Here is a 72,089-nt window from a genome sequence, read left to right as displayed (position 1 = left end):
GGCGTTTGTGCAACCTGCTCAGCACCTCCGTCATAGGCATATATTTGACCGTTTAAGAACAGTTTACGGCATTTTATATTTACGCGAGCACCATCAGCACTGCGCATTTTGCCCGATTCCCACAGAAACATTCCTTTCCCATCTCTCTCTATACGTTCAATCTCTCTTTTACGCGTTCTTCCGTCTGGTCGTTTTGAATTCGCGATGACACGTAATAACTTCAACGACTTATGTTACGTCCACTGTGTAAAAAAAAAGCACGAAATACATTGCGTTTCACGCTGGTTACGCCTGTACCTTGTTTGACAAGTGGCTTCATGTTTTTTTTTTTCCAAGTGTCAGAAGTCGGCAAGACGCTAAAACTGGGTTATATATTTACATCACGTATCCATATCAAAATCTACCCAATGATGGTTAACATGTTGGCGATGGTTGAAAAACTTTTCCCAAACAGAAGAATGGCGCATACGAGCTTCGTTCTGGCATAGGCTGTGCAATATTTCGTGCTCAACCAAGTCCACCTCCCATAGAGGAAGAAGCGAAGACATTTGCTATCAATTCACGAAGGCCACATGCTAAGTAAGCACACTACTACAGCGCAGCTCCGATGCAATGTGCAAAACATTTTTATTGCACACAGTACACTTAGTTACCGTAAGATATATGCTCGTGTAAAGGTAGGACTTCATAACCCAAGCAATACAACCGCTACAATGCAAAAAAAAAACGTGTTTTCTTTCCTCAGTGAACTGGGACGAGCGGATAGTGCTGGAATTACAGGATTTAGAGTAATGCTTCGTATAAATGCGAGGCGCCTAACTTCGAGAAAGGAGCCGCGACGTCTCAGCAAGGTCGCAGACCTTGTCGTGGAGCGCAGTAAAGTGCGCCAGGCCGTGAGCAACCTTCTGGTAGTTCGTCGCAGCGCCGCCGTCTCAGAGAGCGAGTAGAGATTTCACTCGTGGCCTTCCGGCACGGCCGCAATGAATAACAAGGCCGAGGCCACTATCTGAGACGTCGGCTACCCACTTTGCTGCCGTTTAAGAACCGAGCGAGCACTGGCAATGTCCTTTCGCGTGGTCAGCTATACCCATCTCCCATCTAAATCCATGCCGAGATTCGAAGAGAGTTCAGGGAGATAAGGCGAGAAGAGTAAGGAGATCTGAGGGGTTCGAGTTTTTGTTCGTCAGGCAACAAATCCATAAAAAGCACAGGAAAGGTTGATTCTTACCATTATTTGAAATGTAGAAATAATGCGGTAGAGGGAAATGATTGTGAGACGAATAGATAACTTGCCGCAGGTGTGAGCAGAATCCACGCATCTTACGCGTAATGGGAATGACCAAAAAGTGATACTCCTCTACCATCATGCGCCGTGGATGGCGCTTGCGAGAACTCCTTGGACTACTCTTGTACGCATACACAAGCACCCAAGAAAGGGGGCGGCGGGATGGCCACCGCGGTGTATCTATGGGCAGAGCGTCAGACGCGTAATGTGGCAGATGCCGGTTCGGCTCCCTCCCCCTCGGCTAGGATGCTAAATTGAAAAGCTTTTTCTTTCTTTTTCTCTTTCTCTTTTAACGTTTGTAAGACCGCCTTGTCGTAGTCCATGTGCCTCCGCTAATGGCACGCTCTCTATCGAAATTGGCAGTCGTCTGATCGTGCAAATCTTGCTATAACGTACGAGCAGCAATATCATTGCGGGCTCAGTTCCTGGCCATTTATCCAGCCCGTCGAGAACCATTCATTCATTCATTCATTCATTCATTCATTCATTCAATTATTTTAATGTCCTGAATTTGCACAGTGGGCTAATGGGGACATTGTAGTTAGTGTAAGGCATCGAATCAATTTTGACTTCCGGGCCTCTTTAACGTGCCCTTACACCTTACTACACAATATAGTTCGTGCATTTCTTCCCCATCGAAACGTGGGCGCAGTGGCCAGGAATCGCACCCGGGTCCTCGCGCTCAGCAGCAGAGCGTCATGTCTACTCAGCCGGCAGGTGTCCAGAACAATAACGAACAATTACGTATAATAATAATTTATCAAATTTAAAGGTTGCAGCGCTGCAAAAAGCTGTAGTGACGCCACTCGCCGCTATGTCCTTACGAGAATCCCCAGAATACATTTGCAGATATTAGAGCGTTTTAGAATAGGGGCCCCTATCCTCTTGGCGCCCCAAAGAAATAGCGTCGAAGCCACTGCGAATGCGCAAAACGCAAACTGCGTTTGGGTTTTGCGTTGGGAACGCTATTTCACCGATTTAGCGGGAGCCCAAATAGCGGCTCTGAAAAATCGCTTTCTCTCAACTAGCGTGTGTTATGAAGATTGATTCATTAGACGCCGCTGATTCCGAATTCGATTGTGGATATTATGGCTCGTAGGTCTATACACAGCTAAGCTTGGCTGGTGAAGGCACGCAAAGTTGGTTTGCTCAAAACTAAGCGCAACGAATTGTTTGCTGCTTACAGAATAACCTCTAAATTGTAATTAAACGCGAACACACGCAAGTCAAAATTACTATTTTTATCATAAAATGGTATATTTTATTTAATTCTTTTCATAGCTTTTCTTTGACGCCGTAGTGGCGCTGTCAGCGCAAGACGCTATCCGCAAACGGGAAACTTTCACTCCTGCGCGTCCCGACGCTAACACCCGCAAATCTCTTTGGGGCCCCTACTTTAAAACTCTCTATTAATCGTTCGTAGTGTTCTGTCGATTCTACAGCACGAGAAAATTTACCATTGAATTAAAGAAAATGAGGTGTGTGTGTGTGTGTGTGTGTGTGTGTGTGTGTGTGTGTGTGTGTGTGTGTGTGTGTGTGTGTGTGTGTGTGTGTGTGTGTGTGTGTGTGTGTGTGTGTGTGTGTGTGTGTGTGTGTGTGTGTGTGTGTGTGTGTGTGTGTGTGTGTGTGTGTGTGTTTGCGCGCGCTAATACATATTTACGCCATCAATTATATGTGTCACGGAACAAATCAAAGAAACTCAACGCTTCAAAGTGAACGTAGTTTAAGCGCACTATATGTCTGTTCTGTTGCTACGACAACGCTGAGCAAGAAGGGGATGAGAGCTCACAATACACTCGAGCGCTCTAGACGTTCTCTATACTCGGCGCAAGCACGAAACGACTTCATGATGCCAGAGGTACAGACACGGTATAGGCTGCCGCCCCGCCAATGAAATTATTAGTCGGGCGGCGACTATAGCGTGCACGTTCTTTCCATAGCAATGAACAGAATAATCGCTGGCGGCGTGCGAGAGGCTCGTTAGAACGTTTGGAGCACGCCTGCGCGACGCCGAAATCGTCCGCATGCACGAAAGGCTGGCGATGAAGACCGTAGTTTTTAATGTAAGCGCTAAGCAATATTGTTTTGCGTCACAGCGCAACCTCATCGGCACCAACTCCGCCACGTGTGAAGCTACGTTCAGAGGAAGGATGAATAACTCCTTACACCGTTTTCCGATGCTATGAACATGTACGATGCATTACAGCAAAAGACCATATCTGGAACGGGCCGACTTCACTTGCTTAGTGTTAATGACGCGATAACTCACACACGCGCGCATTTAATGCGACATTTCAGCATGCGTGCTGCTGTGTATAATATATCCAAAAGTCACGGCTGCTAAAAGCAAGTTCTTTAGTCAGTCAGTCAGTCAGTCAGTCAGTCAGTCAAGTCAGTCAGTCAGTCAGTCAGTCAGTCAGTAACCACTTATGGGAAATCAATTTTTTTTTAATCTTGCTCGTGTGATGCAAACTAAGACCCGACCAAAGCTACAACGCATTGTCCATCAACCGCGGCACGCGCCTCCAAGAAAAGTCACGGCGGCTAGATTAGTACTAATGTCGCTAAGCGGCTCGGAAGCTTTAACGATGAACATGTAAACGGGAGCAGAGTCGATGCAGTGGGGAGGCTGCACTGGTAGAAGCGTAACATCAAGCGGTAAATGGCAGTCGTGACGACTCTTCATGTCTTAAAGGGACACTAAAGGTTACCAGAAAGTCAAGTTAAAGTGGTAGAGCAATGTTCTAGAACGTCTAAGGCGTCAATCTAATCGCGAACAGAGCTTTAGTAACCGAGAAATTGAGGTAAATGCATGACACGATTTGAGACCCCCCAGCGACATTCCGGTACTAGCCCGATGACGAAAGCACTCCTCATAATTTGTGTTACTAATACTCAACTACTCGTATTAAAAATATCATTTCATTCGATTATAAGACGGAAAAAAATGCTACTTGTCTACGTCTATTCGATTCTAAGAAAAAATAACATTTTGACGTTGCCCTTCAGTAATATGGGTGTTCGAAAGGTTTCGTTTTCGCTCGACTCTGCGCGCTCGACTCTGCGCCGCGCACGCTTTGGAGTTTCAGTAGTTTCGTTATCGCGTCGTGCTGTGAGGGTTCTGCTGGATCGCGAAACTTTCATTTGGAACAAGCAGCGAGAATGCCACGTCCATGTGATGTCGTGGGAAGCCCTCGTTGCTTTCCCGCTCCGGAGAGCCGGTGTCGAGGCCGCCGTCGTAGTACGCAACGACGCCGGCAGTGCGAGCCCTCAGCAGCAGGTCGCGCTCGTCGGTGCTCAAATCGCTGAAGTTGAGCCCACCATCGCGAGCCAATCTGTCGTTGTCAGGGTCCATTGTGACGAGCGTCGAAGTTTGCGTCATAATAATAAAGTACCAGCTTATGGTCGCGCGTTTCTCCTTCCGCTAGCCACCATACTCCCGCTTTCGCTCTGCTGTCGGCTCTGTCTTGGCTCTGTTTCTGGCCGCGCGTTTGCGTTTTGCGCAGAAAAGCCGTAGCGCCGTCTGCGGACGCCGTTCTACTCACCGATGGCGCAACGTCACTACGAGACCAAGATGTCAGTACTCCTCGATCGGAGGGCGGGCAATTTGAACTGCGCTAGAGGTACGCGGACGCTTCAGAACGCATTTTCTTTTAAAATAAGTCTCTCCTTGGCACGAAACAACCGTTTCGAGGTTTCTGGGATGGTATTTCAACAGTCCACGTTCACTTGATACTAACCTTTAGTGTCCCTTTAAAGACTACAGCAACAAACGAGATAATCGTTAATTATTGTTTCCACTGCGCGCTGCTTTTCTTTCATGAACTTTCGCTATATCCCAGCCTACGTACTCGGGCTAGGTTAACTGTAAAATATAATTTGACCATTTTGCGGGTAACAGCCTGCGTGTGCAAAGTTACCAAAGGCACCCATCACGTGTTTCTGAAAGCTGGTTGCTCTGCAATAAATATCTCCATGTAAAGAAGCCTGCTTCCGTGCGTGATTTCAGTTCACTTAACATGGAATGTTGCGGTTTGTATACAGGTTGCATACAAATATTGTCATGCACGTTTTACATATATTTAAGTTATAACCGCCATATCACAACCGACGTGCATTCTGGGAATGGTTACGTATAGATGACGTAAACGACGTTGGTTTTGTGCCACTGCAGTTAATTTGGGAACCTGGCCATAAAGGACTATATATAAATAAAATTGCAGATTCTCTAGCCAAGGCATCGATAAGCTGCCCGACTGTACTATATTGTCATTTGACTGCTTATGTCAGCGCTGCTAGATTTCGTAGGAGTGTCATTATGCAGGTAGTGTCAGGCTTCTCAATAACTTGCTCTGTGGATTACCGACATCTTATATACCCTTGGCACAGAGCTTTTTGCCAAACACGAAAAAATGAAGCGTCCATCACGAGACTGTGCTGCTGTATACATACGTTAACCTTCTATCTACACAAGTCTGGTCTGTCCCGTCCCCATTAGGCTCATTCCTTGGCGAAGCAGGAGCAATAGACGATTTCGTGTGGTTTTGTAGGCGTTTTTTCTGCAATCAGAAAAAGATTACTGGAAACCCCACTTCGCCATATTGGCCTAGATTTATCTGTGACAGGGATCCTATCTTTTGAAGCCTGTAATATTGGGTTCAGTCGCAGAAATGTTTGCTTGGCTATCCAAAATTGCATCATTGAATCTAATCGACTACCATGAGAGACTGATCGTCCCTCCTCGCCACCATAGTTCTTGTTTTATTTATTTATTTATTTATTTATTTATTTATTTATTTATTTATTTATTTATTCATCTTTATCTATTTATTTATTTCCCCATTATTAGCTTTTTTTCTTATTTTAATTCGCGGTTTTCTTGTGATTGCTTTTTTTCCTCTCACAAAACTTTTACTTTCTAAGTTCCAACATCATAAACTGTTAATTCTTTTGTTTTTATGCGCTTAATTTACCAACCGATTCATGGCCAATTCCCCGCAGTAGGTATGAGCCGCGACCACTCGGGCCCACAACAACAAAGGGGCCGTTCGCTGCCCTGGTCGACTTCTCTCGTCATTCTTCTAGCGACAAACTAGCCGGATAGCCGACCGGGTGAGACATTGGTCAACTTCCCTGCCTTCCCTTTTCTCTTTCTCTCGCTCTCTCTAGTGGAAGTGCGGGATACCGACATGTTGCCTCTCGTAGAATTTGTTTAAAATAAGGGCACCAACATTTTCTAAATATCATGTCGTAGAAAAATATAAAAGATAATACCGCTCAATGATAAAAAAATAAATTCGGAAAGCTGTAGGAATCACGTCGTAACACCGGATCGTTATGAGTCCCTCTGCACCTTTTTTTTTTTTCTACAGTTTTTAGGGAACCTGCCCCTCCGTTTATGGATTAGTAGCGCCATCTAAGCTCATTTTTGTGAAGCTCTAGCAGCAGTCCTCACTAAGCTGTGCAGAAATCTCGGAGGCCTCGTATAACTTCGCTGGTCCCTGGCAGTCGATTTCTGCGCTGCTGCAGTCACACGAATGAATGCCTTGTAATAAAACGGCTGGCATTTTGGTTCATTACAACTGTGCCATACTTAATTTTTTTTCGTTTTTTTTTTTTGCGCTAATACCAAATAATTTCTTCCTATACTGAACTCAACTTCACCTAGTTATAGAACAGGGAATGAGAAACACAGGGGCCAAAGACATGGTGCGTCGCAATTCCATGCGCTGGCAGTATATGACGCACTTATGTCTTGACCCTTATGTCTTGACTCTTAAAAGGACGCCTCGTAATGAGGAGATAGTGACTGCAGATAATCTCGTCTTGAGCCTTGTTTTACCTTTCTTTCCTTTTTTACTTTTTTTTCCTTTCTTTGTTTTTTTTTGGGGGGGGGGAGGGGAGCGATCTTTAACGTCTTGGCAAATTGTATGGGAGATCATGACATCCCTACTAAGCAAAATACAATATTTTAGCCCCGAACAATGAGATTTCATTTCACAATTATAGCCCGTAATTTACATTACCACAGCGAAAGCAGTTGAACTGTGAGTGCTCCGAAGCTAATAACGTAGTGAGCAGTCCGTTCTCGACGACAGCAATGTAAGTCGGCCTCCCTTTTTTAAGTGCAGCGGCACAATTCGTTTGTATCGTTCGCATCACGACAACACTCCGTTATTTATGCAGCACAACGCAAAAGGCTGAAGGCGAAGAAATACTATCCGACGAAGGAAAGTAAGCATGCATGTAGCGTTCGCGGTGGGCAGTGTGGCCGGTGCACCAGTCCCAGCTGCAGGGCTCCTGTTACACGATGCGGTGCTCATGAGATAGAGGAGAACACGCCCCCTCTCACACTGCAGGACCTTGGAGTGGTTAAAGTTCGACACCAGCCCAAGTATAGGCCGGATGTATATAGACAAGTCCCCTCGCGCCCTATGGCGCATCGATAGACGAAGGCTATCTCATGCAGGAATGCCGATTTATTATGTCGAAACATTTAGCGTGTAAACAGAGGGACGTAGGGAAGAGAAGACAAGATGAGCCTGGGGACGGTGTCATCGCGACGAACTGCAGGGCGACGATATTGACGTGACATCGGCGATCTTCTTCTGCGTCAGTTTCGCTTTCAGATAGCCTTAGAATGTGAAATATTTGCTGGCGTACTCTTGCAGGAGCTTGTTCAATGAAAATTTCCCCGCTCAGCTAGATTATTTCCCGGACGGGCTCCAATCTACTCATTTACTTCAGTCGCCAAAGATTAATAATTGAAAATTTATTAGCGCAATTTCGTTAGTTACAGGTGAAACTGTGCAAATCAGTCCTTATCTAGAGGCTATCAATCTCGAGTGGTACCAATAGGCTCGAATAGCACCAACAACGTCACCATGATTTATATCGGTCTAAATTTAAATGTTTAGTGCAGTTAAAGAAATTAAAAGAAACTGATATACTACAATGACAACGATAAGGCAGCAGTACCACCGCTCGTGTGTTTAGCGGTATCCATGACCTTGACTATACATACCCTTTTTTTTATACTCATTGCATATATTCGCGAAGTGCGGTGCTTCAGAGCCTGCTATTATCATGCCAGCTCACGGCCGCTATAGACCAGAGTATTTAGCGCTTGCAGATGGTAGCCATTGTTAGGGTTGGCGTCTGACACCACGTGGCGACAGGTCATTCACCCGACCTTCCCTGAACCGGAGCCCACGTGCACCGGAGGAGTCATTCACCCGACCTTCTCCCCGGATTCGTCGATGAGAGGATTGACCTCTCCTTCCCGTGCTTGGTATTGTAGGAGGAGGGGCCCTCTCTCCGTGCCTGTCACGTGTCATCGATGGACGCAAGATCCCGCCCACACTTGTAGAGAGCTATTTAAGGGGCTCCAAAATGTACTTTGATATACTTCTTACTTGATACTTCATACTTCATGCTTTTCTTATTTTCTTTCAACTACCTTTGAATAAACAGTGCAAGTTTCGCACTAGCAAATCGCCTCGCCCCTGCTTGGTCGCCATGATCTACCAGATGCCTGCAGCCCGCCGACCACGCCACGCTACCCAATAAGTAATGTCGGTCGAGCTTCGATAGGCAGGCGTCGCTACTTCTCGGCAGCAGTACGGTACGCTACCCTGGAGTACGCAACACCATCTCGTTCCGTAGACAACAGGAAGAGCCGAATCAAAAGCTGCGATAGCGTGTTCTTATCGCATGCTTGCCTCTAGTAAATTCGCACGCCGTCAGCTGTCACATGATTGAACCCGTAGTCCCTGCGCGGGCCACGCTGACAGATGGTGACTGGGGTTAAGATTATCTGCGTTTGCTCTAAACACGGGTGCGAGAGCAAAAAAAAAAGATATGGTCTATAAAGCACTTTTTTTTTCTTATGCGTAAATATATCTGCCGACGATAATAGTCGTGGCCATCCGACGCCTTCTCACCGTGAACAATTTCTGCCGCAGATTTTCAGTGCCAGATGTGGCGAAATCCGGAAAAGGAGCGATGCGAAATCAAGAGATGACGCCTGCTGAAGCAGTGCTAGCCGGTTAACGAAAATCCTTCGATCTATTTTTGGCGTTTCGCACTTAGCAGGCAACAGTGCGCAAGCTACGCACTACATATGGTGCGGTCAAACAACGTCTATACTCGGCGTGTTTCGCAGTGGTGGCGCTTTCAACCCACCACATTAGGCTACAACTACAACTTGCGGACGTAAGCTAATGAGTGAAAACAAATCTTACGTGTGCATATTTGTGCTTTCACTGTGGGACGCACAAAAATGTGATCACGAGCTCAAGCAGTAAGCTGCGACCACTGATCGCCGTAAACGTGTCGCTACGCTCGTTCGGTGTTAAGTTCACATTTGCGACACCTTCTGTATAATAATTACATCAAATCTTTCGGCATCAAAGTATGAGACGATTGTTGCGTCGATTTAAATGACACATACCTATATCTTCTTTTTTTAATGTGTGATGCACGATATTCTAATCGGGAATACCAGCAGTAAAAGAGCCTGCTAGCATTGTCTGCTCTCTATGAGTTACCGTTTTATATTTTTGTGAATCTTTTACTTAACCATCTTACAAGTTAAAGCACTGTATATCCATTTTGTTGTATTCTGTAGTACACTTGTGTTGACTATCTGCAGCTACCCCTGCTATGACTTGCATAAAGACTGCAGTATTTGTAAAGAAATAAATAATTTTAAGAAAAACCGAGTATACTTTCTTTCTTGCTATACTTCGTTTTTCTTTTCGTTTTGCCTTTGCTTCTATGCTCACTATGCTTGCTATGCTTGTTTACTAACGCGCTATGCTTCCTATAAATTAATTGCGTGCGTTGTATGATATGCTTGCTAGCACGCTCGTTTCAAATTCCTCCATATTTTCAAATTCATCTATATGTTTCTGTTTTCAGTCAATTGGAAAGGGCATAAGGGTCCTGTGAGTCAATCAGAGCTAGTGAGTTGGAGACTTTGGCAATATGGCTGACAAAATAAAGCTAGAAAGAAGCAAGTAAATTGACTAGGAAGGAGCATGACGTCATAGGAGCTAGCCTGCGTAAGCCATACTCCTCTGACGCAACCCTCCCTCCCTTGTTTGTAGCGTTTAGCGATTCCCTCCTCATTATCAGTTCTTATATGCCAACCCCTACTCTGCATTTTAGTCTGCACTGCATGAGTCATGTTTGGTCTTAAAGTACATAGGCAGTTCTAAGCTTCCTAACAAACAGAGTTTCCTAAGTATTTTACCCGTGAAAGGCTTCGTTGTATAAGAAAAAATGTGTTCTCGACGTAGACCTTAATAGCCTTCGCGCTACAGCTCTTTGATGTGTCAACAGTGACTTCAACAGAGCCCATTTCATGGTTCTACGCTCAAAAAACTAAACTTATCAAAAAAGTTCTCAAGGCTACGCTATCGGTGGAGTAGTTGCATATTATATATGAGACGTTTCTTTCTAGAGTGCATGTATATTCTAATATAGAGCAGCGTAGATGTACTCTTAAACTTCCAGAGAGCGTATTTGTAGCTCTATTGTGCAGCAGCAGAGCAGCTGCAGTAGAGCTGATTTTACTTTATTGCAGCTAGTTATCGTAACAACTGTAGAGCTGCTACGGCGTGTTAGAGTAATTGTAGTTGGTGTTTATTTTACTATATTGCAGCTGGATGAAGCAGCTTTGCCCCTGCTTGCTAAAGAAGATAACAGCCGAAAATTTGTTTCAGGAATTTCATGATCGGTACGTACCACTATTAAGGATTGTAGATACCCCTACGTAGTTAGCTGTTTACGATGCGCTCAGCAGCATCGTTTGACTGCTGATGTGGGCTTGACGCTATTCGCCATATGGAAGTGTTTAAACGCGCAACATGAAAACTGAGGATCGTTGCCGGTCAAACCAAGGAACCTTTAGATTGCGAGATGTTTACCGCGTAGACGGAGAAAGCAGATGAAAGTAAATGGCGAAGGTCACCGAACACGGTACAAATGGGAAGTTGCCAGACAGCTTGGCTATGCGCCTACGTCCAGGTTTAGAATAACACACGAGTCACGAAACAATCTCCGTCCTGCTACTTCTGCTACTGTTGCGTGCGTCGTGGTTATGATGCATTCGGTTGATACGTTTCACGAAGCAGGAGAAAAATGAGAGCGTAGGCAAAAAAAAAAAAGGCTAATTGCGCACGCGTACTCGTTGTCCGATTGCCGCGACATGCGGGAACGCTCCGGGGCCGTTCCTCTCGTCGCTTGCGAGATGCGCTACAACATTCGAGAATGTCCGAATAAAGTAGGCGCTTCTTGCGCCGAACGATACTTGATAACAGCGACGTAATCTGCCAAAAGCACTGTCAGTGACCGAACGGAAAATAATGTACATACGCGGGACATTCTCTTTATCATGCTACCACCAAACCCCTTTCTTCCAGTGCTATCTTAATTCCGGAAGACGAAGTGCCATGGTACGAGCACACGACCAGCCTTCCGAAGCAGTTCGAAGGCGCGAAACCGGTGCCGGAAGCCGATGTGTAAGTCGTGCTCACCTGCTCAGAAAATGTTCTCGCCTATATAGTCGCACTTACATGCAGTGTGTCGCGTTGCAGCTTCCTTTTAGCGTGTCGCCACTCCTGTAAGCGCGGGGATCATGTACAAGGAAGACGCATCGCCGCACAGTTGCACGTAGGGAGGAACAAGTTGACCTCATCGAATCCATATATAAATGTCTAGCGCATCGCATCAAGGTTGTGGCACGAACCCGAGGGACCTGAGCTCGCTATAGTTGTCTCCACTTCCCCACGGCCGTTCACCGATGTCTGCATGCGCTCACATCGACCGGCGAAACGGTAGACTGCAACATATGTAACAAAACCCGATTAGCTAAAGCAGGCTAGGTGGTCACATTTCGCCGCCCTGTTTCGAAGAAGATGCCAGTAGAATTTATCATTTCTTTCTCTTTTTGTTTTTTTCTTATAATTCGTCTCTATAGTCTGCTCTAACGTTTACATCATCACGAATTACAAGTTCACCCTAAAGGCTTCTGTCTTTCGTTTAAACCCCTTAAGCAAGCAATCGATCAATCACTGTTTCTGACCCTTCTCACCTCACATTTATAGTGTCTTCTTCTTTTTCTCATTTCTTTTTTTACTCGTAGGGACAAGCCATCAATATCGGGGCCTTGTTACGTGGTGTACGCCTTCTTCAGCGGCTTCCTCGTGGTGCTCGTACTCGTCGCCATCATCGCCTACATCATCTCCTACATAGCAAGTGAGTGACAATCGTGCTTTCTCGTCAGTATCTTAGGCCTATCTTTAACTCGCAGTAGAATATGCGGCAACTGCGCTTACCACAAGTACCTCTCGTTGGAGGAAGCGTTGAAACGGGACGGTGAAAAAGTGTCAACAGGGCCTTGTGAAACTTCCTCCTATGAGAAACTGCCTCCACCGCCTCTTGAAAAAAAAAATAAACGAAGCAGTTAAAGACAAAATGATTAACTTTACTAGCGGCAATGAGTAATGTGGAAGCAAAGACCGGTTCGTGTTAATGAGGGTAAAGTGTTAGTTGAGCAGCACTTTAAGTTGCACAGCGAAGAAAGATCGAGTGATGGTTGCGCGCAACTGCTTTTGCCTTCGTCGGTCGACAACTCACTACATGATAACTTATTTCGCTTGGACGAAGTTTATTACCCGTGGGAAAGTTTACCTAGAAATAAATATCCTTCGCAGCCACGTAACTGAGACAACGCATGGAGTGGAGGCAGAAGCTTAAGTTGTATACTTGATGTACCTATGTGCGTACACCAAGTGCTGTTTTTTTTTCTTTAGTTTAACATAATTTATGAAATTCGCCTGTGCCATATAGCATAGATTTCCTTGTGCGAAGTTCAAAAGTAATCAAAATAAATCATTCACAAATGAACAAGATTTTGAACAAACAAATGAGCCGATTACTTCAGGGCAGAGTTTTGCGATAAGCGCCACCAAATTGGCAACAAAAACAAAAAAAGATGCGTTCTTGTCCCACTTACATCTTTTTTTTTTCACAGAACGCCTTTTCATGCACTGAAGGGCAAAATAGCTGTAGTGACAATGTATTGCTCAATCGATATGGCGTTGCGCTGGGGAACACTAGGTCGGGGGTTCGATTGCCGACCGAAGGGGCCACATTTCCATGGGTGCGAAATGCACAAAAGTAAGTTGAGGAAATGGAAGTTAAAGGATTGTTTCATAAGAAAGTATAGATGACGTTGCATATTACTGAAAAGTAATGGCGCAACGGTGTAGCGAAAAAAAAATGGCAGGTTACAGCACGTAGAAGTCGGGGGATGCCAACGGGCGATATGCCACGGAACACTACGCATCGCTGCCTCAAGTTTCCAGTTTCAAGTTTACTTCAGTTTCATTTTACATTCACACGAACATCCTCAGGCAACCAACAACATTGTTAAGGTTTCCACGTGACAACGTGGCAGCCAGGGTCCGGTTCCAATTCGATGAAGCGATCGATGACAGCAGCGTGTTCACTCGGAAATACTTTATTACGCTTGAAATTAAAAGAGTAGGTAACAACACCGAGAAACCCCTCAAAGAGAATGCGCTAGGTAAGGAGGGACTTTCTGACTTAGTTTCTTAAATAAACAAAGTTTCTTACGTAAACTGCTAGAGAGAACTCTGGCGCTATAGTTCGGAGGTTAGGGCCGACATACATGGGAAGTACATGGATTTGCCTGAAGTTCCTGCTTGTGACATCAAATGACTTTGTGAGGTTCCAAATTAATTATTTTCACCAAGATACTGCGTTGTAAGTGCCACAATTAGCAATGTTTATGCGTGTGTGCAGAAACTTGCCTTCATGCAATATTTTGGAAATATGTCGCTGCTATGTACCATGGGGAGCTGCACACAATGGCATATTCGACACCCGTTACAGAGGTATCCTTAAGTTTAGGATGCCGAAATTGGTAATCGTCTTTGTTAGAACGCCATAGAGCAAAGGTTAGCGAGAAATGAACAAAGAGAACATCCCTAAATGGAAAATGGTCATATGGAACAACCTTCGTAATATTTTTTGGCAAGAAAGTGTATTACATATATCATGGTACGAATGTCCATTATTCCTTATCTATAACCTTTGTTAAAAAAAACCTAGAAGATTTGAAATCCCATGTAGTATATATTTAGGAAAACATCTATCCCCCCCCCCCCCCATATACCGTCACCACATCCACATTTCTTATATAAAATAACGACGGATTTACAACTGCCACTTCCCTCGACTTTCGAAAAATATAAAACCAGAGAACCGAGAGCTTTACAGATCGCAGCAGTGGTAATAGAAATTTATTGCTGGTTGATGCCGGTATACGCAATCTCGTCAATGCATCGTACGCAGATCTGCCGAAAGTTGCACGAGTCTGGCACGCCTTTGAAACTAAAATTTGAGAACAATGCCAAATGCGACGCCGCTACGGACGGCAGTCTTGGGTGGATCGGCTTCGAGAGTGCGAGGTCCGCGAAGCTCAAGGTACGCACTTAAATCTTGACATCTACTTATCGCGCTAAAAGGCAAACTCGCAGACGAATACACGTACAGCTATGGGTTTGCTTCGTCAGTGTGGCTAAACAAATAAGAAATATGACAGACGTCATCGGAGGATGATAAAGTAAAAGCGACAGCTTCCCAGTAGGCCTGCTACGTATGCTGCTGAGAAACACTTATTCGTTCGCTAGCTCTATTTGTTGACGCTATGAGGCATGTGGGCGCTCCGAGTTTACACTGGCTCGCTAATCAAGCGAGCCAGTGTAACACACACACAAACACACACACACACACACACACACACACACACGTACGTACGTACGTACGTACGCACGTACGTACGTACATACATACATACATACATAATCATCATCATCATCATCAGCCTGGCTACGCCCACTGCAGGGTGAAGGCCTCTCCCAAAATTATCTAACTACCCCGGTCATGTGCTAATTGTCGCCATGTTGTCCCTGAAAACTTCTTAATCTCATCTGTCCACCTAACTTTCTGCCGCCCCCTGCTACGCTTTCCTTCTCTTGTAATCAAGTCCGTAACCCTTAATGACCATCGAACATGCTGGTACTTCTGCGCTGATAAAAGGTTATCCAGTATGCTTCCACCGCGTTCACTGTAATTTTCTTATGAGGCGCCTTTGTACACCCCCACCCCCACCCCCCCTTTCTTTCCTCACGCTACCAAAGGACGAAAATTTAGCGTAATGAAATTCAAGTTCATTGCATATTTAAAAAAAAATAATACATATTTGTGCATACACAGAACGCCCCGAGGTTAATAAATCAACGCGGCCTATTCAAGTACCCGTAAAACGCAGAAACGTCTTTCTGAGATAATCCCCAGACTGACTTTAATCAAATTTGTTGCATTCGAGAGAGAAAGTCAAATTCTAGTGACTGTTTGAAGTGGAACTTCGATTTAGGGCCTGAGTTATCTTTAAAAGATCTTCAAAAATTCGAAGTTTTGAAAAATAATAGAACCACGATGTTTACAAATGAATAGCTCTGCATCAAAAACAGACATAGCGTTTTTGTAAACGGCATTCATTAGATTACCCAAGCAGACAAATTTTATTTGTCAATTTATATCTTGCGTGAATTTGTTACGTTGTGTACAAGGGTTCTCCAAAAGCTGTATTCCTGTATTGCTAATTTTTTTTTAGATTCGTGTGTAACATATCAATCTTGTCCCCTTTGGATGCACTATTAAATCCAATTAACATACCAATTAACATAAGTAACATATCATTTTTCATTGCTGTGTTACAGAGTTGTAAACTTGATAGTCTCGTTTTCTGAAAATTTTTGATTCTAGCAACTTTTTCATTAAAAAATTGACGGCCTAAATAAAAAATTCGAGACCAACAGTCACCAGAATTCGAGTTTTTCTTTTACATGCGACAAACCTCGCCGAATTTAGTGCAGTGGTTGCCGAGAAAAACGAATTCTCCATTTACAGCGGTTTGAACAGACTTTTATTAGTGCATAGTTTGTTGCACTGTAGCGCACTGCTGCCTAACTTGAAAACTTGAATCATTTGCGTATTTGCTTTTCCGTCGTTCCTGTGCCATGTCGAAAGAAAAAGAAATCATGAAGGCTTTAGAAGATTTCAAACGTGAGATGAGGGCCGAGTTGCGTTCCGTCAAGGATAGCCTGAAGTTCTGTAGCGACACTTGTGACGAGACGAAAGTTATCAGCTCTGAAATCAAGGCGCTAAGAAAGGAGATTAGCGATCTTGTAAGCTGTAATGAAAATCTTCGATCTGAAAACAAACGCTTGGCCCAAAAAGTGGAAGAACTTGAACAATACAGCCGCCTAAACAACCTAGAAATCAAAGGTGTGAAGTCAGATATTGAACCCAGAGAAGTAATTGAGAAACTTGGCGAGGCCATCAATGAAGAAGTTTCTATCGCCGACTTAGTCACGTGTCACAAACTTCCCATCAGTAGTAAAGGCGAAACCAACATTTTGGTCTGCTTTGTCCGCCGAGATAAGCGCCATGCATTTCTTTCTAAGGCTAGAATGCACACGCTATCTAACAGGGACCTTGGTCTCAGTGATAGCGGGCGCATCTATGTCAACGAACACTTGACTTACGGCAACAAACAACTGCTGGGAGCAACCATTGCCCGTAAGAAAGAAGTTGGAAATTTGTTTGGACGAACGGAGGCAAAATCTTTGCACGCAGGGATGAAACTTCTGACACAATAAAAATGTGTGCACGATCTGACCTCAGTAAAATGACCCATTAGGCATCTACATCTTTGTCAGTTGGTGACTAGCCAGTCGATATCGTGGATTGCCTGCCCCACTGTATTCATTGTGATGCTTCTTGCTTTAACAATAAGTTTACTCCTCTCACAGAAATGTTCTCTGCTATGCATATTAATGTCCGCAGTATGAAGAACAAACGCGACGGTCTAGATATGTTTCTTGGATCAATAAACCGACCGTTTGATGTGCTTTTGTTTACCGAAACATGGCTTACAACGCACGATGATCATCTTCCATTCAAATATTACCAGTATCATGGCCTCCTTCGTTCGAATATGAGAGGTGGTGGTCTTGCCGTGTATGTAAAAAGTTGTTATCCACAGTGTGTGTTAGACGAAATTTCTGTAACAAATTCCAATGTTGAGTGTTTAGCCGTACCACTGTCTAGTGTTATTGTAGCTGTTGTATACAGACCTCCCGCAGGGAACAAACTACCTTTTTTCAGATTTTTCGAAAACTTACTCTTGAACCTCGCCAATTCCCGGTTGCCTTTTGTAATAATGGGTGATATTAATATTAACCTCATGCACGATGATCACAGTACGCGAGAATTTAATAGCCTTATTGCATCTTATGGTTGTTTAAATAGTATAAACAAGCCTACCAGAATTAGCGTTGCTACAGCTTCCCTGCTGGATGTTTGTGTTACAAATATGGTATCTCCAGAAAGGGAGTCTGGCCTGTTATCTGGCGAAATCAGTGACCATATCCCTATTTTTTGTTTTCTTCCTGTGAAACGCATTAAGACAGTATCTAAAAATGCCACGAGGGTAACTAGGGTAATTTCCGATGAAAATCTCACCAAATTTATTACTCTTATTCAGAATATATGTTGGGAGAACGTATACAGCATATCTGAAGTCAACGCGGCGTATACTGCTTTTCTTGCCAAGTTCATGGAATGTTATAATGCTGCATTTCCTGCAATTGAGGTAAAACACAATGTCCGAAAATCTAGAAAGCCGTGGGTTGATAAAGTGTTATATAACAGGATACGTATTAAAAATAAAATGTATCATGACTTTGTACGTACTCGCGATGCAGCCCTTTTTCGAGAATTCAAAAAATTTAGGAATAAACTAAATAAAGACCTCAAGTTTGCAAAAACAGCTTACTATACAAAACGGTTCTCCAGAATATATAATGATCGCAAGAAAGTTTGGGGGGAGATAAACGAACTAATAAACAAGCACAAGTGCAGGGACCACTCGGAAATCGCTGCATCTAATTCCCAAGCTAGCGGAACTCAATTAGCTAACACCATAAACCATTTCTTCATTGAAGCTGGCAAGCCTACATTAGATCAAGCTCTGTCTAATGCTCCCGCATGCAACCTCATTATCCCTTTACCTAACTCTATTTCGTTGCTGCCTGTGATCCCACAAGAAGTAGCTACCTACATTGAGAAAATAAAAAACAATGTCTCAGCAGGCCATGACGACATCAAAGCGATACCATTGAAGTATGTGTCTGCATTAATATGCGAAGTTCTAGCGTATATTATAAATTTGATGTTCACAAGTGGTACGTTCCCAGATGAATTGAAGATTGCTCGTGTTTGTCCTATATATAAAGGAGGAAATCGAAATGAAATCACAAACTATCGTCCCATCTCCGTGTTATCAGTGTTATCGAAGGTATTTGAAGCAGCCATTAATAGTAGATTAGAAAAGTTCTTTAGCGTGCATAACATTATTAACCCTTCTCAGTATGATTTTTTGAAAAATAAATCTTCTGAGCAAGCATTACTCGCCGTTAAAGAAAAGATCATTGACAACATTGAATCCAGAGCATACACTCTCGGTCTGTTCTTAGACCTCCGGAAAGCTTTTGACTGCGTACAGCATGAAATTCTTTTGAGTAAGCTGAACAGTTACGGTATACGCGGAATAGCTCTAAACCTGCTGAAAAGTTACTTAAATAACAGGATACAATACGTTAAATGGAATAATTTTGTTTCGGACCGTTTGCGCATTACCCAAGGGGTTCCGCAGGGGTCTATATTAGGTCCACTTTTGTTTTTATTGTATATAAATGACATCTGTAACATACCTGATTCTCCAGATTTGGTTATGTATGCTGACGATACAAATATTTTTTTCACATCACGTACTCTGCCGGAATTAGAAACTATCGTGAACGCTTATTTGGTAAAATTATACGCTTGGATGCAGGCGAATAAGTTTAGTTTAAACTTGTCAAAAACGAGGTACATAATTTTAGACCCATTAATGCCTCTGTTCATTACACACTTAACCTAATATACGCCAACACAAAACTGCAACAGGTAACAACTCAGAAATTTCTTGGTGTCTGGTTTAATGAGCACTTATCATGGAACACACATATTTCAAAACTTATTACGGACCTTAGTAAAACTGTAGGTTGTCTTTACCGGATCAGCGATCTCTTGCCCGTTTCCCTAAAGGTGTCCATATACTATGCACTATTTTTTTCCAAATTGTCCTATTGTGCACTGGTCTGGGGCACTACAACAATAAGTAATTTACAGAAGTTATTGCTTTTGCAAAAGAAGGCATTGCGGGCTATTGAGGGTTACCATGGTAGGCCCGTAAGCCTACCAACATTACCACTCTATCATAAGCATAATTTACTTAAAGCAACCCATGTTTACATATATCGCCTGTTACAGTACATCCATCGTAATCGTCTGTATTCCATTGCTCCAAACCGCCCTCCTTCTAAATATCCCCTTCGGCAACACAGAAACTTGGTCCCTAAAACGAGGACAAATTACGGCAAACAAAAGCTCGATTACCAAATTACAGTTGTTCTCAATAACCCATCTTTAAGCGTCATGTTTGATCTCCCTAAGAACAAATTTTAAAAAGACATAAAAAAATTACTGATTAGCACTGACTCAATATAATTTCAGTTTTTTACTTAGCGAAGCATCTCTTGTTTTCGTATCAAGTTGTTTATGTGTGTGTTTTCTTTATCGACCTCATGCCATGTTTATACACTGCCTTTGATTTATGGTGCACTGTCTTTGTATTAAACGTAATATTTTTCACGGTAATATTGTCGCTTCATGAAATGTAGTTTGTACTATCATACTATGATGCAATGTATTTGATGCAATGTTGTTTTGATGAAATTTATTTTTCACTATCATACTATGCTAATATTTATTTCTGTGTTGCTCACTGCTGTATCGGCTGTTTTGGGGAACTGTGACCTCGTCAGGCTTTACCACCTTTTGTCGCAGTTCCCTCTTTCATGTTTGAAGGAAAATAAACTTCAACTTCAACTTCAACTTCACATGCATTTTGATACGAGCACCCGAGCTAAATCTTCCTCTTAAGGAGCCAACTATTATAAGCTAACGCCTCGCGTGCAACTTTCTCTTGTGGGCAGACAGAGCTGGTAAAAAAGAAGCGCCTCGCGGGCATCGCCGTGCTCAACATAGAGCAGGACGACCGGTTTGCCTGCACGAGCGACAACCACCCATTCCTGCTTGGCGCTGTGTACAGCGAATTGCGTCTGCGTTCCAGCTGACCACCGGCGCTGATGTCCACGGTAGTGGCCCTTAGGCGGGAAAGCTTATCGCTACGGGGCCACCGTCCTCGGGAAAACTTTCTACACTGACCAACGTGTGTCATCTGTTGACCTTGGCTTTTGTACGGGGATTAGGAATTCTCGCTCGCCTTTTTTTTTTCTTTCAATGTGTTGTGTGATGATGCTTAGCAGTCGGTATATGCAATTTGTTAGCAAGCAATACATTCATTTGGGATGCACGAATTCATGTGTTATTGAAGAGCATGCGCTCTTCCTCCTTGACCTGTCTTCCTTCGTGGCGCACGAAAACCGGATTAAAGTATAGGCCACTTCCCCAATCCCACCTTCCCCCCCCCCCCCTTTTTTTTCGACTTCTTTGTTTAGCCTCTGTTCGTTTCATATACGGATCAATAAATATATTTTCCATAAAACAATATCTTATTCTACATTGGATAAGCGCAGTTGGACCATAAACTACTGACAACGAAGGATATTGCACGAATATTATGTCCAACGTAACCGTCCACTACATCGATGCAAGAGAAAGTCCACCGGAAATTCTTTTCGTTCATTGATCATTAATCTGTGTGCTTGTTCTTTTTATTCATTATTGTCTGATTTTTTGGCTGAATTTTAGAGAGCCAGTCCTAAGGGGGCCTACGTTCCCATTTTTCTACATTTTAATAAATCATTATATGTCGGAAAACTATAGCGTAAGCATCAATATCAGATGGTTGATATCACTCTTCTATATTTTTTCTTTTCCTTCTGTAGTGTGCAGAAGAAACACAAGTGATCGCACCACAAGCGAAGCAGCATATGTATGCAAGCAAAGTACGATGTTGGGCTATAGAGTCGATGCACAGCTGGCGATGTTTGTGGTGCAAAATGTTAGGAAAGGGTACGGGAATAACGGACCTTCACGTGCGTTTCATTCCACTAGATTTTAAGTTGTCTTGTACGTCCACTCCGGCACCTCATTTCCTTTCCTAAACCTTACACGCCGCAAACGTCGGCCGCATATGTGGCTGGACGTATCTCGATATTCGTGGCTTCCCAAGATAGAACAAGCACGCGAGCAGCATCAGCCATGCACAAAGCGTGCTTTTGTGCCGTTCGCCTACTGACTGCTCCTGCTAATAAATTTGAATTTTTTGACGGCAAATTGTACTGACTGGAATACCCGCCGCCATGGTCATGAGCGCCGCTGGCTAACACTTTCAGGTAGGGCACTGCTTCTATGCGCGCTTTAAATCCAGGGCTATGTTTCAGGCCTACACCAAAAAAATTTCAGTTTCGTTAAATTGCTTATAAACGAAGTAGAATATACTGTATTAATGTAATCTGAACAATGCAGCAGGCCTGGTAATTGGGTAACAATTTTATTGCCGATCTTTAAATACCATATAATCGGAGGACGCGCGGTACCTATAGAATGTTCACCAGGTGCGATGTAAATCCTTGACCATAGAATCCGAGATTTCAGACCTCGCCGATCAGGCGGAGGCCACTGGCTCTTTACTATATGTTCAGGCGCCGCGATAGTTCTCAATTATCAACATTCTGGGTACTGCGTCATGTCCGACGAGAAATAATGGTGTTAGTTTTTTTTTTTTTTAGATGCGTTAGCATTACTATGCTTACCCAACTAGGAAAACCGTCCGTCCGTCCCGTAAGACGATCGCTTTCAATATTGGGGCCCGCGCGCCTCTCTTGAACGCCAACTTATTAGTCTTACTTTGATGTAGCGCAAGCTGAACAAGGACAGCAGAAAGGCACATCTCACACATCTGTCACATTTATGTTGCCCTTGTTCAGCTTGCGTTACAACAAAATGAGATATGCCGTACCAACAAGCCCGTATAACTTTCCTCATCGATTAGTTGCACAATGTTTCAAGGGCTTTTTAATGGCGAACTAGTGTCCCACAGGAACACTATGGCGAACTAAGGTCCCTGAATTGATGGACCTTATGGCTAACGGGCTCGTCGCCGCATCTCGCGGAGGCCGCGGAATTTGCAGAGCGCATAGATGTCAGTTCCGAAACTTTATGGGTATACAAAGTTCTCATGAACTTTTGATGTGAAAGGTGCATTGACATTTCCAAAGTTGTGCTTTAGATTTGCAATTTCGGAACTTTGTAGGTTTAATGCTGTTATAAGCATTTGACGCCAAATGTGCATTGACTTTTTTAAAGTCGTAAATCGGAACAAACAACGAGAGAAGCCAAATTAACACACTATCAGACAAGTTCACAAAGCACGCGGTCCGATGAAACGAAGCGTTGTGGTGGTTCATTTGTGCCGTCATGTCACAGAAAAAAAATGTCAACATTTCTTTCACCTACGCCAAAGCGTCCATGTCAAGACATAAAGCCAGCAAAGGTAACTATGTTCTTATTTATTTTTTCTACTTTCACTTTTATTTCACCTGGGAAATTGTGGAAGCTGATTTCATCAGAAAGCTTGGTATTATGTGCGTTAGTGCCTCCTCTATCGCGCTGACCCCTAGTGAAGTCACGTATCTAAACAGATAGAAATCGTAATGTTCTTTTTTTTATGTGACCATGCTCTTAGTATAGTGACTTGCTGTTAGAACACCCCTTGTTACTGCCTTTGATTTTTCTGCGCATGCCCCCTCTTGTATATATACACATGATGTGGCAACGCAATAAAATATTGTTGGAAGTCAGCGCTGTGTATGTAGTCTCTCGCAGTCCTTGTCCTTCGCGCTATACGTTATTTTTTATCTAACATAAACCATTCGTACCACAATTTGTGTGAAGTGTCTCATATTAAGAGAACTACGGACGCTTGCAAGTTACTCATTCGCCGAGTGATTGGGGCTAAGCTACGCCTTTACTGGCTCTGCATCATGATGGCAGGTCATGTCGTCTACTTCCGGTTGTCCAGGAGCGAGCGCGCGAAGACCCTCCGCCAGCTGCTTGGCATTCGACTCCAATCGAGAGCTATCGAAGCAGCGTGCGTTGCGAGTATTCTGTCGCAGCGCCGAATGTGTCTGATATTCCGGTAACCACAGGCGAGCTGGGCGTTTCGACGGATGGGTGGAGGCATAAACTCAAAGCTGATGAAACTTTAGCGTAAACGTACGTGAGCGGCCTGATCGGTCTGCACGGTCCAGCCACCTGGTGGCGCAGAGTTTGAGCAGCCAAGCAAAGAACTAGCATTGCTCTAACCAAGTGTAAAACATTTTAAACATTTACAAAAACAATGAGTTAATAATTACGCTCCTGCGAAAAATTTACACCAACAGCAAAGAAGAATACACTTCGTTACTGCTACTGTGTTTGGTTGAGCTCGGTGCCATCAGGTAGCTGCACCGTGCAGACTATTCAATGGACTGAGGCAAGGGTGCCCTTTATCCCCACTGCTGTTAGCTCGGGTGCTCCTATCTAAATACACGTAAAAGGATAATTTGCCGAGGTTTGTTGCATTCAAAAGAAAAGGTTAAAATCTAGTGACTGTCGGCTTCGAATTTTCAATTTACGTCGTAAATGTTTCCTTAAAAATTGGCAAAAATCTCAAATTTTCAAGCACGAAACCATAAAAGTTTACAGCTCTGTAACTAAGCAACGAAAAATGATAATGCAATTCTGTGAATTTCATCTCATACAACACCTAAAGCGGGCAATATTAATATGTTAAACATGAATCTAAAAAAAAATTGCAATATGGAAACACAACTTTTGTAGAACCTTTGTAAACAGCGTAACAAATACACGCAAGATATAAATTGACGTATGGAATTTGTCCGCTTTGAATGATCTAACGGACGCCGTTTAAAGAAGCGCGATATCTGTTCTTGATGAAGAGCTATGAATTTGTAAACTTCGTGCTTCTATATTTTTCGAACCTTCGCATTTTTGAAAATTCGTTTAACAAAATTCAGGCCCTAAATAGAAGTTCTGCTTACTACAGTCACTAGAATTTAACTTTCTCTCTCAAATGCAACAAATTTCATCAAAATCGGTCCAGGGGTTATCTCAGAAAAACGTTTTTGCGTTTTACATGTATTTGAGTAGGCCGTGTCGGAGTTGGCCCCGAGCGCCCCGAGCTAAAGCTTGCTCAGGAAGCGTTAGCTCGGGGCCAACTCCGACGCGGCCTACTCAACGTGACCCTTCGACGGCCACGTTAAATAGCCTGAATTGCCTGGTTTTTAAGAAAAAATTGCAAATTTGCCTGCACTTATTGGGACTCGACCTGCTGCAGTAACGGCTCAAGCATAAACTTTTGTCGCCGCCTACCGGCAGCTGCAGAAATCAGCGTTTTAGGGAAAGCTGCCGCATGTTGCCGTCTCCTGGAACCTTTAAGTTTCATACAGTAATTATTGTATGAAAGTATGCCTGGAACACACCACTGCCCTCCTTGGAACGCTGCGTTCTGCAGCTGCCGGCAGGCAGCTAAGGCGGCGACACAAGTTTATGCTGGCGCTGCTGTGGCAGCAGCTCGCATTCCCATAAGTGCAGAAAAAGTTTTACTTTTTTCTTAAAAACCAGGCAATTAACATTGCCAAATGTTACGCTATACGACGTATACTCCAAGATTATATATTTCTGCAAAATTTGAACAGTGCAGAGGTGAAAAACTTTATTCAAACGCAAAACCTCTATTCGAACATACGCAGCGAAACACGCAGACTCTGTACATTTCAAGTCAGAGTGGTGCTTAGTTAATTTTCACTCATATCTTGAGATTTTTATCAAAAGGTATTCAGTGTGATGTCTACCCTTTGGTTGGTCACTACACAGTTTACCAAAAAGGTGGTTCTGACGCATGGCGCCTTATCTGGTTATTTCATAATGTGTGTTTCCTACGCGCACCACAAGGAGTCGCCGGCTTCTGGATCATTCGAAAATGGCAGCGACGAGGCGGCTGGTAAAAGTGAGTCATTTTCCTCCATCTAACTGCATTTAACACTTTGGGAACGTTACGACAGCGCGATTTCTAGTGACATTGTGTGTAATGATCTTATGTTCTTATTGGTTGCGTTTCCCTTCACCTTCGCAGAGAATTTCTCTCTGCGTTTCCTCTTCGCGGCGCTTCATAAAGTAGGCCTAGACTTCGCTATCAAATCGGTGGGCCGCACCGCCTCTTGAATCGGACGTTTCTCAGATTAACACTTAGCGCCCTTCCTGTCACGGGATTTTAGTTGTAATATGGGCTATATTACCGCGCGTTTATGTGCCCTTCATATTTTAAAGCTTTGTGCTGAAGCGCTTGCTTTATCATTGAGTGAAATCTCGTGGAAAAGGTTCAGGTAGATGCAGCGGACGAAGGATTCGCCGGTTGTTTTTTTTTTTTTATTTAGATTACATTCTCTACTCATTAAAAAGGGGGAAAAAATGTGCACCACAGGCGCACCGTTTGTGTCTTAATGAGCTTGAATCTCTGAGCATTGCCGATAGACGACGCATTTTAGGTTTTGGTGTTCCCACGTTAGCGAAATACAGCGCCTAACCTGACATCGCTATAGATAAATGTAATCATCACAACCACATCATTTTCTCGTTTCTCATAACTGACTTCAAAAATTTTCTTCTCTTGATCACGATCTGTTCTACCGTGTGCAAATTCACTAGTTGGTAAACAAGTTCGTACCTCGTCAAGGCGTGCGTCGTTTATCCGTTTCGCTTATGAAAAAGGCCGTGTTCCTTCGAGATGCGCAGGATTTCTCATTGAAGTCTTTGCGTCCCGCCGTTTCACCATGCGTTGCGATCCGGCCGGTAAGCGCCGGCGCCTGACGCTTTCGGGGCGTTGAGCCTGCGCTAAATATAAACGCCGCCCGCCGTGTCTCAAAGCGGAGTTATTGCGCCGGGCATGGCTGGCTTGCTCGTTTCTCAAGTCGATTATGAGCACCTCTGTTTGTTGGGGGGTTTGTTCCTCTTCGACTGTTAGCGCGCATGCCACCGTACAAAGTAACGTTCTTTCTTTTAGCTGTCGTATACATGCTTATTCGTACTACCTTTGGCTGCAAGAAATGCGAAATGGCTTACTATCCATACGAATGCAGCTGATTCAACACTTCTTTCTTTAGCCAATTGATTGGAACGCTCTGCCTAACGCTTCTGTAGAGTGTACTACCGTTGATGCTTTTGAACAGTGGCTGTTGACACTAACACTCACCTGCTTGGGTAGCACTTTGTGTCTGAATTATTTGTAAGTAAAAAATAAACTCGCATCACTGGAAGTGAAGCAGTAGTATGCATGTGATGTTTTTATTTTAATAGTAGTTAAGCCACGTTAGCGTGTCACAAAGCACTGTGGAGAAGCTTCCTTCCAGTTTAAGTAAAAATATGTAATAACTATGAAGTGGCCAATCAGAAGCAAACCTCATGGAAGTGTTTGACAAACCTCTCAACCCTTGTGGAGACATTGAGACCAAGGCAGGGATAACGTAATGATGTTATTCCAATACCATGCTTTTCCATGCTTTGTCAGTTAGTTGCTCAAGCAGCCAGCCGGCTGTGAAGGGCGGATAAGGAAGAAATTGTACAGTAAATCTGCCAAAGTGTTGTTCGTCCAGTGCACTCTCAAAAGGGAACACGCGAGTGCATGACTTGCACTTTGTGCATCCTCCACTAGGCACAGATGTGTCAGTGCACTACACATTTGCTTCAAGGCGAACCAGTGCCACTTAGCACAAATCATCTGTTGCAGAAGCACTTCTTAAACTTTTACATGCAAAAAACAAGTCTCACTTGTTCAGGTGTTTGAAGAACAATGAAAGTCCGTGTCTTAAAGATAGTTGAATGCAAAGCTTTCCCCCTATGTAAACTGAGTCAAAGTCCAAAGCCAATGACCCTGCAATGAACCGAAGAAATGCTGAGTGACCCGATACTCAGCATATGTGATTTGCTTACTTGTTTAGGATCGTATATATTGCCAATGACCATGCAACGAACCCAAGAAATGCTGAGTGACCCGATGCTATTCATGTGATTTGATTGCTTGTTTGGGATTGCATTTTCCAGATCCTAAGACGAGCCCGTGTTCATGTGCACTTGTCTCCGATAAGCAGGGAAGCTCAGTTAATCGCGACAGGGATAGTGTCATGCCTAGCAGATGCAACTTGGGCTTGTAGTGAACTTTGTGCGCATGCGCTGCTCTTGTGAAGTTTGTGAAGCTTCGCGCCATTGTCAGGCACTGGCCAGCCGTCCAGTCGACACTGGCACCGTACTGCAAATGTAAACTGTAGTGTTCTGTGCAGATGTGTAAGTTGGCTTTCCTGCAGTGCATTTTCAGCACTCATGGATGAATCAGTGAGACGTAAAAAGCTTCACTTTATATGCCAGTGACGAGTCTCACTCGTTCAGGGAATTCCTTTCGCCCACTGAGTGCGACGAATGAGTGGCAGTTGCTCCATCATTTGGTGTGACTGGCACCACATTCCCAAAAACTAAGTTATTTTGAGGGCGCACTTGACAGGAACAAAGCAGTTGTCCGGCTCCCCTGGGTTTAAAGAATTGGCGTTGAGAGGGGCAGCTGCAGTGATAACAAATGCCACTTCAATGCCAGAAACTGTTTTGACGTACATTCACCTGAAGTATGCACATAATATGAAAATCTCTAGCAAGTCATGTTCAGAACTTAGTACTATCTATCACAAGGAAAATTTAGAGCCTGTGATGTGACCTCTCCCATGCGGGCGGTGCTCAGCAAAAAGAGTTTGCTGCCAGCACCTTTCCGATTTTCTTTCCAGGCTGTGCCAGCAATAATATGTTGCATGGTGAATAGCAAGAACATGCTTGACTTCTGTTCCAATATCACACTTTATATTAATTTATAGACCCTTGCCACGTTTAACACCCGAACCCTCTCGAGCGAGGCTAGCTTAGCAGGACTCTGAGGAACTGTCAGACATTGTTTAGGATATCAGCGGCCTTAGTGAGATTAGAACAAGTGAGGCTTATACATTGCTTAATAATGGACATGACCTCTGCTATAGAGGTCTCCTAGACAAGAAGCAATACGGGGTAGGATTCTTGATACATAAGAATATATCGGGCAACATTGACGAATTCTACAGCATTAATGAGAGGGTAGCTGTAGTCGTAATCAAACTTAATAAGAAGTATAGAATAAAGGTAGTACAAGCCTATGCTCCAACATCCAGTCACGATGATGAGGAAATAGATCAGGGGCGCTATAACATAAAACTATTCCAAACTTTTCTATTCCAAGTCTGCAATCAGCCCGCTGCGATTGGTAAAAACTGTTTTGGGGCCACCCCCACTGCACCTGTCAGTCACGCGATGTCACGCAAACCGCGATAGCTCCCCATCGGATATCACGTGTACACTCTGATTATGCGTGATTTGACCGAACAAATGAAAAATGGTCATTTCTGATTCGACACCTTTTCGCCATTAGCCCTCGGCTATTGGTCAAAAGTTTTCGGGCTGCACCCACTTCACCAGCCTGTCACAAGACGTCACAAAACCGCAAAAACTCATTGCTTTAAAGTGACATGTACGTGTTAAAGGTGCATTAATATGCCGAACAAAAGTGAATTTTCTTCTGAATAACCACAGGCTGCCCCCTTTCTGAAAGGAATAAAAGATGGCTGCTGCCGATCGCTGAGGCACTGGCTACTTTTACCTGCCATAGAGCATGGGTTTATTTGCGTATAATAAAACTTTTTACATGGCTGTGTAACATTTTCTAGCAATTTCAGCACGTTTATGACCTCATTCTGCCAACTCTTCTTTGCTGAGGATCCTTTCCAGCAACATTCTTAAGCTTCCATTGTGGACATTGGCACCACCCTCTTGATCCAGTTATCGGTATTCAGTGCAATGGCTCGGCCCCATCGAACCCCTCTCCACTTGAGGGTGCTGCTTGCCTCTTGTCAGCCACTTAGATAAGACAAGCCGCTCAGTGCAGGCAATGTTATTCGTTTTCCAAGCAAACAAAAGGGATTTCCTATGAACGAGGCGAGCGTTTGATTGTTCTGTTCAGACAACTGTGCAGGTCACCGTCCGATGCTTGCGTTGGTGGTTACGCAAATTTGACATCAGGAGATTGCAATAAAAACATATCAGAATAGTTTTACGTTTAGGGCCCCAGTTTTACGAAGGTGTTGAACTAGCGATGAGAAAAGTGCAAACTCAGTATACTGTAGTAATGGGCAACTTCAGTGCAAAGGTGGGGAAAAAGCATGCTAGTGAACAAGCAATTGTCAACGACAGCATCGATTCTAGGAATGCTAGAGGATAGATGCTGGTAGAATTCCCAGAAAGGAATAAGCTTCGAATAATGAACACCTTTTTCAGGAAGCGTAGCAACAGAAAGTGGACCTGGAAAAGCCCGAATGGTGAAACAAGAAATGAAATTGACTTCATACTTTCCACTGATCCCAGCATAGTGCAGGATGTTGAAGTGATAGGTAGGGTATAGTGCAGGGATCATAGATTAGTGGGGGCTAGAATTTACCTCAATTTGAAGAGAGAAAGAGCAAAATTGATCAAGAAGAAACAGGTCAACCTAGAGGCAGTAAGGGTAAAAGCAGACAAATTCAGGCTGGTACTTGCAAACAAATATGCAGCCTTAGAACAGAGAAATGATGATGACATAGAGCTAATGAATGAATTCGTAACTAGGCTGGCGTCAGAGGCAGCAATAGAAGTGGGAGGCAAGGCACCAAGGCGACCAGTAGGCAAGCTCTCCCAAGTAACAAATGATCTAATAAAGAAATGGCAAAGAATGAAAGTGTCCAACTCAACAGATAAGATTGGATTCGCGGAACTGTCAAAACCGATCGACAAGGCAAAAATAAGTGATATTCGAAACTATAAAGTGAGAAAGACTGATGAAGCCGTAAAAAATGAGTGCAGCCTGAAATCAGTGAGAAAGAAACTTGGCATAGGACAAGCCAAGATGTATGCACAGAAAGATAAGCAGGGGAATATCATCAGCAATCTCGTAGATATGCTAAAGGAAGCGGAAAATCCTATACTGACCTGTACAATACCCAGAAGAGTCAGGATACCTCCATTAGAAACAGTAATCAACAGGATACAGAAACTCCTCCTATAACTAGCGATGAGGTCAGAAGGGCCTTGCAAGACATGAAACAAGGAAGAGCGGCAGGAGAAGATGGAATAACAGTCAATTTAATTAAAGATGGAGGAGACATAATGCTTGGAAAACTGGCAGCTCTTCATATGGAGTGTCTATCGACTGCAAGGGTCCCAGAAAACTGGAAGAATGCAAACATTATACTAATCCACAAAAAGGGAGACGTTAAATAATGGAAAAATTATAGGCCCATTAGCTTAGTCTCAGTATTATATAAAATATTTGCCAAAATAATCACCAATAGTATAAGGGCAACACTGGACTTTAGTCAACCAAGGGAACAGGCTAGCTTCAGGAAAGGATACTGTACAATGGATCACATCCATGTCATTAATCAGGTTATTGAGAAATCCGCAGAGTACAATAAGCCTCTCTATATGGCTTTCATAGATACCGAAAAGGTAGAGATACCAGATAGAAAAGGTAGATTTAGTAGAGATACCAGCAGTCATAGAGGCATTATGTAATCAAGGAGTACAGAACGCTTATGTGAATGCCTTGGAAAAATCTACAGAGGTTCTGCAGCTACCTTAATTCTACACAAGAAAAGCAAGAAGACACCTATAAAGAAAGGGGTTAGACAGGGAAACAATCTCTCCAATGCCATTGACTGTGTGCTTTGAAGAAGGGTTCCAAGGTGTTAAACTGAGAAGGCTTAGGAGTAAGGATTGACGGCGAATATCTCGGTATCCTTTGGTTTACCAATGACATTGTTCTATTCATTAACAATACAGACGAGCTACAACAAATGTCTAAGGACCTTAACAGAGAGAGTGTAAGAGTGGGATTGAAGATTAATATGCAGAAGACAAAGATAATGATGAATAGCCGGACAAAGGAAAAGAGTTCAGGATCGCCAGTCAGCCTCTCGAGTCTGTGAAGGAGTTTGTTTACCTAAGTCAATTAATCACAGGGAACCCTGATCATGAGAACGAAATTCATAGAATAAAAATTGGTTGGATCGCATACGGCAGACATTGTCAGCTCCTGACTGGAAGCTTACCATTATCATTGAAAAGGAAGGTGTACAATTAGTGCATCTAACGGCGCTGACATATGGGGCAATGACTTGGAGACTGACAAAAGAAGCTTGAGAACAAGAACTGCGCGAAGAGCAATGGAACAAAGATTGCTAGGCATAATGTTAAGAGACAAAAAGAGAGCAGTTTGGATGAGAGAGCAAACGGGTGTAGGCGATATTCCAATTGACATTAAGAGAAAAAATGGAGGTAGGCAGGTCATATAATGCGCCATTCAGATAACCATAGGACCATTAGGGTTGCAGAATGGGTACCAAGAGAAAGGAAATGCAGTCAAGGACAGCAGAAGACTAGGTGGACCAATGAAATTAGGAAATTCGCGGGCGCTAGTTGGAATCAGTTGGCACAGAACAGAGGTAATTGGAGATCGCAGGAAGAGGCATTCGTCCTGCAGTGGACTTAGAACAGGCTGCTGCTGCTGCTGCTGCTGCTGCTGCTGCTGCTGCTGCTGCTGCTGCTGCTGCTGCTGCTGCTGCTGCTGCTGCTGCTGCTGCTGCTGCTGCTGATGATGATGATGATGATGATGATGATGATGACAGACTTCCTTTGGCCTTGCCTATCTGCAACTCCAAAAAGAAGATATGAAAACTTGTTGCAGTGGAAGCACAGAAAATAATGAATGAACTGCTGATATTGCAGTAATGAAGGCTGTTCACAATGACTCTGTCATAAAATATTTTGGAAATTGAGTGGTTTTCTGAGGGGAAAAAAAATTGGTGTGGAAAGGGTTCGTGTGCTACAGGATGGTTTGCTGACAAGCCAGGCTCGCACATTCCCCTTGACAGTGAACCACTGTGTCTCAGAGTTTGTGAACCTTGAAACCGCTTTTGCAAACAGCCTTTATCTTGCATGTCAGTTTCTTGATTTCAAGAAGTCTGGTGTCTGTGCACATGACATGTTAACTTTTTCAAAGCTCTTTCAAGGGACGCTGAAGAGTAGAAATACAAAATCAGTTTAGGCTTAGTAAATTATTCTTTGAAAAGTATATATTTGTTAATTCGGCAGTGACAGGTTGATATTAGAAGAGCAAGTGATGGTCAAAGTCGCATTCATTGAAGTGCTGACATGTCATTGTTAAGCCACGGATTTCAAACTACTTTCTTGGGCCATCATGGCTCAGATAATGTTTTTGAAGATGCTCAGTCTTTAGTTCTTTTAGAATGCTATGTAGTCATTCTTTAGCAATAAAAATTCATCTAGGACTGAGCTGGTGCGGGAACTTCAAGGTGGTGTTGCCATCCATCTTTCATGTTGTGTAGATTTTCTTTTTCTGTAACAGTAAGAGTTTAGAAGAATAGCTTACTCAAACAGCTGAAATTATGTTCACCCTTAATGTCCCTTTAAGCTGTCAATCTTGCTTTATTTTCAACTTTAATTCTCCTCGTGATGAATTTTACAATGTCCTTGCATTTTTCAACTGTGTGCCGTGCGGGATGAACAAAAATTGTACAAGCCTTTATTCACAATGTCGGCTGTATTGAGTTCAGATAAAGCGGCATTGAAAGTAGCTGCCTCGTCCGATTCTACAAATGCGAACTCTGACACGCTCTGTTTATGATTGGAGCCACCTATTGCCTCACCTGCCCCCCTTTACTGGGTGACATATACAAGTTTTGATGGTGCATACTGCAGCAAGGCTGTGTCGAATAATGACTTTGTCAAAATCTCGGCCAACATTTCGGGGCAGTTATTTTTTTTTCTCCGTAATAAATTGCACAGCATCCTTCTGTAAATATGGCCTCATAACTGTGCTTACACTTTAATTTCTCGATTTACTGTAAAACTACAATTTCATGGCCCAAATGTTAATTAGAAGAAAAAAAAAGAAGCATATTGTGCAAGCATGCTGCTGTAAACGTTGTGGCATTATTGTGTGACCTTGCATATCACACCCCTCGCTTGTAATTTTTACATGGTCGAACATATTCAAACTGGGAAAAGGAAGGGGCCATGAAGTACCTATCAGGATGGTCGGTGTGTATATCTTGCACTGCAAAAAGTATGTTTTATTTATTTACTGTCACTTGGAGTTTGCACATAAAACAAGTAGCTAGTGTTGCAGCACCTTTGATCACTTTTAAAAGCATCACTTTCAGTACATTCTGATTGGATTGGTGGCACTAAAGCTGTGAAGAGGAGCAACTCTAATGTATGTTAGTCTCACTCATTACATTTATTTTACATGTTCACTGGGGGGGCTACAAAACTGTCGTAAAGTCACTGAATGCCACAAAGCAGCAGTGGTGGGCTGTGAATTATATCATGTGAGAATATGTATTGTCATTGATGGCGGTCGGTTGGGAACAAATAACCTTGGGCTGATAAGCTGTGCTTTCTCAGTGCTCTCTGTTTGTTCTTTGTTCATACTGGTTCCTTGCTTACTGCAGGATATTTGTTCTTGCACATTGTAAATAATTCCATTGGCACTTACATTCATGCATTGTTTGTTTTCAGGAACTTGCAGACATCCGGAACTCGGGAACAAAATGCTTTCGGGACATCCAAGTGGATGAAAAAAACATGCTCACATGGCAGGGATTGATTGTACCTGTGAGTATTGTGCAGGTGTTATGATGGGCCCTTTATTCATTTGTTTTCTTTATCAGTGTTGTAAACAGTGCAACAGGGACCTGTGCACTGCAGATCAAAGGGTGGAATTGGCATTCATTCAGTTGTTGCTGCTGTTCACATTTTACAGCAATATCGCAAAATTATTTCTGTAGGCTCAGGTTGTAATGGAAGCCAGGGGCAGACTGAAAAGGCTGTTCATGGTCATAGCTTTACATTTTCCACAATTTTTGCATTTCACCTTAACGATTATACGGAGGAAAGGTTAGCTACCCGCCATGGTTGTTTGGCATTTAGAGCATTGGGCTTCTATGTACGAGGTCGTGTGATCAAATCTCAGCTTTGGCGGTTCCATCTCAGTGGGTTGAAATGCAAAAAATTCCCATCTAATGTGCATTAGGTGCTCGTTAAATAAGCTCAAGTAGTCAAAATTTATCTGGAGTCCCTCACTGTGGCTGGCCTGATAGGATCGGGATTCTGGCACATGAAACACCATAATTTAATTAAAAGTTAGCTAAATAAACTTAATAACTTGTACACAGTGAATAAAAATACTCATTACTAGCATGAACAATGCTCGTTAACATACAGTGAGTGCTGTTCCCATAAAGCCCTCCTCTTGTCGTGTGTGTCTGTGCATTTTTTAAATTCTTACTGGCATTTACCTGGGGCACCCAGTACGCACTGAGCACAATGTGAAACATGTAAACTGAGAAAAATGTGTTGGTTCATTTTACTTTTTCTTGTGGGTTGCATTGCTTAAGCAAACACTAGCCACGTTTGTCCTCAACCAGTCATGTACTTTTGGTCTCTCGCAGCATACCAGCATAAAGTACACATAAATGCAATCGATAAGTCGAAATCAAAACAAACAGGCTTGTGTGTATGTGTGTGTGGGAGGGGCACATGTGTGCATACGTATACAGTTTCTGATAAATCATGTTGATTGCTTTTGTATGAAAGTTTGTGTGTAAATATCACACCTAGCCCACAATGGCTAAGTAGGCACGCGATGCGAATAGGGCTTCAAAAAATGCAGAATGCTTTCAAGTCGGGCAGCGTGTGAAAGCTTAGGGCACCATGTTCGGCATAGTTCACTTTGCTAAAGAGCGTGTCAGCCTAGAGAAAAATTGTGGGATTTAACATTCCAAAAGTGGACAGGGGACTATGAGGGACTCCGTAGCGGAGGACCTTGGATTTGACTATGTGGCATTCTTCAACGTACACTCAAAGCATGGCACCATGCACTTTTCTTACCCCACCACATGGGAACGCGGTCACAGTAGTTAGGAATCGAATCCATGATCACATACTCAACAGCCCGATTGCATAACCACTGAGCCGCTGTGGTGGGTACATAACTAGCCTCTGAATCGCATCGATCAAATAGACTATCGTGATTGCTACAGCAGTCTTCCGCCTGCAAGATTGTCTCTATTTGTCTGATGTTCAAATGAAAAATGATTGGAAGGCATGAGCACCTTTGAGAACTCTTGAACATCGTTGGATGAGAACCAATTTAACTAATGCTATAGAGGGCAGACTATATACCTTGTAAAAAGAGAGGCAAGAGGCCATCCTTCGAGCGTCTCCTGTTGTTTACTTCAACGTCCTTTCCTTTGCCTTCCCTTTGCTTGGTATTTCCTCTTCACAACATGCATATCCTTCGCATCATTGCACACCTTATTTCTTTTAATTTTCTTTAGCTGGAATTTTGACTGTAATGGGAAAATAGACGCTTAGTGTGTAGACTTGTTAGGCAAGACCTTCCCAAATTGCTAGCTGTTACATTTAGAGAAAGCTGACTGATAGCGCTTAAAAGGGGGGTAGTCCTTCCATTTGTTATTATGCGGTGTAGGAAAATATTGCCGACATCAGGGTAATCTGTTCCTGGGCGACAAATGTAACGGTCCTGCTCTAGGCACAGTCAAAACTGTCTTGCAGGTCAGCCATTGTTCAATCGCAGCCCTGACAGCTGCATTTCAATGGGGATGAAATGCACATCAAATGCGAAAACGCTTGTCTGGGATTTAGGTGCATGTTAAAGAACCCCAAGTGGTCAAATTTAACCCAGGGGCCCCCACTCGTAATCCTCATAATCAGAAGCCTCACAATTAGATGACCCGTCATGGTGGCTTAGCAGCCATGGTGTTGTGCTGCCAAGCACAAGACCGCAGGATTGAATCCTGGCCGCGGTGGCTGCATCTCAGTGGGGGTGAAATGCGAAAATGCCCATGTTCCGTGCATTGGGGCCACGTTTAAGATCCCCTGGTAATCAAAATTAATGCGGAGTCCCCCACTATGGCGTGCCTCATGATAAAATTGTGGTTTTGGTACTTAAAACTCCAGAATTGGCCTTTACTTGAAATCTGTATTGCTGCTGAAGTGAGCTATTAGAGCTTGATGTTCCCAGGTGGCCCCCTTTTAAATACTGACCAAGCGTCGCACTCCTTAGCTTTGATGGTATGACAAGAATAGACATATTCAGCATGATGTGGCCAGTGACCCCAAATCTGTGTTCATGGTAAACACGCGCTATAACATCTTTCTTGTGTGTGCTGTGAAGTGGCAGTGTATTATAAAAGGTGCATCTATCTTTCATTGTGGTAAGGTTGTGATGTGCTACTTGTGAGTTAACAAGCAAGTATAATTACTAGTGTTGGGCTTAATTATGTCAAGTCATGTCACATTTTTGGTATGATAGAGCAGAGTTTCACCACAGCAGTACCAACTTAACTGTTGGGTGTTTGTACTCCCCTGTCCCACCACAATTGCTATATGGCTAGGCATCCTGCTGCTCAATACGAGATTGGTTCGCATTTGGCAGACACTCCCAAAGTCATGAATGGCAAGAAACCCTTGAAAATAATATGTATAATTGCTGGGCTCTATCATCGCTAACCATATGACCAAAGTTTGAAGGTTAAAGGAGTACTGACACACACATTCAAAGTTGCAGAACCATTACCACAGACTTCTTACGCATAAAATGACATGCTTTTGGGCGCAGAAAATGCCATTAACTTCCTAATGCCTTAAGATTTAATGTCATTTGCATGGTGCCCTCACAAGGAAATCAAATAGCATTTGCCTTAATCCCATTTGTCACCAAGCACTTCACAAGCACTTCAAGTTTATATAATGCAAACGACGACATCGTTAGAAGAGACGCTGCATCAAGCAGAGTAATGCTAAATGTTGGCAACAAGCATGCAACAAGGGCGATTTCATTGCCATCGTACTTTGTCGGTTGCAACATTGTAAAAGACAGTGACAAACTAAAGTCAGCAGCACCATAGTGTGCTTATTTCTACATTTCACTAGCCTTGAAGACAGGTTAAAGGACCCCTCGCCAGGTCTGGCCATCTTGAGATGACAAGCGCCAGGCATACAATTAACGCTAACAGATGTGTCTTATCACATCGCTATGCGCTGCGAAAAGAGCTGAAATCTAACCGAACGCCGTTTGCCCATGGGCACCGCGCTTTCAGCTGCAGAGTCAATGCGTATCACACAAGTGCGCCTACGTACGCGGCATTGCTGTGACGTCGCTCACAGTGGCACGATTTCTAGAATTACTCAAGGCAACATTTGCTATTTGTGTAATCTGGTGCTTCAGTAGACCAATTAACGTCTAGAGAAATAATAAGACACACAAGCCAAATGTCTGCGTGTTTTTGTTTTACTTTGCACAGCAGAAAGAGAGATGTACTTCCGTTTCATCTGCCTGTTACCACATCATGCAGTCGCACACAGAGACCACGAAACTGCGTCATTTTCTACCATGTTGCAGTGCATGATCATGCTGCTCTGTGATTTGCTTTTGTCTGCCTCAGCATTCTTGTAGCACTGACCTGTACTGCTATTCAGGTGTTCTCATGCAAAGTGTGCAAAATTGTGTACTGAGCGGATTGAGACAAACGCAACAGCTCACACCCGACGCCGTCAGCGGAAATGCACCGTGCAGCAGGAAAGCAAGGGGGAAAAAGTGGAAGTGGGACCTGTGATGCGATTTCTTTCCTGCGTTCTCCTGAATGCAGTAAAGAAATTTCGCTTGTGGAGGCTAGACAAGGCAAGTGGAGAGAGTGTCTCTCTTGGCAGGGGCACTCGCCTCCTGAAATCAAGTGTTCGTGGCACTGAAATATTTTTATCTTGGCTATTAATGGACCAAATTGGACAATTCTTGCGGCAGAACGCTCCCTAGAAGGGGTGTAACAACTTCCAGCTTACAACTGAAATATTCTATGTGGCCTGGTGAAGGGCCCTTTAAATTTGTAAATGCATGTTTATCTTTTTATTATTGCCCTAAAATTGCTCACTTCAGAAGACGCTGTTACGGTCTCGACATCATCGGGTCAAATGTCATTAAATTTGGACGTATGGTAGCTCCGCCGAAAAAAAATGTAATTCAGGAACTTGAGGCCTTAACAACTGAATGCCATTTTCTTGCCCATGTGGTACAGGTATTAGTAATTAAGAAGAGTAGGAAACCCTTAAACCTGTATCTTAATTTGATGCTAAAGTTGTCCTCAAAACGCCGAGCTTGGCATCATTGACATTGTGACATCATGACACCAAGCAAAATTTTCTGATGTGTAGTAATAAGGCTAGCTATGATGAATGCGCTGTTCATGAAGAAAATGCGTGCTACAGCCACAGAGGTTGCAGAAACGAAGCAGGCCAATGTATCACGACATCATGACGTCCCCCCTCCTGAGTACTGAAATTGAGAACACATTCCTGAAAACGAGGCGACGAGCGAACTGTCTGTGTACAAGAAAGCAGAAGCCAACGTTTTGACAAGTAGACATGTCTTTTTGAAGGAAACAAGTATTATATAGTAAATTATTTCGAGTACTCTGATACATGACTATCTTTTGTAGTCTTTAGTGAGGTTAGTAAAAGTATAAGGAGAAAAAATTTAAGAAATATTGAAGATTTTATGTCAGTATCTCTTTGACAAAGTTGAAAGGAGGGAAAGGAATGTCCAGGCAGCAGTCACAGGTGTGACATGTAAGGGGCAAAAAGATGACAAAATTATGGGTGAGGATATTCTAATTGCTAAGAAATCAGCAAAACACTCAGCAAAACACTAGAGTAATCCAAGCACCAAAGATGCAGTAGAGGGCAAGGAGGTCGAAATGGGTGACAGTGGTGGGAAATTTGCTGACATAATTTGGTTTATGCAAGACAGGTTTCTTGGGAGAGGCTATTGTTCTGCAGCGGACTTGAAATGTCTTCTGATGATGAAATTCTTCACTTGATACCTGGTTGCAATGGCTACACTTCAACGGGCGTAGACTTCAACATCTTTTGTTATTTTGGTTCAGAATAATTGTCTTGGGAACAGGTGGCTAGAATTACTGTGGAGCCCTCCTTTGTGTGATCTCTGGGGTGAGCTTGAAATGGTTTAGGCACACTTGCCTAAATTACTGTTATGACCCATGATGCAGGACAACAGCCCGTACAACAAGGGGGCTTTTCGGATAGAAATCAACTTCCCAGCCGAATACCCGTTCAAGCCGCCCAAAATCACCTTTAGGACCAAGATCTACCACCCCAACATTGATGAAAAGGGTCAGGTGTGCCTGCCCATCATCAGCGCGGACAACTGGAAGCCGGCTACTAAGACGGACCAAGGTGCGGAACTGCTTTCTATGCTTACCCTCTCTAGACATGAGCAAACTAATGGCTGCAACATTACAAGCAAGCCTGCTAACAGCGAGCCTGGACACACTGTATTATTGTCCATTTTATACTATGTAAGCATCTCTTTAGAAAAATTTGAGCTTCATACATGTTGTAATGAAAGCCTCACATACTCTGTCTATTAAAATTATATACACAGTAGAACCTCATTCGTATGTTTTCCAAAACATTTAAGAAACAACCCACTAACTGGGAAAACATATGACGAATCATTGCAGCACGAGACGCACAGAGCTAGTGAGGCCATAGTGGCCCAAAGCGCATTGTCGTTTTTTGTGCCTTCGGCATTTGTGCTCCTCGAATTCGGCCCATGTCAGCAGCTTCTTCAAGTGAGGCATTTTGCCCAGTGGTTGTGACGTGCCCACTCGGCACGAACCGAAGTGTTGCAACAGGGGATGTTGAGCTGGTGGGTGCCGTGCATGTTGTTGTCCCGCATTTGCTGCGGGATGACAACGGGTCAACAAGCAAGCGGCTGCCGCCGTCAGTGCGGGACATCAAAACAAGAGTGGCCACCGACGAAGCAAGCCGAACACGCCAAATGCAATTTTTTTTCTCGTGAGTACATTAGGTGCATTGATACAGTTTCTTCGATGTCAGTAATGAATAATATCGTTAATATCAGCAAGTTTGCAGCAATAACATAGTCATGTCCATTTTGAGGGGACAGAAACAGATAGGAGTGCTCAGCCACCAGTGACAGAAACACATGGCGAAAACTATTGTGGAAACTGCGGCATTTGTCTTAATACGATCCTAATACGGCATGTTTCTGCTAGGTGAATATCTTAGCTGTGTTACAGGCACCAGCATATGAATAGGGTACACTTCTAACCTATGAATGTAAACGTGGCTACTGTCGTTACCGCTCGGTTTGTTGCGTGCCCAAGAGTGCAGATGAGAGGAACCGAAAGGTGCCTTTTTCGTTGTTGTTGTTGTTGTTATTGTTAATGTGGACCACAACCGTTATAAACCCTACAAATAATAAAACCAAGGCAAGTTTGTTTGTAGATTTTTCTTCCCTTGGAAGTGCAGAAAGTGATGAAAGGAATGAAATGGGGCATCTGCTTAAGAATCTGGTGTGTGCAGACTGCTTGGCATTTCTTAAAGAATCGTTCGTGTAGCATTCGACAGATGGTAAGCACGATAATCATCAGCTAGACTTGGCACACGACACATTGCTATGGCAAGTTGAGGCTGTGATCATTATGAGAGTGCAATCATTATGCCAGTAAATACGCTAGTATGACAGCACTGATAACTCAGTTCGTTCATGAAGATCTGGAAAATATATTTTATTGATAAAATTTCAATCCAATAGAACGAAAGGGACACTAAAGGCAAAAATTAAGTCCAGCTGAAGTGATAGATTAGTGCTCGAGAACCTGTAAGGCTTCAATATCTTCACGAACAGAGGCTTAATAATCTAGAAATTGAGGTACCGTATTTACACGATTGCAAGTCGACTCGAATGTAAGTCGACCCCCCATATCGCGTGACAGGAAAAAAAAAAAAGAGCATACCCGAGGGCACATTTGATAATGAAAATTTATTAGTAGCCGACATGGTCACTGGACTACTCCTCTTCACTAGTGCTGCCATCATCATCGTTGCTGCAGTCCCACAGTGTGTCGTCGTCCAGCGAAATTTCACATTTGGCAAACGACCGCACCACGACATCTTGTGGAACAGCAGCCCACGCCTAATGCACCCAACCACACGCAGCCGTCAGGGAGGCACTTTTGACAGGTCCGGTTGGCGTAATTTCGCGGTCTTCTGCCGCCAGCCACTCGTTGTACTCGTGGCGGAGCAGGTCCTTAAAATGCAAAGGTCCGGACTTGTTTCATGACCATGTCGCACTTGACTGGCAGGGACCGATCACGCATTTCAGCGACGTACGCCACAAGCTTAGCCTACAGCTCCAGAAAGCGTCCAGACATCGGCACGTGGGAAATTTCTCACTTGCCGTCACAGGTGAAAATTTTGCTTTGCTGCAGTCGCTACTTTCGGACCACCCGTTCAGAAACATCGAAATTGCGGCCCGCTGTGCAGTGGTTTGTTTCTTCGGGGTAAAGGATGGCAGCCCTCTTGAACGCTGCTGTGAACGAGTGCCGAACGAATAGTGGGCCTCGAGCACTCATGACGACTGGGGAAGCATCGAAGTAGCACGTAGCCGGCAGTCAAGTGGAACGCGTGAAACCAATGCCAATGCCTTTCAACAGAGAAAGAGAAATTCGCGAGCGGTGTATGCTCTTCCATGAACTACCGATACTCCCCGCAAGTGCCGTTGTTCTGAGGGTGCCGCCGCAAATGGGAGCAGCGGCGCTTTCATCAACTATCGACACCCTCCCCATGAGTGTTGCGTGCACTGTAAAACTCTCAAAAATGTTGAAAAACCCTTCCAAAAAGCGAACAAACACGCGGGATAGCGAAAGGATACGGGTAGGGCCATAGAGCAAACATAAAATTGTAACTACGTTGTAGCTCCCGTTGGTCTCGCTTTTTTGGCAGGGCCATGTTTTGGTTTCGATTCTAAGTCGACCCCTCAACTTCAGACTTTCAAATTTGAAAAAAAGTGGTCGACTTACAATCGTGTAAATACAGTAACTGCAGGACACGAGAGACTCCCCGTGGACGTTAAAGTACTTTCCCACTGCCAAAGGCACTCCTCACTTAAATTCTGTCACAAGTACTCATCTACTCCTTATAAAGTCATTATTGTATTGCATTATAACAAAAAGTAAATGCTACTTGTCCAATGCTATTTAATTTTTACAAAAAAATGCTCTCCAATCCACGCTATGAAGGGGATTGGACCGGGAAGCCGTAGACAATTAGAATGATTGCCCATTGTGACATATGTTGAAATTATTCACGGGGCGACATTCACATGCACTTTACCTAATTATTAGCATAAAACGTTTCGACAGCCTGCGACTTGACTTTCGCCGTTACTTTGTGCACCTACAAAGAGTGTACCAGAGAGAAGAGAAATGCGCTGCCTCGCATGCATGCTGCTCTTCAGGAGTCCTCACTATACGTGGCCTTCCCATGGCACTGTCATAATACAAATCATTTACTAGAAGGGTTCTTCTTTTACGTACAGAAGTGTAGTTATGTCACTCCCTGCTCCGTATGCTACAGTCAAGCTGCCGTCGCCGCGGCAGCTTGCTCAAAAGTAATGTTTACCAGGAAACATATGTGAGGAGTGGTACATGCTTTGCATTAGGGAGTATCGTAATCGTCTGTGAATTTTTAGCAGTTTCTTGGTAAGCACGGTTGGTTCAATTTCAATGGCAGTGTCTCTTGGGCATTTGCTCCGTTCCACAAAGAAGTGGCACAACCAATGAAACGTTCCATACTTCTGGCCACTAAGATCTCCATTCACATCTTCAGTGGGATGCAGGGCCTCTAGCATGCCTTCTGCAACGTTCCACTCACTTGGTGAAAGACGGCTCACACCAGTTTCCAACGTTGCCATTTCAACTAAGACGGCATCTTTCAGCTGTACCGACTCAACATTGTGTCTATGTCTTGAATGAGACTTGCATTTGGCAGCTATATGCAATGAAAATTGTCATATGCACAATAAACATCGTAGTTTGCTTTTTTGCACTCTCTGACTGCTGACCTTTCCCTTTACTCAGAGTCAGCAAAGTTCACTGGCCTGGATCTTTAGGCTTCTTTCTTTCCTGGGATGACTTAAACTCGCAAGTATTGTGCATGATGCTTGCTCTTGAGATGGTTCACGAGCGGGCTTGTTGTGCTTCACAGTGTCTTCAAGGTCAAGCCACATTCCTTCCAAATTCCTTTCTTTTTCTTTTTCTTTCCTTTTTTTCTTTTTTAATGTGAAAGTATGAAATGGGCATCTGGCATCTGTAGCAGTGAAATGGTACCCCTAAGTTCAGATTGGCTGTGACGCCACATCACAAGTGTGCCTCAATGGAGTTGCCATAGGCTGTGACACTACGGCTTGAGCACACCTTGACAGAGCAGAGCGGGCGAAAAGGAACGCCTGCTGCCGCAGTAGCACAGCAGGTGTTGTGTAAAGGGAGAAGTCATCAGTGCGATGCCAAATCACCCTCGCTCTCACTCTCTGAAGCCTGTGTTATGTGCGCAAGCTTTCGCCTGTGTTCAAGCTGCACCTCGATTAGGCCAAATCAAAACGCACTCGCTTGCCTGCAAGGAGTTCATAACTAAGCAGCTTTCAGTTGGACATAAATGCTTTTGAATTCACAACTCGTTAAGTGCTTAGGTGTCCTATTCTTGTTGCAGATCACATCACGTATGGTAGATGAACATGGCTGGCGTGCGCATCAACTAGGATCACTCTAGCATAAAATTGGGTGTGCTTGAGAGGATGGTGATGATCCTGTTTTAATTCACAACCAAAGAGGCGTTATAATTTATTATAGCTTGTAGCATTCTTAGTTAAAGGACGCAATAAACGTAAAGCATTGCTCTGAAACTGGCGTCCATCTTGTGTACCTTTATTCTAACTTCATTCTCTTCTCCTATACCCAGGGGCCTGCGCTTCTTCATCTTCTATTTGAAGGCTCATGCTGCTTCACCCTTCCAGGTTTCTTTAGCTAACCCTTCCTGGGGTAATACTTGAAAATGTTTCCAATCGAAGCACATTCAACTGAGCCACGTTCACCAATGTACCACTCAGTCTTCCATATTCCTTTCCGAGTGGCTGTCTTTGTCACAGAGTAAAGACCATAAAATTTGGCACTGGATTCTCATTCCTTTCCTAACTAGAATGAGGTCGGTGACTTGAATGTCTGGGATATCTGAGCAATGTGTCTTCTAAATTTTTTTTTCATTCTTTTACGGTACCTCTCCTCCTGCGATTTTTGTTTCCTCTCCTCGATGATCTTGAGATTTTCTAACAGCCCCAGCTCACGGTCCGCCAGAAGAATAGGGGTTTCTCCAGAAGAAGTGAACTGTGCGGTGTATCCCAAGCCATTGGTGTAGGAGCGATTGTGATGTCTTACAGCTGCTTCTAAAGAGCATTTCCATCCACCAGGGAAACTATAGCACGTTCTGCAAGCCAATTCGCCGCGGGATGGTATGGCGCACAGAATTTGATTGATATATTGTGGTCTCGAGCCCATCTTGCTTGTTTTTCACTCTTGAATGCTGGACTGTTGTCACGTACGAGCGTCCTGGTTGTCCTAAACATATCCCGTTCGAGGAGGGCGATGGCACTATTCGCATCTTCTTTTCCTGCCCGCGCCACGACCATCCTGGTGCATTCATCTATGGCCAGAAGAAAAGCTTGCGTTTTTCGGACTCCTCCTCGTTTCTTATTTAGCTCAGCGAAATCCAGGTGTATAACTTCAAAAGGCACGTGCGAGTGGCAAGGTATTATCATGGCGTCTGTAGGCTGCTTATATTTCACTTTGTGTACTTGACAAATGTGGCATGAACAAACGTATTGATTGATGGCTTTCTTTTATGTGAGGCCACGTAAATCCCTTGGCTAGCTTGTTGTATATGCGCCAAAATCCGTCGTGTCCTCCAGATTCTGGGCTGTCGTGGTACAAATAAAGCACCTTGGAAACCAGCGTTGGCGGGACTTGGTAGCGACCTTCTATAAAAATCAATTGTTCAGTGCCTTCCCACAATTTTACTTCATTGATCTCTTTCGATTGTTCTTTGTTGGCCTGTATCATCAGTCTAGACAATGCATCTGCATCAGTCAAAAGGGGTCCAGGTCTGTGGGAGATGGCGAAATTGAACTGCTGCAAGCAGTTCACCCATCTGGCGATGCATCCCTTAGGTTGGGTCATATTCAAGAGATGAGTGAGGACCTGGTGATCGGTGAACAAAGTAAACTTTGCACCTTCTAGGTACCTACGGAAGTACTGAACTGCAAGAGCTTCCTTTTCAGTAGTGATGTAGTTAACTTCAGATGGCTTGAGGGTATAGCTGTAGTAACCTACTACGCGTTGCTTTTCTTGGCCGGTTACTTCTGGACCTTTCTGGTACAAGACTGCACCTGTTTTGTAGTGTGAGGCATCAGTATTCACTAAAGGGTAAAGTGAAATCTGGTATGCGTAGAATAAGGTCAGCAGAGATTCTGTGCCCCAGATCACGGTAGACTCTCTCACATTCATCATCCCACTCAAATAGAACTTCTTTCTGCATTAGTCGCGCGAGGCATCTTGTTTTTATGGCAAAGTCCTTTATGAAAGGTCTGAAATGTCCCGCTAATCCCCAAAACACACGCAATGAGTGGACGTCATATGGTTTTACCAGTTGGGATATCCTCTCGACGTACTCTTGTTTCGTGCTTTTGGTAGTCCCATCAACGACTCTTCCAAGAAACACAGCTTTTCTTTGAAAGAATGCACTTTTCTTAAAATTGACCTTGAGGCGTGCCAAGCTCAAGGCATTTAATACCCGAGGCAGTTGTTCCTGATGCTCAGCCTCTGTTTTGGAAAAGATGATAATATCGTCTATATACACGTTACAAAAGACACCTAGGAAAGGCTTCAGGACTTCGTTCATAATCTTCTGCAACCATGCTGGCGAGTTTTTCCAGCCGAAAGGAAGCCAGTTATACTCGTACAGATCGAAGGGCGTGATAAAAGCAGTGTACATTTTTGTTTCTTCGGTTAGCGCGATCTGCCAGAAACCTTTGCACAAGTCAATACGTGAAAAATTGTGGCTACCACCTGTCTCATCTATAATTGTCTATCTTTGGCATGGGCAATGGTATAAGTTCTGTCTGGTGATCGAGAGCCCTGTAATCTGTGCACAGTCTGAAAGTTCCATATTCCTTCGGCGCAATTGTTATGGGAGAGGCGAAGGGTGACACCGAAGGTCGGATTATATCGGCGTCTAGCATCTCCTGCAATTCTTTACATGACATGTTATGAGGTTATTTTCGGATGACGGTATTGTCAGTTAGTTCGAAAGGCACCTTGTGTGACTTCATCGCTTGTGAATAGCTTCCTATGCGTACCAGTTCAGGGTAGGTCGTTGCAATATCCTCCGCGCACTTGACAACTTGTAGGTTATTTTTTCTACCCTGCTGTGTCTCTTCCCTTGATAGTCCTTCCACCAGAACCACATCGTCCCAGTATACATTGATTTTTAGTTTCTTTATATCTGGTCTGGATAGCAGAAAGTCGTACGTCACACCCTCTATCACCAGTACTTCACTCTCTATTTCATGACCTTGGAACTCCATGTTTACTGAGGCCTACTGATTATGAATTGTCACTTTTCCATCGCAACCTTGCACCTGTAGTACTCTGCCACTGTGTGACTTTCATCTACTAGCTTGGCATTTATTATAGACACAGAAGCACCGCTGTCAACCAAAGCCATTATATGTCTGTTTCCCACTTTGACAGGAAGATGAAGCAGGCTAGAGCAAGTTAAATAAACAATCTCAATTGTGGTCATCGGGTCAGACTGATCACCCTTGTTTATTAGTTTTTTGTCGTCTGAAACTCTTGAGCATCCGAAAGTAGGGGGACAGGGTCGATTCTCGGGCCAATGAGGAGGAGGCAAGGGGATGGCAACCCATCACAAATTACAGAGATATAGTCAAATATTACAGGGACGGCAGGAAGACATTCCCGCACCCCCACCACTCCTTGACCAGATCCGAACAAACAATACACAGGCAAATCCAGGCAGGATCCTTTCACCACCCCTGCCTCCAGAACAAAATATACCCAGAGAGATATAAGAACACATGTCCTCACTGCAATGCATTAGGCACCCTTCGGCACGTCATAGGAGAGTGCAGTTTTTCCATAGACCACCCCCCACCTATATCCATAACTAACCCCCCTGCTATCCCCACCCTTTACGAGCGATGGGAGATCATGCTGTCCAGCCCCGCCCTGGAAGACCAGCTCCGACTGATCCACAGGGGCCAGGCGGCCCTGGAAGCATATGGAGCCCGCGAAGAGGGAGCCACCCCATCAGACGCTTAACGCGTTTAATTTCATAATGGACCAGTAAAGTTGTTTCTATCTCTCTCTCTCTATTCTCGCTGATTACGTCTTGACCAATCCGTGCCGGTCCGTCTGAAGCTACTGCTTGAGTTAGCGGTTATATTTTCTTCTGAAGTAGATGGTATGCCCTGATGGCACTCCAGGAGCCCGTCCATAGATTTAGGTGATCCTACTTGCACTTGCTTCAGGACTTCCGCGTGCAGTCCGTGCATTATTAGTGCTACTATGGCAGAAGAAGAAAGCATAGGCTCGGCCAGCTTTAAAACGCAGCGTTTATCAAACAAATACTCGACGAGGGAGCCCTGCTTTAATTTGAAATTAAGCATGGCGCCCTATCTTTGTACTGGGTTGCTTCGGAATGTCAAGCATTTTTTCTTCCACTGGTTCCAAGAATTGCCAGCTTCTTCAATAATGTGCAGATTGTACCACTTCCGTGCAACACCTCTTAATTAACTACACATGTTAAGTAATCTTGTCCTCATTAGAGTGCCAGTTCTTCTTCCCAGCGGCATATTCATAGAATTCAAGCCAACTTTCTGGACTTGAAGACATGCCGTTGAATGCATCGGGTTCTACAAGTTTAGTCACTGGCTTCTCAGCATTTAGAGAGTTTATAATCGATGCTACTAGTTGGTTTTGTTGCACAATCTATTCTTCCTGTAGCTGAAGAGCTTTCAAAACGAGGCTGACCTCTTCCATCGAAGACAGTGATCCAGAGTCCTTTCGACGCATCGATTGAACTAATTCGTCGAAGATCGCCAGACGCAAGTTCATTTTCACAGCACCCTTCCGATGTAGTTCAGCAGTGTCGATGGAAGCCTTCTCTAAAACCAGGTTCACGAGTTCTGCCGAGCTGAGTTCGCGACGTAGTTCCACCACTGGTTCATCTTGAGCTTGGCATCTCGAAAAGATGATCTGCTCTGCGAAGGTCTCCTCAAGGAACATGTCACCCACATGTTGGAGTCGATTGTTGGCTGCGACAAAATAATGTAGCGTTCCTAGTTAAAGGACACAATAGACATAAAGCATTCCTGTGGAATTGGCGTCCATCTTGTCTACCTTTATTCTAATTTCATTCTCCTCTTCTACTGTACCCATGTTCCTGTGCTTCATCTTCTAATCAAAGGCTCATACCACTTCATAGCTTGCGTACTTACTACACTGTAACGTGACGTGCACGAAAAAACATACGGTATGTTTATCCAAGAAAGCACAATTTAGAAAAGAGTGCTCTTCACTTATCGTCGTCTGAGGAAGAGGTAGAGCTTTCTTTGGGCAGTATTCTGTGGCAATTACTATCGTGAAATTTCGCCTGACTTGGTACCGAATGCATTCGTGACAGTGTTTCTGGCACAGTGCCCAGCTCGCTACCTTCGCCAAGAGCATTCTCAACCGTATATTTCGAAGGGTTCAATGCCAAGACAGGCAGTCTCTCACGGAAGCGAAACTATGTCTGAAAGTGATAGCCTGAGAATCAAGTCATATTTCGTGCTTTCGAGCTTGTTTTAGATTGATTACTCATTTGAAGACCGCTCAACCATTTCGTTTGGGAGGTCGTGCCAGGCTACAACAAGGTCCACAGAGCCCTTCCGAACGGCCTCACATTTAAAGAAGGCCTTCCGCTGGCCCTGCCATCCGTGAATCGCCTACTCAACGTCAAGCCACCAAGCCGCAGCAGACTTATCCAGCTTCTCAGCCATCAAAATTGCTTGTCTCAAAAAAGCGGGCGTCATACCGAATGGGCTGCATCACCATAACATCACGAATGTATGGAGTGGAAGCATGAAAGGATCACAGGGTACTGACGATTACAATACTCCCTAATGTGAAATTTGAGCGCAGCTCTATAGTGTTTTTATTTCGCGTGTCAATATTTTGTTATGATTATAGGGCACACTTTATATTTGGAAGAGAATGCTGTGAGCAGTGTAGCTGGTGCAGACAATCTGTCTCGTGTGGCACATTGCAAACAGAGTGAAATGTGGCGTGACTGCTCCACTAATCGGAAGATAACGAGAGGCAGTGCATGGGTGTGATTCACAGCAGTTGCCATGCAGCTCATGCTGCGCTTTGTTTCCACGCAGACGCGCGTTACTTTGACATCATATCGTAGCCATCATCACCGCAAAGCCCGTCTTGCGTGCGGTACGGTTTTCTTTGCTCGCTTCGGTTCCACCAACAGCAAGAGCGACCCGTCGTTGTGGCGAAATCGTGCTACCAGTGTCAGCAGCGACAACACCCAAAGGAGCATCGCATAAAGCCTTACCCATAGCCGCTCGCCATTGCCCCTTGCAGGAGCAGTGATTCCCGTCACACATACTGGTACTGGGCTGATCACAGCAGCTGACACCGTGGACGAACGTAGCCCTCCCCACCTCATGCGATCCTGGCTCCCCTTCGGAAGCGCAGATGAGACTTAGCCGCCGGTAACTTGGCGCATGTGCAAGTAGTCTCTCCTCTGCTCCTTCTGCACTTTCCTCCTCGCGTGCTTAAACGGAATTGCCGCTTAAATGGAACAACCGCCTCCAAGTGGTCGGTTTCCTTCATCATCATTTTGGTTTGGCCAGTGCAAGTCTGCGAAGTTACAAGGCCTAGCCCTATCTTCACAAGTCTCGATCATGCCTGGGTGGCCCTATTCTCTGCTTCATTGCCACGTTGGCGTCTTCTCACTTCGGTGACCGGTGAACATCGGTGAAGTTACGAGGCCTAGCCTCCACTGTTTCAATGGGGGCATAGAAGCGCGTACACCGTGTGCTTACTTTAGAAAAAGAGTCGACTTCGAAAGTCGGTGTTACACAAAGTCGGCACTTGCAACGAAACGCAAGGTTCCGAAAAGCAGCTTGACAAGTAGTCTGCATAACAAAGAAGTTACGCAATGCCTTCCAAAATTCGCGATTCGAGTGTCAAAGGAACAGCCTATGTCTCTGTGACCATGAAGAGCAAGAAAAGTGCCTGGTGTTGTGGTTGAGCAGAGCCCGGAGCCAAAACATCCCCATCAGTGGACATGCCAAGGCAGAAGAATTTGTTCTTCAGCTCGGAGTAAAAGATATCTTGTGCAGCGAGGGCTGGTTGACAAGGTCCAAAGAGAGAAATGGCCTCGTTTACCGCGCCATTTTTACATGCCATGGCGGGTGGGCACGGCGGCTTCCGGAGATCTTAAGTCACTTCATGACCAATGTCATCTACAGTGTGGATGAAAAGGCGCTATTTTTTAGGCTCCTGCCACCGAAATCTCTCACTCTTAAAGGTGAGCGATGCATGGGTGGCAAACTTGGCAAAGAGAAGGTAACTGTTCTCGTAGGCACCAGCATGTCAGGCAGCAACAAACTGAAATTGCTGGTGATAAGAAAGTAGAAGAAAATCCCTGTTTTAAGGGAATAGCAACCTTGCCCATCATTTACGAGTCAAACACAAAAGTGTGGATGACGCAGGCTCTCTTTAGCAAGTGGCTTCTCATTGATGGTGCACGATTTTTGCGTCAGAAAAGGAAAGTTCTTTTCCTTGTTGACAACGGCCCTGGACATGGAACCGTAACAGGACTGAAGTCAATTCAGTTAGAGGTCGTACCAGCTAATACCACAGCACTTTAAGAGCCCATGGATCAAGGAGCTATACAAGCCTTCAAAGCCCGCTTCCGCAAGAGTCTCCTGCAGAAGATTCTGGTATGCATGAGTCAGGAGAAAGAATACAAGGTGGACATTGTTAGTTCTATTCACCTCATTGCTGGTGCCTGGAGGCAACTGACGGGAAGTGCCGTAGCAAATTGCTTCAGGCATGCAGGATTTGCATGAATATGATAGTGAAGAAGATGCCACTTAGAAGCAGGACTTGTTAGAGCAGTGTGCATTAATGAGCCCCGCACCAGGCCCCATAGCAGATTTTGGTTGTATGCTGGAGTTGTTACGCATCCTCTAGGGAGCGTTCCGCCGCAGAAATATTTTATATCTGCTCACTAATAGCTGAGATAGAAATATTTCAGTGCCGTGAGCCCATGATTTCAGCAGATTGGCTCCACTGCATAGCGACACTCCCTCTCCACTCGCCCCGTCTACCGTTCGCAAGCGAAATTCCTTCCCTGCGTTCTCTCATGCCGGACCTCGAGGATCGCATGACACATATGTCACGGGCCCCCGCCTTCGCTTTATTTTTTCTCGCTCCTTTATTTTTTCTTTTTGTCCCGGTGATGAGCAATTCCGCTAGCAGCGTTGCGCGCAAGCTGTTTTGTTTCGTGCAGCACACGATTTTGCGCGCTGTGCATAAGGACACATGACTAGCGGTATAATTCAATGCTACACAAATACCGAGGCAGAAAAAGCGGATCGCAGAGCATGATCACGCGCTGGAACACGGTAGAAAATGGCATAGTTTCAGTACCTGCGCGTGTGACCGCATGACTGGGAACAAGCAGACGAAGCGGAAGCTACCCTAACCTTGGCACAATATTGGCAGCGTTCTTGATATTAGTCATACTTTCGTATTTACGTTATTCGTAAATATGAAAGTCGGATCAGATTATTCAATCAGTTATTATTGAATTCGAATTCAAAAGCCGAATACCTGCTCACCCCTACTTAAAGCTCTAATAGAAGTACATTGTAGCCCATCTTGTGCTAAGACTGGTAGTTCAAATCACAGAAGCAGCCAACTTCAGGTAGAGGTGCTGTGTTCATAAACCTTGCTTTAGTTATTACAGTATTTGTATTAAGAGGGCACTGCTCACAATCTTTAGAAGGTCCCATGTTTTGATGTAAGTACAGTTAAATCTCAGATTGTTTGCTTTCCCTAACTGAATGTTCGTACAACACCGTTTATTCTTTAGCGGCTGCCATCAAGGCAAGTGGGTGGCTAGCATCGCAGCTAAAATTAAGTAAGATTTTATGGCATGAGCTTCATTCCCCAAACTACCTGATTGTCCTCTTTTCAGGAAAGGACGCAGCAAGCAAGCTTTGAACTTCTTGTTCAACAAAAAGCAAACTTTCCCCGCTATCATGTCCTACACAGTTAAGCCTCAATACAGTCAACGACCGATTTTTCGGACCCTCTAGGGAACGTAAAAACGTCCGAAAATTCAGGCAGTCCGAAAAAAATGAATGCATGCAAAAAAACGCACCCTTTTTCTTTTTTTCTCAGATCTAGAGGTAAAGGGCGAAGTAACAGGCTTCCGAAACCCTGCCACAGCATCAGTGAAGTGGCTATAAAAAGAGGCGATCAAAAACTGTATGCAGCCGACTGCCGGTTTGTTATGCACATGTGCACCGTCGGGCAGCCGGTGTTATTGCTGCAGTGGCTTGAAGAACTTGTTGATTGTTTTTTTGACGGCGTTCCGGTTGCATGCGATCATATTCGCCTCGATCTGAGCAAGGGTCATGTCAGCGCTGTACACCGATGAGAGTCAACAGTGCTCGCATCAACTCGGCGCTGTAGGCGGCGCAGGCATTGGCTCCTCATTTTCAACATCGGAGTCATCTGAATCCCCCACAACCTGACGGACTATTTCCTCGTCAGTCAGTTCTGCGCGGAAGTCGAGCTCGTTGTCAGCGTCAACAAACTGTTCAAAAGTTATTTCCGTGGGTATGGAAACCCCAGCAGAGCGGACGTCGTTGATCACGTCGTCCGACGGTACTGCTTTCCGCGCTTCGATGCCATCGGCGAGGACGACGAAGACGGAGTGGGCGCCAACGAAGGCGAGCGAAATCCTCAAGTTGCGAACAGTGGAGTTCGCTGACGAGCGTCGAAGCACCTAGGCCTAGCGTCGCAGAGCACACTTGACACAACAGCACAACCACACACCACGCTAGCCAAAACGTGGCCTGCGCAAACAAACAAACAAAATGGCGCCGCTCCGGAAACTCTGCCAGAGGCGGAAGTGCGGCGATGAACATAGCCAGCGTGGCCAGACCAAATCGGTGTGTGACGGCTAGATTCGGCTAGTTGTGGTTCAAAGCGGTGATATGCTTCGGCTGCAAGTGGATTTCCTTCGCAAGGGCGCTGCGCGAGGAGCCAAAAGACCTTCCGTCCGTCAAAAAGTCAGGAAAATTGGATGGCGGGGTGTTCGAGCGTCCGAAACTTCAGATGTCCTTATACATTGATTCTATGGGGCTCGTGGCGGTGCCGCGAAGACGTCTGAAATATCAGGCATGTCTGAAAATTTGGGCGTCCGAAAATTCAGTCGTTGACTGTATATCGAAGTCAGTAAAATCTGCAATTTGCTTCAATTTATAGAAATTTAGTTGTATTGAAATTCAACCTTTTATGCAAATAAATACTGTTCCCGATCTATGTTTCTTACACGGAAAGGGGCCGCAGAATTTTTCGAATTATCGGGCAATAAAAAAAAGCAAATTTGAATGAGGAAACAAGTCATTTTGATAAATGTAGGAGTCTGTGACGAATGATATTGTTTCGTGCCACGTACCTCGATATCTTCACATCAGCAGCATGAATTAAGTAAAGCCTTCATGTGCACTCCGCACGCTTTCATGTGCACTCCGCTCCCCTGGCTGATAGCATTGCCTGCGCTGGGATGATGCTATCAGGAAAAGTGCCGGCAGCAGGGGGCGAATGCTTTGTGTGCGTCTCACTCCAACGGGTAATCAAAACTTGAGATTATGCAACCTCCAGTACTAAACGCGCGGGAAGACAGCTTACAAAGTGCCATGCACGCCCACTCTCACACGCAGCAAATTACCTCTAAAGCAGGGTGTGTGGCTGCATATGCACACAGCTGTGCTTACTTATAGCGTTGATCAATCACACCCAAGATGCGCCAGAGATCAAGATGCATGCCAAATTACCCCCCGGCCCCCTCGTGCGCACTTGATAGCGTTACCGCGAATCGCTCCCCTCCCCCTCTTTGCCTTTGCTTGTGCGGGAAGGCGGCAGTCGTGAAGCCACCATCTTTTTTGTCTCACCCTCACACACTTTCAGGCACACCTAAAGCGCACAGTGCACGGGGCCTGATGGGATCTTATTGCACTTGGACTTTATACGGAACATGAGGCGGCTCCACTTCGGGGGTCGCTCTTGTCGCTTTGAGAGCAAGCAGCCGTTTGTAATTGAATCATTTGACCATCGGCGTTCACGGAAGTTTCCATTTATTGTCTCTGAATTCCTTTGCGGTGGCAATGAAATCGCATACAAACACACTTCATTATATTGAAGTTCTAAATACATGGAGTTCTATTGGCAAGAAGTTATGAAAAGTTAAATATTTTGTTATACCTAGGATTTCGTTATACTGTGGAACCTCGTTCATACGTTTTTCACTGCAACAAACGCAACAGTGAGGGAAGCTCCGAAAATGAATGAAAAAAGTGCAGCTTCAACTATAGACAATTTATTTCCACAGAGTGTGCTTAGAACTTTAAAAAGTCTAGAATGGTGGCTTGCCATTTCTTTCGCTCGCTAGAAATCACACCATGTTTCTCAATAGCCTGGAAGGCCGCATTGCTGTCAGCGTGGCTGTGAGGTGCGACGTACCTGCGGAGGTCCAGAGCTGCGACGGCTTTTCCAAAGCTAGGATTTGGCAACTCCCCGGCATCATGCGGCTTGTGCTCCTCGTCGTCGCCATGGCAATGGCAACTGACGAAGGAATATCCGCGGGAAATTTTGCCCTCTTTGGCGTAATCATGCTAACGTGATAACGATTGTTTAGTATTGCTGTGCACGCGCGCGTCCGAGCAGCCCGGTTGCGCGCAGCGCGGCGTGGTTTTGCGCGAAATGTAAACGAGAGGACAGCTGGCCCGATAGGCGGAGCAACGCCATGAGCAACGCCAACTTCCGGCTTCCCTTTAGCTATAGCTTCACAAAGAGTGACGTCAGGGCCTCTCCCGAGTTTCCTTCCTCCATGAGTCGACCCGTCCAACAAACCATGCGACGACCGTAATCACAGTGATGATAGTGAGAGCATTTTTCACGAATGGCCACCTAGTGGCGGCCTCTCGAACTGGCGTGCTGCTTCTTGCAGCCAGTTCCATAGCCAAGCCCAGCCAAGCCCGGTCAAAACTCGTCAGAAGCCAAAATGGTGGTTGGAGCGCGTTGCCTACTTTAGCCCAGGCGGGTTCAGGTTGCGATGCATCATGCGGGAACGTTTTCACAGCTACTACGTAAGAGCGGGGTTCCTTATACATTGGATCCTATGGAAGCTATGCCGGGATCGGATGAAAACGACGTAGCAGCCGGGAAAACGCAGCAATGAGGAACGTAACAGCGGGGTTCTACTGTACTCAAGTTCGTTATATCGAGGTTTAACTGTATAGCGAAATCACCAAAAGGTCTGTTCGAACCATTTCACCATCTGTCGTCACTAAGTTTCTCACCAACACATTTGGTCCCAGCTACAAAGTCGCAAGAATGGCTAGCGGCAACCTCTTGCTTGAGGTTCACGGCAAGCTTTCAGTACGGAAATATTTCAAAACTCGTATCATTTGGTGATGTACAAGTCACAGAGCCCACACTGATCTCTTGAAATTGACTGAGGAAGAGCTCCTAGGCAGCTGGAAAGAACAGAATGTCACCCAAGAACAAAGAATAAAGATTAAATGAGACAACATGGAAACTCCCACCAAGCATCTAATCATTACATTTGGTTCCAGTATTCCCCCAGAGACCCTCGATACGGGATACACCAAAATCTGAGTACGACCATATATCCCAAATCCACGTAGGTGTTCCAAGTGCCAAAGGTTCGGCCATCGCTCACAAAGTTGTCGAGGCCGACTGGCATGCGCAAAATGTAGCAACCATGAACACAAATCTGACAACTGTAGTGCTATGCTCCACTGTCTGAGCTCGCAATACTCACATTCGCAATCATGGCCTACGTGGAAAAAAGAAAAGGACAACATAACTATAGCAGTAAAAAAGAACATTTCCTTCGAAGAAGCACAGAAGCGTGTTTCATTTATTCATACAGCAGGGTATGCTGGTGTGGCGTGTAATGGGCAACGCCACAGCAGACTTTGGCATCTGCCCAGTCCACACGGAGTGTGGCCGTGGCCGTGCCACTAGCCCCCTCGGCAGCAGCAGCAAGCACAGCTTCGCTGTCCCCGAAGCAGGGACCCATTGACCTCCGGGTTGTTAGGCTCCAAGGCTTTGTATATTCAGGTGAAGCCTTGATGACGAACACAGCGCACACAAGAGCGGACGTCCAGCGCCAAAGGACCGTTATGAGTATCAAGATCATGGCAAGAAAGAAAAACCTCACATTATGGGGCCAAGGGCCCTGGAATCTAAGTGATGTTAACCTTATTGTCTTTGACATACAGCACGAACTTCTCTCTTAACATGGATACTGAAATATTAAAATTAAACTTCAGTGGTCTTCGAGAACATTGATGACATTAACGAACTCCTACATAAGTTTAATCGAAAGGTGATGTGTCTTCAAAAGATGCACCTTAAATCTACATACACAAGCTTCCTCGGCTATACGCCATTTTCCGGAAAGATCGCGACAATGCTGTCGTGTAATCTGGTGGTGTAGCTATAACAGTCGAAAGAGGTGTTGCCTACCGGAAAATGCAACTCCGAACCCCCTTAAGGCAATTGCTGTCCAAGCGGTGCTGTTTGATAAAGTAGTCACAATCATGCCTATATACATCCCCGGAATTATCAAAATTTAAGAACTTTATTCATCAGCTTCCTCACCCTCACGTAGTCGCTGGAGTCTAGATGCACATAGTCCACGTTACGTCGGCAGACGTCAATATCGGTAACTCCCTGAAAGCTACAAAAAACAGCTTGTGGCTTTTCAATGGCAAGTGATAAAGCTTTGGAAGAATGTTTACTTTCATCTAGACCAGGGGAGGCATGTGTAAGGCTCCACCTAATGGACATGTCCATTTTGTCTGCTGTTGAAGTTCTGATTGGCTGGGCTGGGCTGCGCGTTCATAGGAGTGAGGAGCCACAACCAATCAGCACTTCAGCAGCAGATGAAACGGACATGTCCACTAGGTAGACTCTTACAGAACACCTCCCCAGATCAGCAATGCCGATAGACGCCTGTGTACCTTTACATGCTGTCGGCGCTCACAGGGCAAGAGAAAGGCTCCAAACAAGTTTGCGTAAGGTCGACTGGCAATGAGAAGATATGGGCCGTCATGATGTTATCCTGCATGCCGGATGATTGCAAGCTTCCACCCTACGAAGTGTTCAAGTGAAAGACACTGCCGAAAAATGAGAAGTTCGTGAAAAATATTGTGGGATACCGAGACAAAGGGTCGCTGGATGAAGCACTGGTGCCTGATTGGATCAAGTCTGTCTGGTGTCAGCGACCTGAAGCACTGCTGGAGCTCCCATCACTACTTGTGTTGGGCACTTCTTGCTGTCACCTGGCAGATTCCTTGAAGAAACTACTGCGCTAATCTCGCACTGAACTCCGTCATTCATGGAGGGATGACATGCCCGTTGCAGCCATTTGACATTTGCATTAACAAGCCTTTTAAAGACCGGATCAAGTGCTGCTACCATTTATTTCCAGGTATCCCGACTTCGTCGGGATACCTGGAAGTAATGGCTGGAATGGGCCTCTCCAGCAATGCTCTGTAGCTGGATCGTGGATGCATGGGCCAGCATTCCTGACGAGCTCGTCAGTCGCTCTTTTAAGAAGTGTGGCATCTCAAACGAACTTGACAGCACTGAAGACTACTCTCTGTGGGAAGGTATCTCCGACAAGGCGCTTTTGGGAGACAGTGCTAGTGAAACAGACATCGGCTGAGTGTTAACTGCAATGCAAATAAACGCTTTCTGTGAGCTTTTCCTCACTTGCATTACCGTATTTACTCTCATAATGATCACACTTTTAAAAAAATTGACGCAAATTTAGGGCTGCGATCAGTACGCGGGTTAAGTTTCCCACGAAAAAAAAAATTTTTTTCATCCCGCATTTGCTGTGGGACGACAGCGGGTCAATGCGCAGGCAGCTGCCGCTGTCAGTGCGGGACACCAAAACAAAAATGGCGGCCGGCCAAGCAAGCTGAATGTGCCGAACACCATTATTTTTCTTCTCACGAGTACATTATGTTCATTGAAACAGTTTCTTCCATATCAGTAATGAATAATATCATAAATATTGGCAAGTATGCGATAATAACCTAGCTATGTTGACTTTAAGGGGACAGAAACAGAGATGGGTGCGCTTAGCTGCCAGTGACATAGAAACACATGGCGGGCATGCTGCGGAAACTGCGGCATTTGTCTTCACTGCTCTCTTAATACGGCACATTTCTGCTGAGAGTGCGCGAATATTTTATCTGTGTTACAAGCGTCGGCATACGAATAGGGTACACTTCTAATGTATCAGTGTAAACGTGGCCACTATCGTTGCCGCTTGCGATTTGTTGCGTGCCCACAAGTGCAGACGAGAAGAATCGAAAGGCACCCTTATGTTGTTGTTGTTGACTAAAACCATTATGAAGCCTACAAATAATAAAGCCAAGGCAAATTTGGTTGTAGATTTTTTTTTTTTTTTTCTTGGAAGCACGGAAAGTGATGAAAGGAATGAAATGGGGCATCTGCTTAAGAATGTTGGGTTCGTACAGACCGCTTGGTAGGCCTTCAAAAGTTATTTGCGTAGCATTCGACAGATGGTAAGTGAGATCATCATTAGCTAGACTTGGCACACGACATATTGCTGCGACAAGTTCAGGGTGCAATCACTACATGGGAAAGAAAAAAAATCGAATTTTGACGACAAAATTCACGGGTGCAATCATTACGCAAATGCGCAACCTATCATTACTCAACCTATGCTTCTCTGACATAGATATGCGACTAGACTAATGTGTCGATTGAAGCGGATCATTGAACGAAGAAAATGTTGCATGTCCCTTGCGCAAAAAACAAGAAACGACTCAAAATCGGCAGCAACAGGCTGTACAGCGTCCCAGGTTGGCTGTTCATTTAGGACTTTTTTCGGAATTTATATACCAATCGCAAAATAAAATGTGTTGTGGCACTTCTAAGCGTACTATTGAGTACGTACAACTTTTTCTGTCTGATACAGGCGTAAGCTTTAGCTGCGGAGCGATTGTGCGTCTACCATGTCTGTGTGAGACACGTCTGCAAAACTAAAACTGTATCTGGGTCTTGATGTGGCATAAGTACCAGGCTTGGGATCTGTAGGTCCGAGCATCGAATCCTGGTGGCAACGGTTTTTTTTTTTCTTTACTTTTTTTCTTCACTTTTTTATATTGCACTAAAACGCTCTCACATTGCTTCCTGTATTCGGTGGCCAGGCACTGCTTATCTCGCACGCTATAGCTCCTTTTTACAGCGCCTCCCAGCGTACCCAGTGCCTCCCACTATGCCGCACCTGCCCAGCGCCCCAGCATCCTGTGCGCGACCCTGGACCCATAATCCGGCATGGCACTAGACACTGAATACTGGGTTTTGCAATAGGGATACTTCTCCACCCCGCATTTTTTCACGTCAATGTACCACTTTTTTAATTTTAAAACTGTGTTAAACTTTTCATCAGAAACTGGCGCCTTAAAAGCACTTTGTTACTAAGGTTATTTGTAGTACGACCTCCCCTTGAAGATTGTAGCTGCAATGGAAGCGTACTTGTAGAGCATGTACATGCCTCCCCGCTCTTGCTTACAAGGGCTCTGTTGAGGTACAACTGCTTCTGTCACCTAGACATCTTTCATAAGGGCCGTTTATAGTCCGACGTAACGCCCGCGTGCGCGCACGCTACGTCACGTCGGCAAAAACGACCCCTTTATAGTCGGGCGCACTGGCGCAGCCAACGTAACCGGCGGCTTCCGACGCGCCCGGCGCCGATAGGCTCCTGAGCCATTCGCGCGTCGCAGTCAGCGGAACTCTCGCACCACAATGCATTGCACGCTAAGAAAAAGGCGCCAACACAACTCTGCAGACGGCTTTTGCGGATGGCACGCGTCTTGGCGAACGTTCTGCACATGCTCCGTAGATAGCAGCCGACGGCGCGCGTTTAAATATAAAGGGAATGGCATCTTGTCTGGCGCAGCACAACCGCAAAGCGTGACTGACCGCAAACGGCACTCGCCAGCGCGCCGATAACATCGGACTATAAGCTTGCCTTTGGTCATCCTTCATTGTAAGGATTTCATGATCATAGCACACATAATCATTGCCTCTATTTTAGTATATTTATATTCTAAGCAATTTGCAGCGACTCATTTTAGGCCCTTTTACAGGCATGTTACATTATTTACCGTAGTTTACACATTACACCTTGCGTTTGGCACTGTTTGGCCAGAACTGGCCCTTGTGCCATTAAAGCCCATTAATCAATTGCTTCAAAAAGATTGGTCATGTCATCACTGTCATACTAACATAATTTTGCTGTTGTAATGACACACATGCCTGCAACTCATGTCATGCACTCATAGTCGCTTGATCTTCAAAAAGATGTTGGTCCATCTGGTAACGATTTGCAGAACCGCTAACACTGCTGAATAGCTAGCTAGCTGCCTGCACAATGCTTCAATTCCCACACTGCGTGGGATCTGCATTATTTTCTTGCTCTTGAAACCAAAGCACAAGAAAATGTTTTGGGACTATGGGAATAAAAAACGAACAAATAAATAAAAATGTATATTAAGCAGGGGTTTTTCAGAGAAGATCTGCCTCCTCAAATGTGTGTTTCAGTGGTGGATACAAATGAAGGGGGGAGAGCTGTTCTGGTCTGCTCTTCATTGGAACGAGACACCTGGTGTATCTTGGCAGTTTTGGCACATTGCAGTTGAATTAAGTGTCGTGCGGTCTTTTTTCTTCTGTGCAGTGATCCAAGCCCTGATTGCACTAGTCAATGACCCAGAGCCAGAGCACCCGCTGCGTGCCGACCTTGCCGAAGAGTACAGCAAAGACAGAAAGAAGTTCCTGAAAAACGCTGAGGAGTTCACCAAGAAGCACTCCGAGAAGCGGCCGCCTGACTAAACTCCTAGCTGCCTAGCGCAACTCGGGTCGTGCTGCTCACGAGCAACAACAGAAAAGCAGAAAGCGAAGGCAGAAGAAAAAAAGCATGGGTCTTTCAAATTCTTGAGCCCGCCTTCATTTCAGGTCTACTTGTTTTCTTGTTGTTTTTTTCCCCTATCTCGAGGTGGTTTTTTTTTTTTTTTTTTTTGTATGTGTGCCTGCACAAGGAAAATGTGAGAATGCTTGGTTTCAAGAGTGGGCCACCCACACACAGAGGGGCTTTTATTTGCCTCTGGCTATGATGCAGTGTGAAATATGGGTTCCCTAGTTTCCCTATCATACTTGCTAGTAGACAGTAGGATGTTGGCAACAACATTCTTTCGCTTCTTGCTCCGTGCAGCGGCAGGTTTGCTATGATGTTACGCTTTAGCGCTAGCTTGCCACTCTTGCTGTTTCACGTGTTGCTTGTTGAATGAATTTGTAATTAGGACGTGTTGAGAGGGTCAATATTTGTTCGCCCACTGGCGTTTTCTTTTCCTCGTGTAACAGCAGACATTGTCATCACTTGCGTCTACCTTTCTTCTGAACAGTGTGCTTGGAGGTGTGCACATCTAGGTGATTTCTAACATTAATCACATTTTTCTTTCTGTGGGGGGGGTCTGTAGGAAAGGCATTTTGACTCCTGTTTGGGTGCTTTTATTTTTGTTCTCATCCTGGTGTTTGGGCTGTGTTTGCACCCGAAAAACGAGGAAAAACGTTTACTCATTCAGACGTGGTGCTTGCCTTTGTGATACCCGGGCGTGTAGATGGCTCGTGGTGCAGCACACTTAGCCTTAAAACATGCTGAAACACATGCACAACAGCACAGTTAGCTGTATGTTGAACGTGACAAGGAGAACATGGATAGAAAGAAAATTAGCCTGCGTTTCCTTAATCCTACACCGCCCAAACACTTAGTGTTACCTAGCCCCCTTATGAGGATGTTTTCACATAGTTGGGGCACTTGATTTCTTTTCCTTTCTTTTTTTTTTTTTTTTTTTTTTTTTTTTTTTTGAAATTGTATGTTGTGATAATTTAGACTTGTATTTCATGTGACGTTTATGATTACTCTGAGCTTATGTCTTTTTGTTTATATAATGTGCGATAGTGTGGAGTAAGAGAATCGTAAATAAATCTGACTGATTTGTTTTATCTTGGTTGTCTGACTGTCTTCAGGCACAGCCCATTAGCATAAACAGAAGCCATGATTGACTCGCGGTGCAATGCAGCTGCCATGTTATTTAACAAGAGGTGGAACATAATTTTTATTATTTTGTTTGAAGACAGTTAAAAGCTCGAAACTCTGTTCTGTTTTCATTCGTTCTTTCTATTATGATGATGAGAGATGTCATCACAGTGCCATTGGGCCATTGCGTCATCTTTCCTTCGCCTTTTTGGAAGACACAGAAATAAGAACTGCCCACCACTGCCTCTAAGATCCGAATTTGTGTCTGTGGGGCAATGTGCATTTGGGAACTGAATGCACAATCTGCTGCGCTATCCGCACAAATTTGGCACAAGGTTTAGTGTGCCTCACAGACTCTGAATAGTCGTACATGTGTTTTGGAGGCCACAAGGGGCAGAATACTGTAGCAGATAAGGATGGACATGTGCATTGCAAAGTAGTACGTGAGATTGTGGTATCCCCTATGAGAGCTTGCTTTTGTTTCAGTAGAGTTCAGAGCCTGTGGAGTCACCTAAGTCAGTCGTACTCTTTTTGTGCCAATGCTGCTGTGCATTTTTTTATGGTCCTGGGTTTGGCATTGCTGCTGATGGGTCAGTCAATAACTTGGTGGAGGTAGGTACATTTGTGGATAGTATGTGAAGGTCGTATGTGTGCCAAATCCAAGTACAGTCAAACCCCGATTTAACGAATTATTTTAATTTCGCGATCTTGCATTGAAAACCGTGTGTGTTTTTTGCGATTTAACGAAGTAATTTCTCAACCTAGATCCGATTTAACGGAAGCTTTCCGCCATTTCAAGCATGTACTTGAAGCCTGTATGGCTAGTAAACCTAACAAAAAACAAAATGTCGGCCGAGGCAAAACGTACTTCAAGCGTCCTTCTGCGTGAAAAGTTTGAGGTCAAAACCGCCGTCGAAGCGCGCGCGCCGGGACGCGGTAGGCAGGAAACACCGCTACGCTATTTGTCGCGTCGGTAAGCAACTTGCGGACGCGGCAGCTCCAGGAGGAGCGCGAGAGTTGACGATTCCTTCTGATGGGGAGGGAGCGAACGCGTGTTAACGTGTTCAAGCACGCGCGTCTCCTCCTCGCGTGCGTCCGTGCGCGGGCCACGCGCCGCATCTTGGAGGTAACCTCTCCGCGGAAAACGCAAAGGGCGAGCCGAAATAGTTCGTACCTTCACGCGCATTTTGTTCCCGAGCGTCTAGTGTTGGCGGTCGCATAACCTCAAGTTTCCGTGACAGTGCGAAGCGCTTGCTCGCGTTGTGACTGCAAGCTTTGTGTTCATCGAGTGAGATCTGTTAATGCTTGCCCGAGTGACGCGACACCGATAAAGCTAAGAACCTTGCTTCGTGTAGTTGTCTCGCTGCTATCGCCATCAGTGCTCCGCCTTTCTGGCGAAACTTGTGACCATTCTTCTTAGTGGCACGAGCATCGAGTGACACTCGTGTTTCTGGCGCAGCACTTGCGGCTCACCTCCCGAGACGACCGGGGACGAAATTCAAAATAAATAGAAAAAAATACTTGTAAAAAATTGTACAGTACCAAATTCATGGGTTTCGTTATATATATATCGGAGCATAAATTTAGTTCCTAGTCGAGTTATTGTAGTGCCTGGAATAATTAGAATTGCTGCACACCATAGCACAGAATCGTAGACTTGAGAGACCCCCCACGTGAGCACGACTTCGGCGAAATTCCTGGAAAGTCGCAAGTAGAAAGCGGAAGTAATGACGTCACGCGCAAGAGGGTGACAATTTAACCGGCTAATTAGTGGAAAACAGTTGCCTTGCGTAGACATCTGCCTAGCTGAGCGAATGTGATCTCCGATACGCGTTCTGTTCAGTTGCTGCAGCGTCACAAAGTTGCAGTATGCAAAATTTGCGAGAACGGGGCGGAGAGAGCAGCCATTCGGCAAGCGGTGAACTCCCCGGAAGTTTACTTCTCTCGTTTGTCGTCTCTTGCAGACAGTATACTACAAAACGAAATGTTTCTCGTCTTCCAATGAATGAAATCTTTCTCTAAAGAAATGTTTTTTTTTTCTCAAGCTTAAACACGTTTACAAATAGTAGGTGTGACTACTACAATTTGTAACTATTAGTTCCTCTGCGTCGTCCCTAGGTGGTGTCGCGCACAGCGAGAAAAAAAAAGGCGAAAGAAACGACGGGAACAGTGGCGCACTTTTCAAGAGGCAGCAACAACATTCCAGGGGCTCGTTGGCACCCGATGATGGAGTCGATATCGCTGTACAACCAACGCACTATTTGCTTCGAGAAACGAAAGCGACGCCGGAATTCGCTTTCTGCAATTTCTTCAAACGCGCTTCGCCGCTCCACTCGCTCTTCTTTCTCGTCAAGCAACGCCAGCGCAACCGAAGTTCCCAATGCAAGTGCCGTTTTCTCGAATTAAACTATGGATTGGATCCAAACGTGCCATTCCACAGCCGCAGCCATCGGTTGGATCCAATCCATCACACGCGCCATGCGAAGCCGGTCTCGTAACGAGCGTACGATCGCTCTAAATTTCCCAACTCCCGTCGGGTTCGGCGCCTAGCAGACGACGTGCTCGGTTGCAAGATGATTGACAGGAGCGTGTCGTCATTTTGACGTCACCAAAAACGCGGCCGCGCCCCGCGGCTGGCGACGTCGGCGCGGAGTAGGCCTATCGCGCGCGCCGGTAAAACCGACCGAACGCGCCGAACCGTTAACGATCTCCGATCGCACCCCTATCGATTGCTGGCAACAGCTGCGCGCGCGCGCTCCTTGCAAAGTCTGACGTCAACACCGGAGAGGGCGCATGAGGTGCGCTTCGTGTAGCTTCGTGCGTCGCTCGCTAGGGGACTACGCCCCGCCAGGTGGCGAGCGTTGCGCTTCCTCCTTGCCCGCATATCGCGCCAGAGGAAATACCTTCATTAACCTAAGGAACACCAACGCCGAGGTGCGAGTGCGACTAAGAGACACCTAAGTAAAAAATTAGGGTCGCCTACTATTTGTGTGTGTGTGTGTGTGTGTGTGTGTGTGTGTGTGCGTGTGTGTGTGTGTGTGTGCGTGCGTGCGTGCGTGCGTGCGTGCGTGCGCGCGCGCGCGCGCGCTCGGGACGAATATCTATCTTTTTACACTTTTGTTTTTCTTTTATGGGCACTAAGCGCGGTCAGCTATGGCGCTCAAGATTTGCGTTGCCGCGCTACGGAACACATTCAAATTTCGGACGCCGTGAACCACGTTGGTGCATTGCGCTCGGCGTGATCTGCACCGCACGCGCTGGGGCTGATAACTGTGCTAGCATGACCCGACCTTCTTGAAATTTGTTTATAAGTGCTTGCTAACAAGATGCTATCCGGCAGAAATGCCCTGGGAGTTCGTAAAGCTGTTTTAACGCTAAAGCTTAAAACCTCCAATTAAAGAAATTTGCGATTTAACAAAGTTTTTCGTAGCAAGTACAAGTTCGTTATATCGAGGTTCGACTGTATTGTCACGTGGTGGTGACGTAGAAGAACAGTAGCAATACTGTGAACGACAAAACTAACTTTTATTGGGCGAACCTGTGCCCACAAGACAGGCTACACTTATAGCACAACGATAGCGGCGAACACGGTCGGCGATCGTCGAAAATCTGATCAGCGGGTCCAGCGCGTCGGCTTTTATACAGTAGTCATCGAATGTTCCATACTAACCGTTGGGACCCGCGTGCCTTCCACAAAGTTCTACACCATTCTCGTCACGCGATGAAATCAGATAACACAAGGTTCGGCGACAACAGACAGCGGATAGAAGCATCGATAACTTTCCAGAAACTTCGGATACATGCAGGCGCGTCCCGCGCTGTGCGATTACATTTGTTAGTCGGCGAAGCGTGGTCGCCCGATAAATATAAGCACACGTGTTAGTATGGTCAAATGGCCCTGCAGGCTGACAAGGCAGTGCCAGTAAGCACACTTTTGTTCTGCGCAGTAAACAATTCCGGCATAAAACTAGAACATATGTCGGCTCATAGGTACTTATAAAGCACACCAAGCTCTTAGTGGAGTAACGCATTATATTCCAGAATCTTTTATTTACTTGATCGTCTTTGATTTATACATTTGGTATGCGCTACTGCTTGTGTGTGTGCCTTCTCCTGGCCAATCCTGTAGAATGAATATGTGCCACTGTGACACAAGAGGTATAGAATACTTAAATGTACCTAGATGTGAGTTGTACTTCTCTGCGCATACACCTGTCGTCACCAATCTTCTTTCGACATAAGAAGACAAGGACAGGAAAGGCGGGGAGGTCAACCAGACTAGCTTACGATTTGCCAACGTACACTGAGGGAAAGGAAAATAAAAGAGGAAGAGAGTGAACATCGTGTGCACACGATGATTCACAGGACTATGAGCTAACTCTGGCCGGTGCACTTCTTTCAACAAGCGTCGTACATTGCCTTCATCCTCTTGACATTGCTGCGTAGACGTCCCGACACTACACCCGTCTGGTTTGATGTTCGCATTTCGGCATAGCTTGAGAGCGGGGTAGTGCCGAAATAATAATAGCAAGAAAATAAAGTTGTGACCATTGTGGTCCGTAGTCGTAAACGTTGCATCATCATTCTTTTGACGAGAGAGAGAGAGAAGGCAGGGAGGTCAACCAGACGAGTGTGCAGTTTGATACCCTACACTGGGAGTATAGGCGAACGGTGAATAGAAAGAGGGAGGCTTTACCACTGGTCCCTTCCGTGATGATAGGAGGGGATGAGCAGCCGGCCTTGCTTGCGAGATCGGCACGTGCTACTCAAATGACCCCTTTCTGTCGCCTTCTACTTAGTGGCAATGCAGCTACTACCAACATGCCGTAATGATGGCAAGATACATGTTCTTGTAAACATTGTAGGAAATCGTGAGCAATCATGAAATGGGCAGTCGCCAATTCACTAGACCGATGTCCGAAGAAATCTGCAATAAATTTGGTAATAGATGTAACTGAAACTTTGGGAGGTACCATCAACTAACTTATTTCATTTCACTTTGGCAACGTAGCAAAGAAAAATCCAGTTGCTGCGTCACATGGGCTGGAGCAATAACCAGACACAGCTCGAACATGAAAAGCATTCTTTAATCGGTGTTTGCGATTGATTTTATTCCCGTTAGTCGAGGGAGGATAAGAAAAAAAATCACCGACCAAGCACTCACTACATTAGCAGGGAAGTTTGGGCGTGTTGGTAGCTCAATCGTAAACTGGGATACATAGCGCAAGAATGACACAAGGACGAAGCAGGAACACGGGACGAGCGCTTACAGGGAAGCCACTACAACAGATACACTGAAGAGAAAGGAAAAGGGCAGTCATGTGACTACTATGCCAAAAAATTCAAACTCTTAGGTAAAAGCGCCCGTCCCGTGTTCCTGCTTCGTCCTTGTGTCGTTATTGCGCTCTGTATCCCAGTTTACACTCCGTACAGATGGTTAACCAGCAAAGCTGGAACATGCGGCCCCGTTGTTTTAACACTGGCTTAATTCCGATGGTTCATTAAGCGACGGCTTGGCAGGCTGCCGGATCCTCGGTACGCAGTGGCTGCTTGCGCTCGGCTGCACGAGCCTGTTCTTGTGCGCGGGCTGCAGCATCGACACGGCGTAGACGAGCTTGTTCCCGGTTCTGCTCGCGGAGTTGCTGATCGAAAGCTGCCTGCTCCTCAAGAGTACGTATGGCGCGTAGCCTACTCATTTCGGAGCCGGAGAGGAACCAGACTGCGACGCAGAGCAATGACGTCACTACTGGCGCAGCCAATCGCCCGCCTCTCTCTTTATTTTTCGCGCATGCGCTTGGGGTTGCGCCGGAGGCGTTTTCGGCGTACAGGCGACAGACGGGCGAACGGATGGACGAATCGGCTAGCCACATACAGCTTTGCTGTAAAAAAATTTTCAGTGAGAGTGTGAAGTTGCGCAGCACACTACAAGCCAGTGTGTCTAACAACCGGGAAAACGGAAATATTCGGGAATTCGGTGTTTCTGGAAAAAATCTGGGAAATGTCAATGGATGTTGTAGCTGTCTAGGAAATTGAACTGTGCCGGACCTTTAAAAGCCTAGTATGTCCATTGCTCGCGGAATCTCGAGAGCGTACGGCACCGACGTTCCGATTTTGTATCTCGCCTTCGACGTTCCGCGTTAGCTACGACACGATGACCTGCAGCGCACTCGGGAAGTCCAGGAGTAGCACTGGGACAACTCGGCGGAGGGCTTGGTGTAGCCCCCATGCATCTACTTCGCAGTGGCGTTACCTTGCAGTTGGTGGGACAAGGGCGTTTCCGGCTCCCGTTAGTCTGCTGCGCAGTTCAGATTTTCCTAGTCACTGCGAGACCTCGACGTGCGTGAAACCCGAACGGCACGAACGTGACCGAACTCTGAATCTTCTCTCCTCGCTGTCTATGTGCCGTATGCGACCGCACTTAAGTGTACCTAGTGCACCTAGTGTACTACCGAAATAGCCGGAAGGGTTCATACTCTTTCGGGAGGGGCAATGTTCCAAAGATCTCTGAATGGACTATGTGGTTTTTAAGGGGGCGCCGGGAAGAAGTCCATTTGCTAGGCGCAGAGTCACCTCGTCGCTTGGTTGACATGTGAGTTGCGCAATTCTACGATTGTGCGCAGATAGTTGTATAGGCGCCATATATGGGAGGGGGTGGGGAGGCTCCAGGGCCCGAACCCCGTCCGAAGTTTTCCGGGGACAGGCACAGTTAGGTGAGGGGGCTACCCCTTCCCCGCCCCCCTAAAGTGTCAGTGCCAGAATTCTGTTACCCACATAATTCGAGGTTTCTTTGGGTTGCCTCTACCTGTTTGCCTCTACCTGTTTAGTTAAAAATGTATTGTGGCTAAAATTTTACTGCATCATTGTTGGTGCAGACGTGCACGGTTTTTAATTCATACTTTCGCTTTATTTCTGCAAATCCTGACAAAAGGAGGACAAGCGCATGAGAAGCACTAGCGGCGGCTGCCTCATCGGTACTTTTCACTTCACAATTTTTTTTTAATTTCCACTGTGAGCACTATGCACAGACACAATAAATTTAAATGTATACACAGGAAAAGGTTTATTATATATTTTAAGGAGTAGGAGGTAGCCAACTAACAATTATTTCTAATGGTATGAATATTCTATGCCTGTAGAATGTATCTTCACCTCGCTTCAAATTTTCTTGCGTGCTTTCTTGACCCTGAAAAAGAAAATGTCGCTGTGTCGCCCGAAAGGCGAAGCATAATTTGCGATAGGAAATTAGTGGACAGCTATACGAAGTAAGGATAGTAGCTTTATTAGCCGTATAAACCCGTAAACGTACGCTTACTAAATTAACAAGCACGGTGTCACGCACGCACAGGCAAACGTAAACACATCTCTCTCGATGAGCGCGGATACTCTCTGTCACAACGCTGGCGTGTGGAAGCAGCAGCGCGCGATTTCACATCTCGTGCTGCCTCTCGCTTCAACGCAAACTAATCTGCGAGAACGCGGCACACGCGCGAAGCTATGAGCCCCCGGCGAACCTATATACTCTGCACTCACCGCAAATCGCTTTCAAGATAGGGCCCGCGCGGCCGCGTCATACGCAGCAGCCGCCAGAGGTCCTAGTGTGAGGTCCTGTAAATACTCGTATAAGGCCGTCACTACAGTGAGCAATTCCTCGAGGTCACACGAAGTTTCTTCAAGTGCAAGCAGGGTGCCACCGTCGGAAGGAAGATTACACCACGGAGAGACGCCAGTCTCTTGGTAATGCGAGGGGACTCAGGCTGTGAAATTGAACTGTCTCCTACTATGAGCTTTTGTAAATACTCATATCAGGCCGTCACTTCAGCGAACAATTCTTCGAGGTCACACGAGGAATTGGCGGATGCAAGTGCAAGCAGGTCGCCACCGTCGGAAGGAAGATTACACCACCGAGAGACGCCAGTCTCTTGGTAATGCGAGGGGACTCAGGCTGTGAAATTGAACTGTCTCCTACTATGAGCTTTTGTAAATACTCGTATCAGGCCGTCACTTCAGCGAACAATTCTTCGAGCTCACACGAAGTTTGTTCGAGTGCAAGCAGGTCCCCCCCACCGGAAAATGAAAACTTTCCGCCCATGGACAGTTGCATATTCCAACCGATCTCGGGGTGGGGAAGTGCTACAGCCGATGTGACCTGTGCGCTGCTTTCTTTTTTATTTCATCACGGTTCAACTTAAGTAAAGCAGACGAGCACATGCACCCTTACGCCGTGCCTCTATCTTGGGTAATATTCCTCCAGCGCAATTTGCGCAGGCGTGCAATAGGATAGTGTGGTAGTATGCAAGCATAGCCTTGCACTGTTAGCGCACATTCGCGAGAACACAGCATTTTAGCAAATGCTGTGTCCTACCGCGATGCGCTACATCGACAGGCAAACGCATGCGCCGCTGGAGGCGTCGGAGATCGCGCTTCCTTCCATTGGTAATAAACATTGTAGTTTACTGAATGTATGCAAGTTCAACAGAGAGAGAGAGAGAGAGATAGCAAAGAGAGGAAAGGCAGGGAGGTCAGCCAGACGCGCGTCCGGTTTGCTACCCTACACCGGGGGAAGGGAAAGGGGAAACAGAAAGAGGAAAGCGCGATAGAGGGAGCACTGTGCGCACGCAGCAAAGCGCCTTGAAATAAGCCAAGTCCAAGCAAGTGCTCCGCCAATACGTCAGGCTGCCATCATTCTGCTGTGTGAAGTTATAGTATATATATTTCAACAGAGTTCAACAGATGGGACGACGCATGGTATGTGATAGCCGTGATGGCTCACCGCGAGTTATTACGATCTGACACCGTGATTAGCTCCTGCGAGGCGTCAGTTGAGCAAGCGTTGTTGGCCCGTTCGCAGTGAACATTGCCTTTCTCTCATCCACGAGCTAACTTTTTCTGGACTAAAGAACAGTTCGTGAAAGTTTAGCGATAGCTACCTTACTTGTTCACCAATTTGACT

General features: G+C 45.1%; 1 protein-coding gene across 1 annotated transcript; it reads left to right on the top strand.

Moving 5' to 3' along the window:
• The first annotated feature begins 25,375 nt into the window (after positions 1-25,375).
• On the top strand, positions 25,376-63,105 carry Ubc10 (ubiquitin conjugating enzyme 10). The gene is made up of 4 exons (XM_075685597.1): positions 25,376-25,526; positions 34,217-34,312; positions 39,784-39,970; positions 61,781-63,105. Exons 1-4 carry the CDS (start codon positions 25,500-25,502, stop codon positions 61,933-61,935), a joined length of 465 nt encoding a protein of 154 aa, XP_075541712.1. The 5' UTR covers positions 25,376-25,499; the 3' UTR covers positions 61,936-63,105.
• Positions 63,106-72,089: the final 8,984 nt, after the last annotated feature.

This window comes from Dermacentor variabilis, chromosome 3 (assembly GCF_050947875.1).
Source record: "Dermacentor variabilis isolate Ectoservices chromosome 3, ASM5094787v1, whole genome shotgun sequence".
In the NCBI taxonomy this organism is placed as follows: Eukaryota; Metazoa; Arthropoda; class Arachnida; order Ixodida; family Ixodidae; genus Dermacentor; species Dermacentor variabilis.
The sequence above is the reverse complement of the archived record's forward strand: the minus strand, read 5'-3'. Positions and strand labels throughout refer to the sequence as shown.

Coding starts and splice junctions, on each gene's coding strand:
- Ubc10 (XM_075685597.1), top strand. CDS start 25,500: ATGGCAGCGACGAGGCGGCTGGTAAAA. Junction 25,527..34,216: donor CGACGAGGCGGCTGGTAAAA/GTGAGTCATTTT, acceptor GTTTGTTTTCAG/GAACTTGCAGACATCCGGAA. Junction 34,313..39,783: donor GGCAGGGATTGATTGTACCT/GTGAGTATTGTG, acceptor CCCATGATGCAG/GACAACAGCCCGTACAACAA.